This window comes from Piliocolobus tephrosceles, chromosome 2 (genome assembly GCF_002776525.5).
Source record: "Piliocolobus tephrosceles isolate RC106 chromosome 2, ASM277652v3, whole genome shotgun sequence".
In the NCBI taxonomy this organism is placed as follows: domain Eukaryota; kingdom Metazoa; phylum Chordata; class Mammalia; order Primates; family Cercopithecidae; genus Piliocolobus; species Piliocolobus tephrosceles.
This window is the reverse complement of record NC_045435.1, coordinates 35,908,872-35,980,588: the sequence shown is the minus strand read 5'-3', so window position 1 is coordinate 35,980,588 and position 71,717 is coordinate 35,908,872. Positions and strand designations below refer to the sequence as shown.

General features: G+C 42.4%; 2 protein-coding genes and 1 pseudogene across 7 annotated transcripts in view; 1 reads left to right on the top strand and 2 right to left on the bottom strand.

Annotated features, from left to right (window-relative positions):
- The window catches only part of GSK3B (glycogen synthase kinase 3 beta), a 261,869-nt gene extending 236,396 nt beyond the window's left edge, over positions 1-25,473 (top strand). For 2 of the 4 annotated variants that reach the window (XM_023214262.3, XM_023214255.3), the window contains 2 exons: positions 3,193-3,291; positions 19,907-25,473. In XM_023214262.3, coding sequence (XP_023070030.1) covers positions 3,193-3,291; positions 19,907-19,974 — 167 coding nt within the window. In that variant the 3' untranslated portion in view covers positions 19,975-25,473. Of the gene's footprint in view, positions 1-3,192; positions 3,292-15,142; positions 15,334-19,906 lie in introns of those variants that run through there. The other 2 variants (XM_023214246.3, XM_023214237.3) reach the window with 1 other exon arrangement.
- A 2,632-nt stretch (positions 25,474-28,105) lies between these two features.
- Positions 28,106-64,394, bottom strand: NR1I2 (nuclear receptor subfamily 1 group I member 2). Of its 3 annotated transcripts, none has more exons than XM_023211028.1 (9): positions 62,593-64,394; positions 39,086-39,304; positions 36,343-36,476; positions 34,830-35,017; positions 33,593-33,867; positions 31,442-31,584; positions 31,124-31,240; positions 30,723-30,828; positions 28,106-29,514 (listed from the first exon to the last, which is right to left on the bottom strand). In XM_023211028.1, the coding sequence occupies exons 2-9, from the start codon at positions 39,115-39,117 to the stop codon at positions 29,370-29,372; spliced, it is 1,140 nt and encodes a 379-aa protein (XP_023066796.1). In that variant the 5' UTR covers positions 39,118-39,304; positions 62,593-64,394; the 3' UTR covers positions 28,106-29,369. The 3 variants fall into 3 exon arrangements, with proteins under 3 accessions (XP_023066796.1, XP_023066804.1, XP_023066787.1); XM_023211036.1 differs by having other exon boundaries at positions 33,593-33,756; XM_023211019.1 differs by lacking the exon at positions 62,593-64,394 and adding an exon at positions 62,044-62,186.
- LOC111542135 lies at positions 52,482-57,669 on the bottom strand (annotated as a pseudogene).
- Positions 64,395-71,717: the final 7,323 nt, after the last annotated feature.

Sequence of the window (71,717 nt, the reverse complement as noted above, 5' to 3'; positions counted from 1 at the left end):
TGATCGCCGTTCTAAATAGTGTGAGATGGTTTCTCATCGTGGTTTTGATTTGAGTTTCTCTAATAATCAGTGATGATGAACTTTTTTTCATATGTTTGTTGGCCACATGTCTTCTTTTGAAAAATGTCTGTTCGTATCTTTCGCCCACTTTTTGATGGGGTTTTTTTTCTTGTAAATTTGTTTAAGTTGCTTGTAGATTCTTGATATTAGCCCTTTGTCAGATGGATGGCAAAAATTTTTCTTATTCTGTAGGTTGCCTGTTCTGATAATAGTTTCTTTTGCTGTGCAGAAGCCTGTTATTTTAATTAGATCCCATTTGTTCATTTTGGCTTTTGTTGCCATTACTTTTGGTGTTTTAGTCATGAATTCTTTGCCCTTGCCCAAGTCCTGAATGGTATTGCCTAGGTTTTCTTCTAGAGTTTTTGTGGTTTTAGGTCTAATATTTAAGTCTCTAATCCATCTTGAGTTAATTTTTGTATAAGGTATAAGGAAGGGGTTCAGGTATAAGGTATAGTTTAATGGTCTTCTACATATGGCTAGCCAGTTTTCCCAGCACCATTTATTAAATAGGGAATCCTTTTCCCATTTCTTGTTTTTGTCAGGTTTGTCAAAGATCAAATGGTTGCAGATGTATGGTGTTATTTCTGAGGACTCTGTTCTGTTCCATTGGTCTATACCTCTGTTTTGGTACCAATACCATGCTGTTTTGGTTACTGTAACCTTGTAGTATAGTTCGAAGTCAGGTCGTGCTGCCTTCAGCTTTGTTGTTTTTGCTTAGGATTGTCTTGGCTATACGGGCTCTTTTTTGGTTCCATATGAAATTTAAAGTAGTTTTTTCGAATTCTGCGAAGAAAGTCAGTGGTAGTTTGATGGGAATAGCATTGAATAATCTATAAATTACTTTGGGCAATATGGCCATTTTCACTATATTAATTCTTCCTATCCATTAGCATGGAATGTTTTTCCATTTGTTTGTGTCCTCTCTTATTTCCTTGAACAGTGGTTTGTAGTCCTCCTTGAAGACGTCCTTCACATCCCTTGTAAGTTATATTCCTAGGTATTTTATTCTTTTTGTAGCAATTGTGAATGAGAGTTTGCTCATGATTTGGCTGTTTGTCTATTATTAGTGTGTAGGAATGTTTGTGATTTTTGTCTTTGATTTTGTATCCTGAGACTTTGCTGAAGTTGCTTATCAGCTTAAGGAGATTTTGGGCTGAGATAATGGGGTTTTCTAAATAGACAATCATGTCATCTGCAAACAGATAATTTGACTTCCTCTCTTCCTATTTGAATATGCTTTATTTCTTTCTCTTGCCTGATTGCCCTGGCCAGAACTTCCAGTACTATGTTGAATAGGAGTGGTAAGAGAGGGCACCCCGGTTTTGTGCTGATTTTCAAAGGGAATGCTTCCAGCTTTTGCCCATTCAGTACAATATTGGCTGTGGGTTTGTCATAAATAGCTCTTACTGTTTTGAGATATGTTCCATCAATACCTAGTTTATTGAGTGTTTTTAGCATGAAAGGCTGTTGAGTTTTATCGAAGGCCTTTGCTGCATCTATTGAGATAATCATGTGGTTTTTGTCATTAGTTCTGTTTACGTGATGAATTACGTTTATTGATTTGCATGTGTTGAACCAGCCTTGCATCCCAGGGATGAAGCCGACTTGATCGTGGTGGATATGCTTTTTAATGTGCTGCTGGATTCAGTTTGCCAGTATTTTATTGAGAATTTTTGCGTCGATGTTCATCAGAGATACTGGCCTGAAATTTTCTTTCTTTGTTGTGTCTCTGCCAGGTTTTGTTATCAGGATGATGCTGGCCTCATAAAATGAGTTAGGGAGGATTCCCTCTTTTTCTATTGGTTGGAATAGTTTCAGAAGGAATGGTACCAGCTCCTCTTTGTACCTCTGCTAGAATTCAACTGTGAATCCGTCTGGTCCTGGACTTTTGTTGTTGGTGGACTGTTAATTACTGCCATTGGTCTATTCAGAGATTCAACTTCTTCCTGGTTTAGTCTTGGGAGGGTGTATGTGTCCAGGAGTTTATCCATTTCTTCTAGATTTTCTAGTTTATTTGTGTAGAGGTGTTTATAGTATTCTCTGATGGTAGTTTGTGTTTCTGTGGGATCGGTGGTGATCTCCCCTTTATCATTTTTTATTGTATCTATTTGATTCTTCTCTCTTTTCTTCTTTATTAATCTGGCTAGCAGTCTATCTATTTTGTTAATCTTTTCAAAAAACTCCTAGATTCATTGATTTTTTTTTTTTAAGGGTTTTTTTTGTGTGTGTGTCTGTATCTCCTATTCTGCTCTGATCTTAGTTATTTCTTGTCTTGTGCTGGCTTGAATTTGTTTGCTCTTCCTTCTCTGGTTCTTTTAATTGCGATGTTAGGGTGTCAATTTTTACATCCTTCCTGCTTTCTCCTGTGGGCATTTATTTAGTGCTATAAACTTCCCTCTAAACACTGCTTTAGCTGTGTCCCAGAGATTCCAGTGTGTTGTATCTTTGTTCTCCTTGTTTTCGAAGAACTTACTTATTTCTGCCTTCATTTTGTTATTTACCCAGTAGTCATTCAGGAGCAGGTTGTTCAGTTTCCATGTAGTTGTGCGGTTTTGAGTGAATGTCTTAATCCTGAGTTCTAATTTGATTCACTGTGGTCTGAGAGACTGTTTGTTATGATTTCTGTTCTTTTGCATTTGCTGAGGAGTGTAGATGTCTATCTACAGAACTTGTCCAGAGCTGAGTTCAAGTCCCGAATATCCTTGTTACTCTTCTGTTTCATTGATCTGTGTAATACTGACAGTGTGGTGTTAAAGTTTCCCACTGTTTTTGTGTGGGAGTCCAAGTCTCTTTGTAGATCTCTAAGAACTTCCTTTGTGAATCTGGATGCTCCTGTATTGGGTGCATATATATTTAAGATAGTTAGCTCTTCTTGTTGCATTGATCCCCTAATTTTTGTATTTTTAGTAGAGACAGAGTTTCACCATGTTGGCCAGGCTGGTCTCGAACTCCTGACCTCAGGTGATTCACCCACCTTGGCCTCCCAAAGTGCTGGGATTACAGGTGTGAGCCACCGTGCCCGGCCTAAACTGGTAGTTTAATGCAGAATCTTATTTTCACTCTTACCAATAAAATAGTTTTGCATACAAAGTTAAGAGTGGACTCTAACATTTGTGTCTTAACCTTCTATAGAACTGTCAAGTAATCCAACTCTGGCTACCATCCTTATTCCTCCTCATGCTCGGATTCAAGCAGCTGCTTCAACCCCCACAAATGCCACAGCAGCCTCAGGTAAGAATGTTCTAAGTCTCTTCTATAAAAACATATTCTGGGCTGGGCGCAGTGGCTCACACGTGTAATCCCAGCATTTTGGGAGGCCGTGGTGGGTGGATCACCTGAGGTCAGGAGTTTGAGACCAGCCTGACCAACAAGGTGTGAAACCTCCTCTCTACTAAAAATAAAAAATTAGCTAGGTGTGGTGGCAGGTGCCTGTAATCCCAGCTTCTGGGGAGGCTGAGACAGGAGAATTGCTTGAAACTGGGAGGCAGAGGTTACATTGAGCTGAGTTCGTGCCACTGCACTCCAGCCTGGGTGATGGAGAAAGACTCTCAAAAAAAAAAAATTGTTTTTCAAAAGACATGATTACCTTTCATTTCATTTGATGAGTATGAACATTTAATACCTTTTATGTATCAAAAACAGCACAGCCAAATGAGTAAACCTGAATAAAACTTTTTGCTTTATTTCCAAAAAGCGTAAAACAAAAGTACCCACCAGGACCTTATATATAAGATATAAATATCTTCTGATAATGATGTTAAATTCTGTCATCTTAGCAAGAGGATCACTTGAGGCCAGGAGTTCAAGATCAGCCTGGACAGCATAGTGAGACCCCATCTAAAAAATAAAAATAAATTTAAAAAATTTTTAAAGTTAACGGTTTTTATGTAATTTCAGTAGGAAATCAAATCAAATGAGATGTTTATAGCTGAAAACATATAAATATATTGTTACTGAAAATAATTCACTTTTGTTTTTTTCCCCCTCGAATGTAAATTACAGTAGTATACTAGAGAGGCAAGTTTTCAAAAAGTATAAAATATGAGTTTATACTTATATTTATTCATTTTCTTTAATCATTTGAAAGGACTAAAACTGCAATGCAAATACATTTAACTGAGATTTAGATCAGAATGTGACGAGACTCTTATATACCAAAAAAAAAAAATTATTCACGGATTAGAGCTAGGGTGTACTGTGGGCCTGAAGCCAGCTAATGGTGAGGCCTGATTTAGTGAGAATCGGTGTCCTTGCAGATATTCTGAAAATATCCAACCCTTAAGAGTGAAGTGAAGTTCTTCCAAATAATGACTGGATGCTTTTAAAACTTAAAAGCTTTTAAAAATTAGAAACATAATAGGTAGCACAATTAGGGGCTCAGAATTTAGCACCTTTATTTTCTCTCTCTCTGTCCAAAAAGCTAATGGCAGGAGCTGACTTCATTTTCTTTAAATAGTCTTGAACTAAGTTGGATCAGATCCATTTTTGCCTAAGGGTATTTATGCTGCAGGAGAGAAAATCTTTCATTACTAGTTCTTATCATTAGACAGTAAGGTCAAAACCCATGTCCTGTTTGATATGGTGGTGTTTCTGTCTAATCTTAATCATTTAAAATGTTGCTAATAAAGATTTAAAACATTCTAGTTCATGTTCAGGAAAAGTCTGGAAAGAAAGGTCTCTTTTCTTGTTCCAAGTTTATCAGCACATGCTACCTTGAGAAAGTAATTTGAACTTTATTAGTTTTATTAGTGTCTTACTCATTTTCCCAGTCTGTAAAATGGAGTGGCAATTACTTTAGGACGACATTTGTCTTTACTTGTCTTTATTTGTCTGTACTTTAAGACAGCATTGCCACTCCATTTTACAGATTGAGAAAGTGTGCTGAAATCTGCTTTAAAGTGTTTAAGGTAAAAATATTTTTTTAAAGTATGACCTATTTAGAATCAAGACAGAATTGCTATGAGCCATTAACAAATTTAATACTGGCCCAGGTTACATTAATTGTTTACAATATGAAAAAGGCCCTAACCCTGAACTAACACATTTACTTATTTTATTGAGCTCATTTCCACAGTTGTACTTAGAATGGCTTTACACAGTGTATAAAAATGAGTAGGTTTTGAGCAGTTTAAACTAACTTTCTTAATGCAGGATACCAAACTAATTAATGATTGTGACTTATGTTTTTGAGCCAATTGTCTGCTTAGTAGGAGCCTAGTATAACCTGATTTTCATGTTGTTTTGATACAGGTTACAGCAAACCGCAAAATAATAATAATAATTTGCATGTGTATATTTTTACAGCTATAGAAATCAGATTTCAGCATAAGAATAGAAACTGACATTGAACTTTGACTCTGAGAGTTTACTCCAAAGTTGAATTGGGGTATGGGGAAGTTAATAGAGGAATGGTAAGCTGAGGTCAGAGCTAAAATTAGTTTAGAGAAATGCATGTTTTGAGTACCTTAATAATTACCAAAGAGGATATTTCAGATATTGGTCTGAGCTAAAGTAAATAAAGAAGTGTTATAATTCTGTTAAAATTTTCCATTGTTCATTAGATTAAAAGCACACTGGTGTCTTAGAAAAAACGGTGTTTCTGGCCCCACTGTTTAAGAAATATTTCTCCTTTAGGGCCTCAGATTTGTTGCTGAAAGAGATAGAGTAAATGAACTTAACGTCATCATTTTAACAAGAAATGTGAGTTTCAAGTAGATACTTTTTTTAAAGTTCCCCTCATTGTAACCCAAAAATAGTTTAACCACAGTATAGTTAAACCGTTTTCTATGGCTCTGTAGTAGTGAAGGCCCAAGTATGTCACCAAACATACCTCAGGAAATGCTGGTCTAGACCAAGTGATTGATTGCTTGGCCTTCTGGGTGCCTGTAGTTAAAGATTCATGTATACTTTAAATAAGAATTTGTCAGTGTGAGTTACATTCTTTTGTAAGACCTTAAAATATGTAAGTCCCCAGCCAGGTGCGATGGCTCTCGCCTATAATCCCAGCACTTCGGGAGGGCGAGGCAGGCGGATCACCTGAGGTTGGGAGTTCAAGACCAGCCTGACCAATGTGGAGATACCCTGTCTCTACTAAAAATACAAAATTAGCCGGGCATGGTGACGCATATCTGTAATCCCAGCTACTCAGGAGGTTAAGGCAAGAGAATCGCTTGAACCTGGGAGGCAGAGGTTGCAGTGAGCCGAGATTGTGCCATTGCACTCCAGCTTGGGCAATAAGAGAAAAACTTTGTCTCAAAAAAAAAATATATATATATATGTATGTATGTATCTCCTCTGTTTCTCTTAGATTTGGTTTCCTTATCCAAAAGCAGGGATAATAAATATCCACTACATAGAGTTGTAAGAAGTAAGATATAAAGTGTTCAGAGTGCGTATTAGCATTTTGCGTGCCCTTACAGTAGGCTCTCAGTGAAAGGAAACTGCTATTGCTATTTTTATTACTGTTTTTGCAAAGTAAGGACACATCAGACATGTTTTTTTTAAAAAAGCCATGTGGAGGGCAGGATTGACATCCATCCTCTATGACAAAAGAATCTATGACTTTTTTTTTCCTGGATAAATGGACATGCATCTCTCCACACTATCTAGACAGAGTGAAGGACTGCTAAGCTACATACATAGCCAAAGCTTTCCTCACAAAGCATTTCAGGATCTGCACCAGAGTCCAAAATAAATAAATAAATAAACTGTTAAGCTATAAAGTTCTAGAGTTTGAATATCTGAACCTGGAAATATTTCAAATTTAAATTTTCAAATAATTTCTAATCACCCACCTAAGCTACATCATCACGGTAATGTACCCCAAATAACCTGGGGAGAATTAATTACAATATGAACCCCTAAGTAACTAAACTAGTTGTCATACTTGATTTAAATCAGTGTAATGGAGCACATAACATCAAAATGATTCATATTTTAGAGGTGGAGCTACTTTTAGTTTATAACAGTCATATCAACAAGAAGCAAAATAATACTTAACCTGTTTTCAATAGCCTGAGAATGTGCCTGCAAATCATCTAAAAATGACCTTACATCACTAAAATACAAATTCAAAAGAGTACCATAACTGAATTATCATCTGATCTGTTAAAATACCATTCCTATTGTTGCTCAGCATCGTTGCAATTGAGGTTCTGTCGAGTATATTTGTGTCTAGAGCAAGATCATCGGAATACAGAGGCTTCTGGATAAACTGCTTGGGGCACTTTTTGTGTTGCTTATAGCTGGCTTAAACAAGAATGGAGTTTTCTGACATTTGTGTAGATCTGGAAACAAAACTAAAGTATGTGGAATAAAAGCAGAAAAACAAAGCAGATTGACAAAGATGCCATCAGCCATGATACTGACTATATTATGGTGAAATAAGCTTCAGATTTTAGTCAGTTACTGTTGTTAGCCAAAGCTGTTAAATGGCTTTCAGATATTTAAGTCTTATTATATTTTAAATACATTATAGGCTGAAATCTAATTCTCTGTATTGCTGCTTCTGAAAAAAAGCAAAAGAAAATAGATATTTTCGGCCGGGTGCGGTGGCTCACGCCTGTAATCCCAGCACTCTGGGAGGCCGAGGCGGGCAGATCACAAAGTCAGGAGATCAAGACCATCCTGGCTAACACGGTGAAACCCAGTCTCTACTAAAAAATGCAAAAATTAGCCGGGCATGGTGGCAGTCGCCTGTAGTCCCAGCTACTTGGGAGGCTGAAGCAGGAGAAGGGCGTGAACCCGAGAGGCAGAGCTCGCAGTGAGTCGAGATCGTGCCACTGCACCCCAGCACTCCAGCCTGGGCAACAAAGTGAGACTCTTATCTCAAAAAAAAAAAAAAAAAGGGAAGATAGACATTTTCATACCCAGATTGTGGCCTAAAATCATACCATCCTAATTCTGGGAATATATAATTATTCTCTGTCATCACCAACAAACTTTGACTAGTACAACAAAATATCACAATTCTTTCTCACCTTCTTTGAAAATGGTAAAGATGGTGCCAGTATTAAGTTTGAGGACATTAACACTGAGGGAACTATTTTTGCCCATGTTTCAACTTTGCTTTTGTTGTGTTCTGCAACTGTATGTGAGCTGATAAAAACTTGTGGTAAAGTATTACAGTATAAAACAAGAGCTGTCAGAATTCAGACTTTTTAGTTCAGTAATTCCACTTTAGGGATTTTTAACTTCAGGATAAATATTTTGGAAAGAAAAAGGCTACCATGTACAGACAGAGGAATCACATAATATATATAATAATAAATTATATAATAAAAGTTATGTATTAATATATAACAAAAAGGAGAGCCAATGTAACCTGAATGGTCAACAGTAGGAAATTGTTTTAATACATTACGGAATCTCCATTTTTATGTAGCCATAAAAAACAATGTTCATGAAGTTTATGGACATTCGTGAAATACTCATCCTAATTTATGTAGAGAAAATTTTAAAATCTCATGAATCTTGTTGGTTACTGTTGTCAAAATGTTTATTTTTATGTGAATAGGGACTAGATAGAAATACACAAAACTGTAAACTGTTGTGCTAAATTAGTGGGTATGAATGTTGACTTTTTTTTCCAAAAAAAATTCTTTATAAGTTGTTTTTAAAATGCTTTAGTATCTGGAGACATTATTGTTAATCATGGCTCTGATTGACATGAGAATCTCTTGAAAATTACGCATACTACTCTCAATTCTTCAAGTATAATTTCTTTGGTGTGTGTGTGGTTTTTTTTTTGTTTTTTGTTTTTTTTGAGACAGAATCTTACTCTGTCGCCCAGACTGGAGTACAGTGGCGTGATCTCAGTTCACTCAACCTCTAACTCCTGGGTTCAAGTGATTCTCATGCCTCAGCCTCCCAAGTAGCTGGGATTACAGGTGCGCACCACCATACCTGGCTAATTTTTTGTAATTTTAGTACAGACGGGATTTCCCTTTGTTGGCCAGGCTGGTCTCGAACTCCTGGCCTCAAGTAATCGGGCCGCCTTGGCCTCCCAAAGTGCTGGGATTACAGGAGTGAGCCACTGTGGCCAGCCAAAATTCATAGTATAATTTTTTATGTTGACTGAAAAAAATATATATATATTTTGTATATATAAATAACATATATAATAAAATATATATGTATGAATGGTCAACATAGGAAATGTTCAACATTTGTATATATAAAATATATAATATATAATATATAATATATATGTCTTATTTTCTTTGTATGCCCCGTCAACTCATTCACTCCATTTAGGAGACCATGCATCTGGAACATCTAAAGTAATAAATCTCAAGACATTACTGTTTTCTTAATCAAATACAAACTGTTTTAGAGATCATCTGCTCAGATGAGTTGAATGTGAGATGTTTTAGGGAATTTCAACTAGAGCAGTTTTCTGTGTTTATCTGTTTGGTATATTGGTCATCTGCATAAAATTTCTTTAAATGCAATGGTTCTGCTGTTAAAAACCACTGATTTCAGTCCACCCCTCATTATCTACTGGGAAGTGGTCATCTATCCCATGGTTATGTATATTCAGTAATAGACATTACTGCAAGAATGAACACCTTTTTATCTTTGCATCACTCTATTAGAAAAGTTTATCCTTTTTTCACCCTGAAATTTATTTCTGACTTCTTCCAGTCAGTGATTCTACTGTGAAATTATAACAGAACCATCCAGATCCATGTAAAGGTCCTTCAAATGTTAATGATAGCTAACTTGCCCTCCATACTAATGACAGCTTTAACTCCTAATCCTGGATTTGTTCTAAAGTATTAGGGTGTTGGATTTTCTACACAATTGTATGTCATCTGTACATTTCATAAACATGTCAGTTTTTTACCTCTATCCAAGCAACTAATAAAACATATCAAACAGGACAAGGCAGAGCCCACTAGAAATGTTTTGCCTTTATTCAAGTTACTGATAAATTAATTGGAACTGGACTGGGTTTCCTAGAAATTATTCTTCTGGTGGTCTCTTAGTTGATTGGTCATTCCTCTTAGTGACTGGTCATTCCTCTTGTTTGCTTAACTACAGACCAACCTTTAAAATACTCATTTGTATGAGGAGGTTGTAAAAAAGACACTTTGTAAAATGCTTCTTTCTTTTAAGAAAACTTTCAGCTTTTTTCCATTAAAAAAAAAAAAGTAACCATATCAAAGATGGAAATCAAACCGTTGTTTTTAAGACTTGGGGAAATTTCTAGTGCCTAAATATCTGTAAGCTGTGAGTTTCTGTAATCCATTTTAGATTTGTTTCTTGGACTATAGATTGTGAGTTTAAAGACATTTAAAATGTATACATTGCCCTTACCTTCCTTGAGGCACATTTTATTTATTAGGATTTTTGTTACATCTTTTCAAGTTGAAAACCCTCTAACAGAATGGGGAATCATGATAACATTTGGATGAGGTCATTGTACGTGGTGAGCCAACTTAACTTGTCTTCATCTTGGTTTGAAAAGCTCTTGCTGTTACTTTATTTGCGTTGAGATTATTGCAATTACTTGATCAAAGTTTTGTTCATACTTTTCTATTTCTTGTTAGTTGTTAGCCTCTTTTGAAGACTTTAGCACCGAATCATACCTATTTGTTCTTCAAACTTCTAAAAATTCATCTGGCTAAAATCTGGTTCAGTTTTTGCTATGGCTAGTTGTCCCTTTGTCTTACAATTACAATTATTTTCACCTCAGAATTCCTGTTACCTACATACTAGCCAATTCTTTTTAGTTGGGAAGAATTAAGCACAGAATGATTTCTCTCATTGTTTGTTTCTACTGTTTTTGAGAGGTGAAATGTTAAGCAAATTGTCAGTTTATTAGATGCTTGCTTTTCTAAAATGAGAGTTACCCTCCCTCATCCTTTCCCCAAGTACTATTAATATTATTCCTGGCCTTTGGGCCAGTTTTACAGTGTACATTGGGAAAGCTGTATTCATATTCTGTCTAATGTAGAAGCTGCAGCGCATGCCCTGTTGGTTTTCTTTGTAAAGTTCTTCCTGTTTTCTCTTTATCTTAACCCAAATAGATGTTAAATTTCATAAAAGTCTGCAACTTTAAAAAAAAAAAAAAAAAAAAAGCAGGCATTTTTGTCTGTCAGGAACATAATAGTGTATAGTTATTTTAGGAAATAAAAATTACCTCTATTCTACTTTCAAAGATAATCACACATAACATTATGTTTTAGTCTGTATATGAATGGGCAGAGAGACATGCTTTTTTAAAAAATGGGCTTAGGCTATTTAGAGGGTGAAGGTGTATGACTATAGTCTTCAGCCGATATCCTAAGGCTATACCATAATTAACTGATTATTCTTGGACATTTGGTTTGTGTTGAAGATGGGGTTTTTTGTTTTTGTTGTTCTGAAAAATGCTTTGAAGATATCTTTGCATAAAGCTGTACTTGTTCTTCTAAATTTTTAGAAGTAGAGTCAAAAAGTATAAAGAATTTTAAAGTTTAATGTCAAATTGCTTTCCGAAAGCTTGTCCCGCTGTCAGTTCATACTCCCCACTGTCAATACAGGTACTTTTCTATTTCCCCATTGCCCCATTTCCTCATAGAGTGGGAGTAGGGGAAGTACAGTGTGCCTGTGTGCACATATACATTTTTAGGTGTTACCAACTTGATAGCCAATTAATATGTGCATCTCTTTTAGGTACAATGCTGCATCCGTTTCCTCCTGTTGGCTCTGCATCTGAAATACAGACTTCCATTTTGAACTATACCATTTTGACAAATTCACTGACACTGAGATTATATCTACCCCATGTTAGAGTTTCAGGTTCACTTTGTGAGTTTGTATATAGATACCTAAAATCAAACCAGCTTAGTCATTATTCTCACCAGAGCAGTCCTAGACATCACTTCTAGAAGTTCTCGCTTTCTGTGCAAAACATGTTCTCTCCTATCAAGTCAAAAATTTTATCTGGGGTTTTCCCCTCCTCTAAAAGTAATTTAAAATCGGATTAAGTTGGAATCCCCTATCAGACATTCTTCGTGTGTCCCTGGAGTGTTCCTCAGTTCCTTGCCTGAAGTCACCTACTTTTATTTATATGTCCCTTTTTTTTCTTTATTCCTAAATTAAGCATTTTAACTTAAAGGAGTGGTGAAAATGTTACCTGTGTGTCCCCATGATCTTCAGTTTTCTGCCCTGAGCAGCCAAACTTCTTCAATAAAATGTGCCCTGCCCCAGAGCTCACAGGGAACTGAGACCTCTCAGCTGCCAGCAGATCAAATATAAACAGTCTTATTGACAGGTCTTCTAGGTATCCTGGTGGATGGGTTGACTCACAGGCATCCGAATTTTACTTCTATTTTTATAATCACTGATGTCTACCTTAGTGTTCTGTGCCACATCTTTTCCTTACAGGTGTACTTTGATTTCATGAGTGTAAATTATAATTTCAAATTAAATATAAGTTTAGGGTATACTTTGATTCTCTGTAATTATCTTGTTTGTTCATGTGCCAGTTAATAACACTAACATCTAAGACATAGTTTTACAGTGGAAGCATTTCCACTTGGAACAGCTTGAGTAGGAACATCCTGAGTTAGGTACACAGTATAAATAATATCTCCCAGGCTGTTAATTTTATCTTCTAGAGAGATTGACCTGTCATAAGACATTTTTAACTATTATAGAAAGAGGACACCTGATAAGTAGAAACACATGAAATGTGCTTGGAAGAGATTGTTGTTGGGCAAGAGCATAGTAAAGGAAATAAGGGAATAAAAATATACCTGGCCGGGTGCAGTGACTCACACCTATAATCCCAGCACTTTGGGAGGTCAAGGCAGTCGGATCACTTGAGGCCAGGAGTTCGAGACCAGCCTGGCCAACATGGCAAAACCCCATCTCTACTAAAAATACAAAAAAAAAAAAAAAAAAAAATTAGCCAGGCATGGTGGTGTATGCCTGTAATCCCAGCTACTTGGGAGGTCAGAAGAACTCCTTGAACCCAGGAGGCAGAGGTTGCAGTGAGCTGAGATTGCGCCGCTGCACTCCAGCCTGGGTGACAGAGTGAGACCCTGTCTCCAAAAAAATAAAAAACCTAATGTTTCCAAGTGTACTTATAAAGTGCATGTAAAACACAAAAAGACTCATTTGATATATCTAAAATATGTTATTTTACTAATATGCCAACAATAGAAACAGTAAAATATTTAATAATTTTGTAGCTTTTGAGAACTTGAAATGTGTTGAGAACAAATAAGGAACTGAATTTTAATCTTTATCTGTAATGTCAATTACTTTAAATTTAAATAAATCGCCTTATGTAGTTAGCAGCTACTCTATTAGAGAATATAAATAGAACATTTCTGTGATTGCTGCTGGGCCAGAGAGTGAGCATTTCAATAAATTAGAAGAATTTTTATAGACACACAGATCTAGAATACTGATTCATGGTGGCAGAGCCTTTGGAATCCTGTCTCCTATGTTTATTTTCTCTCTTCTCCTCCCAACCCATTTCCTTGTTTTTACTCTCTTTTTATTTAAATCCTTTGGCAGTAGGTGTAAGTGGAGACCTTCCATTCACTCTCCTTCCTGCTCGTCATTTGGACCTTTGATCAACCACATTTGGGACAGGGAGCATGGACAGGACCATTTGTGGGCGGGGGGTGGGGGGATGCAGACAGCAAGGAATCAAGGCAAGAACTTCTGTGTTTATGACTTGAGCATTTGGGTGGGGCAGTTTCCTCAGTATTGAGACAGTTGACCCATCATTAATCCATGACTCCATTATCTAACAACTCTTACAGATCTCTTGAGAATCTTAAAAAAAAAAAAAAACCACTGTAGATCCTGTCCTATAAAAAGAGATGTATGTATACCAGATATGGAATTTTACATATGAAAATTTACTCCAGGACAAAAATCACAGCCTTATGGACTCTTTTGGGAACCTGATACTTAAGGGTTCTACCCTTGGCTTCACTGTGGGATTGCCTAAGTTGTGTTTTACGTCTTATGTCACACAGAATAAAATTGGTTTTAATACATGTGCCAATTTGCTTTGCAGTATCTGGTACAAAGCCATAGAGCCATGGACTTTTCAGAAAATAATTGATTCCTGAGAAAACAATTCTGGAAAAAAGACTTTAATATAATCTTTTTTTGTCTTGTACAGTTTCTTAGAAGCACACCTAATTATGTAGGGAGACTTTGTCAGTGATTCCCTCATTGACTTGTGAATGCAAACCCTAAATGGCATTTAAGTTCTTTGACATATATATGTTACCTATTTCTGCATATTAGTTTACCCCCCAACATTTAGCTATTTAAAACAAGAGTAAACATTTATCATCTCACATAGTTTCTGTGGGTCAGGGATTTAGAAGCAGCCTAGCTAGGTGGTTCTGGGTCAGAGTCTCGTGACATAGTCAGAACATTAGCTAGGGATGCAGTCATCCGACAACTTGCCTGGGGGCAGAGGCTCTACTTCCACAGTGGCTGTCATTCATGTGGTTATCAAATGTGTGCTGGCTGTATGCAGGAGGCCTCACTCACTCAATAAGTGGCCCTCTCCATAGTGCTACTTAACTATCTCACATCATGGCAGCTGGCTTCCCCTAGACTAAGTAATCCAAGAAAGAAGGCAGTGTGGAAGCCACAGTGTCTTTTATGTCCTAGCCTTGGAAGTCACACACCATTATTTCTGGAATATCCTATTAGTTACACAGGTTAGTCCTATTCAGTGTGGGAATGGACTGCATTAGGCATGGATACCAAGAGGCATGAATCATTGGGGTCATCTTGGAAAGTAGCTACCACAGTGTGTAAGGATGATTTTGTACCTTCCTTTCCTTCCCCACAAAGCTGATTGTTCTGTTTCCTCTTAAGTCCATCCTTGGTTTGGGGGAGTTTTTTTGTTTACTTGTTTGTTTTTCCATAGTAGCGTTAGGTGATAATGGGCATTGGTTTATAGGAAGCTTCAAAGTCAGTGAAATGTCAGCTCTGTAGTTGTTTCCAGAGCACTTATATCTCTGTACACCCCATACTGAAAATAAAGTAACTGTGCTGTTAAATTTTCTTATCACAAACTCACTCTTCTCTTTTAATGTAATGTCTCTTACAGATAATAGAAATGTGCCTGTAGAAATCACAGTGATTTTATTGAGGTTAGTTCTAAATGAAAGTCACCTTAATCTCTTTTTTTCTTTTGCTAGGAAATCTTTGCTGCTGCCCCCTAATGCCCATAATATGGATCATTCTCCTTCCTTGTGCTCTGTGTTCCACTCCCCTGCTTATTAGCTACATGGTCTTGTGCACATTCCTTAATCTATTTGTGCTTCCTTTCTCCTATTTGCAAAATGGAGGTAACAGTTGTACCTATTTGTCAGGGTTGCTGTGTGAGCTAAATGACATGACTACAAAATACTTAGTGTGGTGTCTGGCACATTAGTCAGCAGTATGCTGTCATTAGTATTTATTTTATTGATGTTGGTTATTGCAGTCACACTAGATTATACATATGTGTGTTTTTAGATGTCTCTTTTACCTTCCCATCTATTGAACAATTGCTGTATGCCAGATACTGTGCTAAGCACTTCATAGGCCTAATTTCCTAGGAAGGTAGTATCACTACCATTTACCAATGAGGAAATGAGAGATAGATTAAATAATGCGTTCCAAAATCACAGCTATTAAGTTGTACAAGTAGGCTTCATACTCAATAAATGTTTATAGAGTTGGTTTAGTTTTAAGAAAGAGATATCAGTGTGAAGTTCAGAAGAGCATCTCTGGTGGAAAACAAGATAATTCATTAGCCTCTCCTTTAAACCATAATGCCATTTAGCATCACTTTACCAGTGCATATGTAATGGGAAGGGAATGTAAGGAGAAGCAAAGGAACTTTGTTGTTTTTATGTTATGGAGTCACTATTTAAATGTTTGAGAAGAAAAGTTACAGAAATTACACTAAATCCAATGACAATTTATCAGAATTTTTTTTGTTTTGTTTTGTTTTGAGACGGAGTCTCGCTCTGTCGCCTGGGCTGGAGTGCAGTGGCCGGATCTCAGCTCACTGCAAGCTCCACCTCCCGGGTTTACGCCATTCTCCTGCCTCAGCCTCCCGAGTAGCTGGGACTGCAGGCACCAGCCACCTCGCCCGGCTAGCTTTTTGTATTTTTTAGTAGAGACAGGGTTTCACCGTGTTAGCCAGGATGGTCTCGAACTCCTGACCTCGTGATCCGCCCGTCTCGTGCTGGGATTACAAAGTGCTGGGATTACAGGCTTGAGCCACCGCGCCCGGCCAATTTATCAGAATTTTAAATGAATAAACATTTTTAATAGAAAACTCATTAATTCAGATTCCATTGTGTAAAAATAAATTTACAGAAGGATGATGGGAACAAAATAAGCATGTGCCAAGATTTGTTTCTTGAGTTATTTCTAAAAAGATGTTAATCTGTGTTGTCTTGTTTCCTGATTGTTCTTGAACTAGTTTCTTCCTAGCCACCAAGAGGTCAGCTCCTTCTCCTTTACCTGGCCAAGGGGCCAATCCATCTTTATGATGGGATTGTAGAGATTATGAAATGTAACTTTATTCAGTCAGTAATTGGGTGGTCTTTTAAGCCTACTATTGAATATCGAATTTACAGAACTTTGCCTTTTTTGTTTTACTTTTTCCCTCCTCTGTACTTTGTCTTCCTCTGAAAAAGAGAACTCTGTTCTTCTCAGCAGGACATGTGTGATTTGATTTTAAGTGGAGCTCATTGCATCAGGCACAAGTTTTTTTGAAGACAATGTCTATAGGACTGTGACTTTTGATATCAAGGATATTTATAATCAAAATAATTAGCCATTAAAATTAGGTTCACTAAGTGATTTGAAAATAATTCAAGAGAAAAATATGAGGTAATTACAAATCTGAAGAGCATGGTGTCTATCAAATTTTATTCAGAAAGTGAATTTGTTTCTGGTTTTATGCTCACTTAAAAGGCTTGTGCTTTTTACTGTGATCATGCAAGCAGTCGTTGAATGTATCCAAGAAAGAGGAGACTGGTTTTGGCAGTGTCACAAGCTCACAGGCTGTAGTCAGTGAAAGGACATCTGCACATTGGTGCCAAATAGGATTTTGCTAAAGAGCCAATTAACATAAATGGGCTGGTGGCCGTGTAGATGAGGTAAAACTGAAGTCAGCCCTGGCTGATGTCAGCCAGTGTAGTTAATGGATGCCGTGGCCAGAGCTGCTCTCCGTGTTGGCATGGGTGCTGATATAGTGGTCAAACAGATAGATAAATTTCTGATGATCAATGCCTCTCTTAAGTCCTGGGGAAGACCAGAATGACAGTTCTACCTGTTATCTTCCCATACTGAAAATGAGAAGGAAATGCTGTTTGATAATAGTCATGCATAGGTTCTGAGTGTCATCAGAGCATGTGACACGCTGCAATAAGCATGGGTTTGTGGTGTTCCAGGTTTTCTCTGGATTTTTTCTTTTTTAATGCAGCCTGTGCCTGAATCATGAAAATGAACATTTTTATCTGAGAAAGGCTTGGAGGAATCTGTGGTCTAGACAGGAATTGATGTTAGGTTATTGATGCGCAGAATGTGGATGATCATTGAGGGTAAAACTTCCTTTAAACAGGGCATATCTAAGGAAGGTCAGGAGGTACGAATGAAGTGTTAGCATAGTTCCTCAGTGATTATTAACAAAGGTGGTCATCCTGGCTTTGGAGAGTCGGTTCTATGTCATGTACCCTTTCCTGCCACCTGTTCATTTGCCATACCGATGAATTAATATGACCCCATGCCATGGGCTATATGAACCTAATGTGTGGATTCCAATGCCGTAATATCTTCACTTGTGTACATGATAACGAGATTAGAAGCAGCTTTAGCTATTTTGAAGGAAATTAAATTAATTAAACCTAATCATTCGCATTAAGAGATATTCACATTCCTTCCCCAAAGGCTGTGCTAAATGTATATAAGGGCAGATTATCAGGAAATTAGGAAGTATAATTTTTATAGATTGGCTTTAGCAATGAGAAACTGAACAGCTAATCCATCATAGAGTTCCCTATGTGTCCTTGGGTCTTTTGTGTCTCCCTCTAATTCAGAAATTCAAAGTAGAAAGATCCAGGACCAAATGTTAACATTCAACCATGACATTGGTTATTCTACTCACCATAGCATATGGTAGAGCTACAAATCCCTTCAGTCCTAGAGAGACAAAAAACTTCTGAGTCTGCCTTTTGGTGTCACCAACCTTGATGGCATTATGGCTTCTAGAGAGATGGCTTTTCAAAGTTGCCCATCCCAGTCAAGCCACTTCTCTTGCTCAGGGCTTAGTGTGAAGTCCTCTGGGAGAAAATTTGGCTAGCAGTACTTTCCCAGTCATTAAGTGAGATGACAAGGATGCAACTTGATAGCCACTAAAACAGCAGTCTACTAAACCAATTTGGACACAGTTAGATGCCCACTTAAATGTTAATGGATGCTGTGAAATAATAATAGACCTTAAAAGGGGGAAGGAGACCATGGTTAGTTGTAGAGTTGTAGGTATTTCTAAAAGATTAGGGCAAAGTAAGCTCTAAGTAAGTTCTAAGTCAGGATTTGACTACAAGATGCTTTCCTTTTTTTAATTTTTAATTTTTGTGGGGACATAGTAGGTGTATATATTTATGGGTTACCTGAGATATTTTGATATAGACATGCAATGTGTGATAATCATATCAGGGTAAATGGGATATTCATCACCTCAAGCATTTATCCTTTATGTTTCAAACCAGTCATACCTTTAGTTATTTTAAAATGTACAGTTAATTTTTTTTTTTTTTTTTTTTTTTTTACTATAGTCACCCTGTTTTGCTAGCAAATACTAGGTCTTACTCATTATTTCTTTTTTTTTTTGTACCCATTAACCATCCTCACTTCCCCCACCCTCGCTACCCTTCCCAGCCTGTGGTAGCCATCCTTCTCTCTGTCTCCATGAGTTCAATTGTGTTAAATTTTAGCTCCTACAAATCAGTGAGAACATGCAAAGTTTGTCTTTCTCTGTCTGGCTTATTTCACTTCACATAATGACTTCCAGTTCCATCCATGTTGTTGCAAATGGCAGGATCTCATTCTTTTTCTTTTTCTTTTCTTTTCTTTTCTTTTTTTTTTTTCTTTTTTAAGACAGTATCTTATTGTGTCACCCAGGTGGTCTTGGCTCACTTGCATCCTCAATCTCTTTGACTCAAGCAACCCTCCCACTCAGCCTCCCATCATTCTCTCTTACAGCTACATGTTACTCTGTTGTGTGTATATACCACATTTTCTTTTATCTGTTCATCTGTTGATACAAGATGCTTTATTAAATTGAGTGAATTGGTACTGCAGTTGCTGTTTCTTTTTTGCTGGTTGTCTATCTTCCATCTCTATGAATAATGAAGAGGGCCTGTTCTGCCTGTCAACACTGACCCACGTTACTTTCATTGCCTCCACCCGTTTACTCACTTAAGCAGATGTAACATGCTTCAGAATTTTTAGCAAGTTTTCCTAGCTGTTCACTGTTCATTTATTTTCAAGTGATCTAGACTCCAGCCGAGTGTTCATATACAGCTGATCCCAGCTGTAGCAGGAGCTTTGACTGAAATGGTGTCTGGCTCCCTGAGTCTGTAACTGATTCAAAGACACTGTTTTCCCTGTACCAGGACCATGCTGAGGCATGAACTTAAATCCAATAAGAGAGAAATTCAGATTTCATAGTGTTGGCCTTATTTAAAACAACCTTCCAAATAACAGCTTGGAAGGCCATACAATTCACAGCCTGCAGTTGAAACAGTGTACTTGTTCTCTTTCGCTGTTGTAGCGTTGCTCATGCTCTCTTTTGGGACTTTTTGACTTGCAGATGCTAATACTGGAGACCGTGGACAGACCAATAATGCTGCTTCTGCATCAGCTTCCAACTCCACCTGAACGGTCCCGAGCAGCCAGCTGCGCAGGAAAAACCACCAGTTACTTGAGTGTCACTCAGCAACACTGGTCACGTTTGGAAAGAATATTAAAAAGAGAAAAAAAACCTGTTCATTTTAGTGTTCAATTTTTTTATTATTATTGTTGTTCTTATTTAACCTTGTAAAATATCTATAAATACAAACCAATTTCATTGTATTCTCACTTTGAGGGAGATCCAGGGGGTGGGAGGGGTTGTGGGGAGGGGGAAAGCGGAGCACTAGAACACACAATCTCTCTCCCACGACAATCTTTTTTTATTACAAGTCTGCTGTTGTATACTTTAAAAACAGGAGTCCTGCCTCATGCCCCTTCCACAAAAGAAGAAAACCTTGTTCTGTGCTGATGGGTTTTTTTTGAACTTCGTTTTCTTTTAAAGTCTAGTGCGAGACTTTGGTATAGTGCACAGCTTGAAATTGGTTGGGAGCTTAGCAGGTATAACTCAACGGGGACTTAAATGTCACTTGTAAAATTAATCCATATCTTCGGGTATTTATAGACCTGCCTTTGGCATGTTGGTGGCAGGTGTGGCAGACAAAGAAATGTGTATCATTCGTAACCCAGGGAGGTCAGTAAAGTTTGGAACTCTACAGGGAAGATTCTTAGTAGATTTGTTAAGGTTTTGTTTTGCTCTCAGTCAGCGCTAGTGATGTGGGGGCTTGTACAGGAGGCTGCCAGAGGGGAAGCAGCAAGCAAGACTCAGGCACGCATGCTCTGCAGGTGGCTCTTTGTTTGCCTGACCAAAGTTCTTTGCAAATCTTAGCACAGTTTCAAACTATTGACCTGGGAGGAGACAGAAGGGGTGTTGAGCAGGCCGAGCTAGCTGCTGAGGTCAAAGACTGACGAGCCGAGAGGAAGGGGACAGGCCAGGAATACATCTCACCACTGTGAATAAGTTTGTCCAGATTTTTTTCTAAAATTACTTCCCTTGGAAAGATACACTTGAGAGGACATTGTAGTTAAATAATGTGAACTGTAACAGTCGTCTACTGGTTTATTTTTCATATTTTTTAATTAAAAAATCGAGCTTGCAGAAATAGCCACATTCTACACATAGTTCTAATTTTAAATCCAAATCTAGAATCTGTATTTGTTTTTTAACCTCATGCTTTTTACATTTATTTATTGATGCATGTCAGATGGTAGGAATATTAAAAACTACACATCAGAATGATAGTCACTTATACCTGCTGACTTTATAGGCAAGCTGATGATATAAATGTGTGTATATACATTATATATACATATATTCAATACTGCCTTTTTTTTGTCTGCAGTATCAAAATTGACTGGTTGAAGCATGAGAAGAATGTTTCCCTCACACCCAGTTAAGAGTTTTTGTGTCTGTTTTCTTTGTGTATCAGTGAATGGTGTAAGAATCAGTCTCTCTTTTTGAAGAAAAAGCAATATTCCTTGGAATGCAAGGAGGATTGAAGGACTATGTTTGCCGTGAGGAAATAGATTTTCATGACTAGTTTGTTTTATACTTTTAAGGTTGGCATCTATGTGGGCCTTATATACTCTAAAATGAACTTTAGTCACCTTGGTGCTTATGGGCCATTACTTGACCTATGAATCTTTAAGGCACAATCAGTTGTACTTTACATTTAAAGATCACTTGAGTGATGGCCGCCTTTCCCTCCTACCCGCTCCTTCCCCACATGCCTTCCAAGGTTAGCTGGTAACTGTAGGGCTGCAGAGCTGAGCCCTTGCTTGTGTGTAACTTGCCCTCACCCTCCTCATTGCCACCTTAGGTCATGTTATGGGTCTTGTCCTCCAGAGGGTTCGGAAATGGAGTCTGTTGGCAACCCTCCTGCAGGCCCTAGCACCCTGTCCTGCTCCTTAAATGTGTGTGTGACTCTCCAAGAGAGTTGTCCTGCCTGCTGAAGTGAACCAGTACCCAGAAAGACAACTGTGAGCCATCTTGGGTTTCACTGGCTGTTTAGCTGAGGTCTTGGGCCACAAAAGGGGTTTCACAAACCTCTGGATATATCAGAGTTCATGAGAAAGGAAACATGCTCAGTCAAACCAAATCAAACAAATTGAATTTTATGTTTTTATAAAGTGCTTCTGAAAGCTAAGATTTGAAAGAAGCCTGAAATCAGAGTATTTGGCAGCATAACTCCTTAAAGGTAATGGCTTTGATAGACCATTTTCAGACAGAATTTATAAAGAATCTGAAAAGGCAGGTCTGTGATAGAGAAATGGACTTGCATTCAGATCCAACTGCCCAGCAAGCGTTTGGATACAGACATTGCTCTGGACGTGGTGTACTTGCCAGAGTCCACAAAAATCAGTGCTTATTTTAGGAAACAGGTTGCCCCCCACAACTGGGGTAAAAGAAGAGAGAAAAGTCATGCTTTTCTCTCATTTCATTGTGTGTGCGTGTGCGCATGTGTGCGTGTGTGTGTGTGTGTGTGTGTGTGTGTGTGGGCTGAGATGTGTGATTTTTCTTTCTCAAGGATCATGGTGGGATCACAGAACTCTTTTATACAAGTGAGATCCAGGTCTCTGAATATCTTTTTGTATATAATAATAATAATAATAAAAAGCTCCTCACCAAATTCAAGCTTGTACATTATATTTTCTTTCTATGTTTTTAAATTTAAGTTTTATTGTTTTGTATGTAAATATGTGGACCCAGGAACTGTTACTAATGAGCAAAAAGTTACTGTTCAGGGCAGTGATTCTGTTTAATAATCAGACAAAATGTAGACGAGCTTTTTAAAGCCATATAGTTTTAACTCTGTACAGTAGGTACCGGCCTGTATTATTGTAACAATAACTCTAGCAATGTATAGTGTATCTATATAGTTTGGAGTGCCTTCGCTTCCATGTGTTTGTTTTTGTTTTTTTAAATTTGTTCCTTTTTAAATTTTAATTGGTTTCCTTTATCCATGTCTCCCTGTCCACCCCCTTTCCCTTTGAAATAATAACTCACTCATAACAGTATCTTTGCCCCTTCCACAGTTAAGTTTCAATGATACCATACTCAGGAGTGGGAAGAGGAAACCATATTCGTAATCTCATTTCGTTCAAGCCCTGCCTTTGTTTTGGTTCTGAATGTCTGTTTCCTCCTCAGTAGCAGTGACCGGTTTCATTTCATACTTAGTCCATTCAGGGACTTAGTGTAGCACCAGGGAGCCCTAGAGCTGGAGGATATCGAATAGATTAGATTTTGCTCGTCTCTTTCACAAGCCCTAACCATGGGTCTTAAAAACAGCAGATTCTGGGAGCCTTCCATGCTCTCTCTCCTCTTTTATCTACTTCCCTCCCAAATGAGAGAGTGAGAGAGAATTGGTTTTTTATAAATCGAAGTTTCTTAATAGTATCAGGTTTTGATACGTCAGTGGTCTAAAATGCTATAGTGCAATTACTAGCAGTTACTGCACGGAGTGCCACCGTGCCAATAGAGGACTGTTGTTTTAACAAGGGAACTCCTAGCCCATTTCCTCCCTCCCGCCATCTCTACCCTTGTTCAATGAAATATCATTTTAATTTCTTTCTAAAAAATCAGTTTCTTACTGTGTGCCCAACACGAAGGCCTTTTTTGAAAGAAAAATAGAGTGTTTTGCCTCGAAGTACTCCATATAAAATGTCTTGAATAGAAGAAAAAACTACCAAACCAAAGGTTACTACTTTTGAAACATCGTGTGTTCATTCCAGCAAGGCAGAAGACTGCACCTTCTTTCCAATGACATGCTGCGTCATTTTTTTTTTAAGTCCTCTTAATTTTTAGACACACATTTTTGATTTATGTTTTAACAAAGTATGCCTAACCAGTCATCTTGTCTGCACCAATGCAAAGGTTTCTGAGAGAACTATTATATTCTTTATCCCTGTGGATATAAAGAGACTGGCATTTCATCTATTTTTCCCTTCCTTTTTAAAGGATTTAACTTTGGAATCTTCCAAAGGAAGTTTGGCCAATGCCAGATCCCCAGAAATTTGGGGGGTTTTCTTTGTTTTCAACTGAAATTGTATCTGATTCCTACTGTTCATGTTAGTGATCATCCAATCACAGAGCCAAACACTTTGCTCCCCTGTATAGAAAAGTAGGTATGCTTTACAATAAAATCTGTCTTTTGTGGTGGAAACCTGAGCCACTGAAAATAAAAGAGACAACTAGAAGCACAGTAGAGTCCCAGACTGAGATCTACCTTTGAGAGGCTTTGAAAGTAATCCCTGGGGTTTGGATTATTTTCACAAGGGTTATGCCGTTTTATTCAAGTTTGTTGCTCCGTTTTGCACCTCCGCAATAAAAGCAAAATGACAACCAGGACATAAGGGGTTAGCTTGACAAAGTAGACTTCCTTGTGTTAATTTTTAAGTTTTTTTTCCTTACTATATCTGTCTACAGGCAGATACAGATAGATGTATGAAAATCTGCTTGCCTGTAAAATTTGCATTTATAAATGTGTTGCCGATGGATCACTTGGGCCTGTACACATACCAATTAGCGTGACCACTTCCATCTTAAAAACAAACCTAAAAAAATTTATTATATATATATATATATATATATATATATATATATAAAGGACTGTGGGTTGTATACAAACTATTGCAAACACTTGTGCAAATCTGTCTTGATATAAAGGAAAAGCAAAATCTGTATAACATTATTACTACTTGAATGCCTCTGTGACTGATTTTTTTTTTTCATTTTAAATATAAACTTTTTTGTGAAAAGTATGCTCAATGTTTTTTTTCCCTTTCCCCATTCCCTTGTAAATACATTTTGTTCTATGTGACTTGGTTTGGAAATAGTTAACTGGTACTGTAATTTGCATTAAATAAAAAGTAGGTTAGCCTGGAAATGAAATTAAAATTCACAAGTGTGTGGTCTTTATTTCAGTACCCACCCCTCGTTCTTCACCCTACTATTTTACCACTGCAATATGTAGTCACATCACCATTTCCGTTCCTCTAATTAGGGAAACATTAATCTTTGTTATGAAAAACAAGATATGAATACCACTTCTTGTTCTTTCCAATGATTTTATTCCATTGAGTAGCCCCAAGAGGTGCAGCTTCCATCTTAGAAACCTTTGGATTTGATGTAGAGGAAGCTTTGCAGACACTGCTTAGAAAAGAAAGAAAACAACTCTGAAAGGGACAGTTTTTAAATGTGTATAAGCTGCTGTCTTTGATTACTGTGTTCATGATTTGGTGTGGCTGTATTTTCTTTTAACTTTCATCCTATTAGTAATGGTCTTTGGGAGTCTCTGTAAAATATATGGATACCACAAACAGTGGGGCTGTACCTCCCAGGTAACCAACACATGTTGTGTTTGAGTCTGCTCATTTCCAATACTGGATGATGTATGTAAACATGTTATGTCTCTTAGTGCAAAAAGAAACATCATTTTTTTAGGGCTGGCTCACTCTGTCAGGCCTAATCTAAAGGCTAGATATAAGGTCATGTGACTGCTGCTTCAATAAAAACAAATTTATATTCGATAAAGTGTGGTCCTCTTATTTATTTACTGTGGTGTTGGGGTTGGCTAATTCCACTAACATTTGTAAAACAGTTAAACACATTTAACCAGTAGGGGCGGCAGGGGAGGATTGGATTAGCGAAAAAAGATGTTACTTGTTGAATGGGTCTCCTGCTGGCACTGAAGTGCATTTGTTTGGGGTTTGCTGCTGTCTTGTATAGGTTCTGGGATTGAGTTAAACATTGTGTTAGTGTCCTGCAAGACCTTTTTAATTTAGAATCCTGGAAGACTGCCTTTTTCGTTTCTAAGTCTTTCCAAGAAGTACTGACCACAAACAGTCCTTTGGGATCCTATTTCAGGAGAGCAGTGATGGTGGATGTAATTTTGTTTTTGTTATGTTTTGTTTTGAGACAGAGTCTTTGTCGCCTAGGCTGGAGTGCAGTGGCACGACCTCGACTCACTGCAACCTCCGCCTCCCTGGTTCAAGTGATTCTCCTACCTCGGCCTCCCTAGTAGCTGAGACTACAGGCACACACCACCATGCCCAGATAATTTTTGCATTTTTGGTAAAGACAGGGTTTCACTTTGTTGGCCAGGCTGGTCTTGAACTCCTGACCTCAAGTGATCTGCCTGCCTCAGCCTCCCAAAGTGCTGGGATTACAGGCATGAGCCACCATGCCCAGCCGGTAGATGTCATTTTGAAATGTGTTCTAGGAAGGTAGTGAGGAAAGGAGAGATCAGGTTTTAGATCCCTGTCGTTGAGAAGTTTGTGAAAGGAAGTGAACAAAAGTGTTGGGAGGGTAACACATTTCTCAAGTGCAGGAATATTTCACTCATCACCACCATGGGATTTAGGAGAGCTGAGGGACATAAAGGGAAAGCTACCAGGAAAAAACAAGCTGCCATGGAAGATGGCATAATGAGGCCCACAAGTTAGGAGTTAGGAAGGGATGGATAATCATATGTATGTTTCTTCTTACATCCTCTTTCTCCAGAAGGGAGTGGCCACTCTGGTCCTTCCCACGGATTTGTCGTCAATATCAAGACTTAATTAGACAAAGTTCTGGGCCAGGTAGAGAGAGGCTGTTGAGTGGCCCTGACTAATAAGGGGCAGATGGTATGCAGTAGCTTGCTTTGGTCTTTTGTCCTGAGCTTTGGAGACTGACTCCATCCTCTCCTCACTGACCTAGAAAAAAAAAAGTGGTCACAGGGATGCCTAAAAACTGATGCTGCGTTCTGCGTACTCAAAAGTTCAGGGAAGGGAGTTAAGAAGAAACCCAAATGTTGGAGTAGGAAAGTTACAATCTGATTCCTAGTCCCATAAACTTGTGATCCACAAAACTACTGAAAGGAAGTACCCTGTGTGAACTCAGTGCATCTAACATTGAATCTTTCCTTACTCTTGAAATACACTTAGTTTTTATAATCTATATAAATTATAGGTACATATCAATTCAGTGTTTGGGGAACTGCCCTGGAGTTTTTAAATCAAGACTGGGAGATGGAAATTTGTCCTCCATTCCATCTTAACCTCGCCTTACCCTGTCCTACAGCTAACAACAGTTTCAGGCTCTTGAACAAATAGCACTCGAATCATTTCGGTAAGGAAAGGGAGATGCATATGATTTATGAATATACTGGAATGAAATCTATGTTTCCAAATTAGAAATTTGTATTTCTAATTATAAATGGATTCATAATTAAACAAAATTCCTGGGAGCAAAAGCTGTATTCACTGAGTTTGGAAAGAGAAGCTCTTTTTTTCCCTCAGTATCTTTTCTAAAAAGCTCCCTATATCTCCTTAATGCAGAAAAGTCTGGTAAAGTCAGAGGGATGACAGAATATGTTTACTTGCTTTGATTTATATTACTGATGATTTACCATGTTCTCAAAGTTTGGCCTGCTTCTTGTAAAATGTCAAAAGCTAAGTAATTATCTGTTCTTTAAAATTCAGTTACTGCGAAGTTTCATTTGAATGGAATATTAGACGTTTAAAATTAACTCAATTCCTACATTTTTTTTTCTTTCTTTTTTTCTTTTTTTTGAGACAGAGTCTGTCACCCAGGCTGGAGTGCAGTGGCACGATCTCGGCTCACCGCAACCTCCACCTCTCTCATTCAAGCGATTCTCCTGCCACGGCCTCCCAAGTAGCTGGGACTACACGTGCCCACCACCACGCCCGGCTAATTTTAGTAGAAACGGAGTTTCACTGTGTTAGCCAGGATGGTCTCGATCCCTGACCTTGTGATCCACCAGCCTTGGCCTCCTGAAGTGCTGGGATTACAGGCGTGAGCCACCATGCCTGGCCTACATTTTTAATTATGGTATGCACATATGTTAAACTTTTATACAGAACAATCATTTTATAAGTAAGCCAAGTTAATTCATTTTTATGTTTTTTTATTTAACAACAGTTGTATAAATTTTTTTTATTATACTTTAAGTTCTAGGGTACATGTGCACAACGTGCAGGTTTGTTACATATGTATACATATGCCATGTTGGTGTGCTGCACCATTTTTATGTTCTTATGCCAGAGTCTTCAGATTTATGAAGGACAATAAGTAGTAAAAATATGTATGCTTGTGTGTATTTCTATTTCCACACCCCCACATTATTTTCCCCAGAAAAGGGTCAAAAAAAGTTTACCTCTCTAGCCAAAAGTTCATTATTTAATTTCTCTTGCCTTGGTTTGACATTAAACCCAGGACTACATTTCCCAAAACTAGTTCTTAGGTGTGGAATGCCTTATATAAAGTGTAATTTGTGAAAATGCAAAAAAATTTTACTCACAAGTGGCTATAAACAAGGCAGGCACTTTCATACCCTTTCGCTTTGAGAATAGATATGTACACAGAAATATAAGGTGCATGTAAATGGTTCTTCTCTGGTGTGTTTAACTGATTGTCAGCGTAGCCTTGTCACAGAGCATAGCCAGCACTCCAGCCCCAGGAATAAACCCAGGCCCCATCAGCTAGGGACAGACCTACCTACGCCAGATCACACACACGCACCCACAGCTGCAGTTTATGCCCTTGCTCCCACAGACTCATGTCCTTGGGAACCTTCACTTGGGTACCCGGTGCCCACCATCACAGCTCAGTATCCACACAAGGAAATTCTTTGTGCTGCTTTTGTCACTTATTGTTTCTCCTTTTGATCCAAATTGTTTGTGTTTCTGTTTGGTTTTTTTTAACTATAAATTCTGTGAGCTCAGGATCTATATCTGAGTCAACGCTGTATAACCCACAGCAGGCGACCTATTGTCGGTGCTTAATAATGTGTTCAAATGGATGCAGAGACACAGAATGATGTGGCCAGAATGAGGTCATGCCAAGCTTCTGACATTTGTGCAGGCCTCCTGGCTTCTCTTCTCTCTAGAGGACTCCCACAGATACTCATGTGCCTGCCGGTGAGTACAGGCCTGGAGCCCACAAAGCAGCTCGGAAGAGGAGGGGAATGAGTGGGAAGTGGGAGACAGGACTTTTAGAGGTAGCAATGAAAAGACTCCAGAAGCGAACGAATGTGGGTATGTGGGCATAGACCCGAGATGGCCCAGCCCTGGTCTCCCCTTCCACACCTTGACACTTTAGTGGGATCTGAGGGATTTCTCCCCAGACCACAGGGCCTTTTAAAAGGAAAGGGCAGCCTTGCCTCTCTGATGGTCCTGACATACAGGTCAGTGTACTCTCCACATAAGGGCAGCTTCACTCCCTACAGACTGAACTGGGGGTGGGGGGCACCCATGTCCTTCCTGAAGAATGCTAGCCAGCTGTCTTCGCAGGAGTTCCCTGGGGAGACAGGCTCAGCAGGGCATTGTCGGCTCTCAGCAGCATCTATCTGTCTTGGCCCAGGAGCAGCAGCTCAGAGGGCTCTGGGTCTGGCTGCCCCTCGGAGGCGTCACCCAAGGGCAGCCACTCAGCTACCCGTGATGCCAAACAACTCCTGCATGAGGGGCGTAGCAAAGGGGTGTATGTCCTGGATGCGCAGCAGCCGCTGGGTGTGCTGGGCGTTGATGCTGCGGAGCTCAGTGAGCATAGCCATGATCTTCAGGAACAGGAACCTGCGTGTCGGCCAGAGAAAAGGTTGGGGGTGCAGCCCGCCCTTTCCCTGACCCGCAAGCCTTGGGGCTGCTCTGAGATTGCAAAAGCATCATCTCTGGACATTTCAGGTCAGCCAAGAGACAAGGCTTGGCTGAATTCCATAAGCTTCTCTTTCACGCTGTGGATGAGAAAGGCAGAACAGCCTGCCCAGTACTCTCCCCACTCCCATCCCATCCATGGGAGTTGTGTCTTTTTTTTTTCTTGAAAGAGACAGGATCTCGTCCTGTTACCCAGGCTAGAGCGTAGTGGCACGATCATGGTCTCACTCCAGTGTCAAACTCCTGGACTCAGGAGACCTCCAGCCTCAGCCTGCTGGGTAGCTAGGACTAGAGCACATGCCACCACACCTGGCTAATTTTTTAAATTTTTTCTAGAGTTGGGGTCTGGCTATGTTGCCCAGACTGGTTTGGAACTCCTGGCTCCAAGGGATCCTCCTGTCTTGACCTCCCAAATTGCTGGGATCATAGGTGTGAGCCATGACACCCAGCTGCAGGAGTTGCATCTTTGTACACAGAGACCTCCGTGGGAAAATCCAGATATTGCTGCTACCAGTTTGGGGGTGTGGGGCTGTCACTGCCTTCATTAATGTCCAGGGGCCAGGACTGAGCAGAGTCGTTGTGGAGGTTAGGTGCTGCAGGCTGGAATCCCTTCCTGGAGCTAGCTTTGGATCCAGTATCTGAGATGTACCATGTGCCTCAGTATCCCCACGATGGAAAAGAAAGCTGGCACTTCCAGCCTCCTGCCTCCATACAAGGAAGGGTTGAGCAAAGGACACCAAGCCAAAAAGAAAGCTGTGCAGGCCAAATAAGGATTTCAGTTTATAAGTTCACACTATAATACTCAGTGTTAGCCTTAACTCTTCATGGCCTTGGGCTCAGTACAATCCAAGTTTGTCTCTGGGCCTGTGGGCATCAGTTTGGGCACCAGGTCACAGGAGCTATGGAGGACCAGTGAAGGTACAGAAGTCCCTTTCTGGACCACATTCCCCTGTTTGCTTGTGTTTTTCCTGGGAAGTGGTTAGGCAGTGCTCAAAAGTGTGAGCTTTGGACCTGGTCTGGCTGGCTCTACCTCCAGATGCCTCCCTCTGGCTGTGAAGCCTTGGGCAATTTCCCTGAACCTTGGCTCCCTCACACCACCCTCACGGGTCCTCACCCCGTGCTGTGCTCACCTGTGAGCAGGCTGGGGCCGATGACATTCAATGTAGGACTTCAGAGTAATAGCGAATTGCTCCTGCAGCTGGTCCACCACGCGGTGCTGCACCACACCTGGGCGGTCTGGAGGGGAGGGGAGGGGAGGGAGGTGTGGTGCAAGATCATGAGGCAAAGACAAGCTCAGTCCAGCCCAGAGTCAGGGCATTGCTCACCAACCACATTCCAGAGCTGGAGTCACCCAGGCAGGGAAGTGAGGGAAGACCAAGGCTGGGCACCACCCACGGACCCCAGGAGAAACCAGCTATAGCCCCCATCCTGGCTGCACAGTGAATGAGGAGCAAGGCCATGGATTGGGACCTTCCCTGGGGAGGGCAGATAAGGCTGGGGGGATGTCAGGCAGCCTAGGGGAGACCCTCACCTGGGGAGAAGAGGGAGATGGCCTGCATCAGCACATACTCCTCTTCATGTAGCTGCAGCTTCTTCAGCATGTAGTGGAATTTCAGCATGGGCTCCAGCAGAAGTTGCTGGAAACCACCTGTGGATGGTAACAGGATGGAGGGGCAGCTTCTCAGCAAGCTGAGCAAGATCCTGTCATCCCTCACCAATATCTTGTTTTCCACCATTCCATCTTTCTGCCCTGCCATCCCAGAACCTGCACATCCTGGCGTAGCTCCCTTCCTCCCACAACTGCAGTGTTTCCCTCCTTCTGCCAGGGCAGGCAGGCTCTCCTAGGCACCTGCAGTGTCTTCCAAGCAGTAGGACAGCCGGCCACACTCCCAAGTTCCAGTCTCCGCATTGAACACTGTGTTGAATCTCAGCTGGCACAGCTCAAAAGTGGCCCCCTTCAGCAGGGAGATCTGGTCCTCGATGGGCAGGTCCCTGGCGGCAAGGATGGGGAGGGGAGGACAGCTCCCTGGGAGGCGGCCCACAGGCCGGCACCAGCAGCCATCCCATAATCCAGAAGTTGGGGGCGAGAGGAAGAGGGAGAATGGCTCCTTTCCCTGAGGATGACTGCAGCTGCTGTCTGGCTGCCTCTCATCTCTCCCCTCACAACCCAGCAGACGGCTCTGTCCCCAGCATCCTCTCCTCCCCTGCTACCTCTGGGAACTCCGCCCACTGAGCTTGGCATCCAGGTCCCTTACAGCCTGGCCCCATCTCCTTCAACTCCTATACAACTCCTGACCTACAGCCAGTGCTTTGGCTTCTAGTCCCCGGCCTCCTCCTTTCTGCCTCAGTTTCCCCCCTTGGAATGACTGCCCCTTTAGTATATCCTGCTAGCCCCTCAAGCCAAGCTATGTCTTTGCCCCTCTCAGAAGTCTTTCCAGAATGCAGTCTCCCCTTGCCAGAGTGCAAGTGCCGCCCTTTTGGCCTGAGCTCCAGCAGTGGGGATGTTTGCTTCCTGCGGTCAGTGTTGGGTTTAATGTGCACACACGTATTTCTACTGTTTCCCTGCAGCCCAGATGCCTGCAGCCCCAGTCCTACCGCCGGAGCACAGGCCTCACCATGGAGGTGGCTTAACAAGCCTCTGAGATTATGGTTACACGGATACCCTTCTGGTCCTGCAGGGACAACTCCCTCCCAACCTGGGAGGGATCCCCATCTCCCCAGTAAGGAGGCGTTCCTTACAAGAAAGAAGCGTCACAGCCTGAGAGGAAGGCTGCTTACTCTGGGTTGTGAGGAAACACTACCTCTGGCCTTGGCCTCTGTGGGAATGCAGGCCCCGTGCTACTGGCACCCATCCTTCTTTTAGATCCGTAACACTGAGCTACAAATGCCACGGAATTGATCTTGTTCTTCTGTGCCTCCCCATTGCCTGGCTTAGGACCTGGCATCGAGCTGGCTTTGGTACTTCCAAATCTACCCTCCACCACTGACGAGCTGTGACCTTGTACAAGTTTCTCATCCTCGGGAAACCTCAGTTTCTATCTGAGAATGAAGACGGCAGTGACACCTCGGGTCACTGTGCTCAACATTGGTGGCCATGAGAAATAGCAAGTGGGGAGCCCTGGTGTTAAATTATGTCACTGGATTTCACCAAAGATCTTCCAATGTCCACATTTATAAGTCGGCTTCTCTCCCTGCCCCTTTAAGCTAATTTGCCACCATCTGACCCCCATTCCAAATCTGCTGTCAGCATCACCCCATTAAATGTCATGCATGACTCCTACAGGGCCAGGGAAGAACCTCTGGGCTCCCAGGCTATAACCTACTCTCAACCTGCTGAAGAAGCCAGGAGCTTCTGGCAGGTGTGTTTCAGCCCCACTTGACCAGGCCTGGCAAGGCGAGGTGGCCTACCCAAGGACAGATACACCTGGCACCATCCCCAACGCTAAGATTGCAGACATATTCTGGGGCTGTGGTTCCTGCCACCCCAGGAAGTTCCCATGTCTCCCACTAACCCCAGTTGCCCCGTGGTTGTTGCCTTCACATCTAGCTCTGGGGAGACCTGACCCTTGGGCTCTGAGGACCACCCACCCTCCCCATGGCCTTCGCAGTCTTATCTTGTCTATTTCTCTCATTCTTTGGTCTGAAACTGTCACCATGTGATTCCTGCCCCTTTAAGGGAGAGTAGGAAAGACTATCCGAATGCCCATTCTGTGCTGGGCGCTCTTCGGATGTGTTCTTATTTCACAGAACAGCCCTGCAGGGGAAGCACTGTTAGCTTCCATTGAGCAGGTGGATAGGCAGAGACACTGGCAGGCCCACAGCCATACAGCGAGGCCTCTACTCCCCTGCAGCACTGGCTGCCCTGGGGGGCAGGGCACAGGAAAAGGAGGGTCTTCTGCCACCAATATCCCCCAAATTCAGGATCTACCCCAGGTCCTTTGAACCTCCTGGCTACTTCCAGTTCCTTTCCACACCCAACCACCCAGTCTCCATGTCCTACCTGAAGTAGGAGATGACTTTGGCAAAGTTGATGATGCCTTTGAACATGTAGGTTGACATGTCAGCCATGTGGGGCAGCAGGGAGAAGATCTCTTTCCCGCCATTGTCGGCTGGGGGTTTGTAGTTCCAGACGCTGCCATCCTCCCCCCGCAGCTGCACAGAGACCTTCAGAGACCACAGATCTTTCCTGATCTGGCTCCACTTGGCAGCTTCTTCCCTCGATGGGGCCTGCAGAGACTCTGGCATGTCACAGCCACTGCTAAGCACCCCTGGCAGCTAGGACACATGCCAGGAGGCAGAGAGAGGAGAGACAGCATGTGTTTCCATAGACAGGTCCTAACTCAGGCCCCAGCCAAACGTGCACAGCCATAGTTGCAGCCCGAGAGGATGCACAAATGCAGGCATTCACACCCACATGCATGCATGTGTCCACACACACACACACACACACACAGCATTTGTTTCTTCTCTCTGGTGTTCTCTATCAGATGAAGGTGCTTTGGGGATCTATGAATTAAGGGTCACACACATCCCTGCTTGGTTAAAATGGAGGGCAAGGGGGACTCCAACCATAGTGTGTCGTCCCAAGCATTCCAGATGTTGGGCTCAGGAGACTCAGAAGGTTTAGGGCGCTATGGATGGGAAGAGCAGATCCAAGGTCACTGGGCTCATCCAGTTCTTTGGGCTGGGAAGGGCCACTTGAGATATCTATCAGTGCGAAGGGAAGGAGGGCGCTTGGAGCACAGACATGGTTAACGTGCCTGGGATCGAGAAACACCAGTTCACGAAAGTCACACCCCCAACAGGTCCTGACCCTGTCCTCATAAAGCCCTGAACGCCAGTAACACTGGGGAACTGCCTAGCTTTCCCTCCACTTATTGCTCAGACCCAGTTCCTACCTGCTTTAAAGGAGACAGCAGCGATTTTCAAACCTGAACCTGCAACAGAATCACCCGGGGATCCTGCCCCTCCCTGGAGCTTCTGATTCAGGAGGTCTGGGGCGACCCGAAAATCTGCATGCTGATGCTGCTGACCCAGGGACCACACTTGGAGAGCCTTTGGGAATGAGACTAAAGCTTTGAGGAGCTGGCACAGACGCAGGGCCAGCTCTGCAAATTTACCCTCCACCACTGATTAGCTGTGACCTCGTACAAGTTTCTTATCCTTGGGAAACCTCAGTTTGTATGTGAGAATGACGATGGCAGTGACACCTCGGGTCACTGTGCAGTTCCTCCTACCCGGAAATTCTTGAAATGGGAGAAGGTAGTGTCAAAGGTTTTCATCTGAGCGTCCATCAGCTCCCTGATCATCATCCGCTGCTCCTCCGTCAGCCCCTGCACTCCCGGTGTCTGAGTCTGGATCCGTTCTCTTTTCTTCCTCTTGATCAAGGCCCGCCTCTCCTCCACAGCTGCGTCAGACATGATCACTGCAGGGACAGCGAGGCTGGCTCAGGCACATGTGCCCCTGGTCAGCCTCCAGCCCCCTGGGGAGCCGCTGGGTAACCCTCTTAAGGCAGCAGAAGGCATCGGGTAAAAGGGAAAGTAATGGTGACAAGCAATTCTCCCCTGTCTGGACTCAAGAGGCCTGTGGGCTCCTCTGGAGTAACACCTGGGTGAGGACAGAGGTGAGGTGCGGCTGGGGTGTCGCCCTCTGTTGGAGTTTGTGAGGACACTGTGGGGCCCTGGCAAGAGCAAGGGCTTCAGAATCCAAAGGCGCTAGGCTTGCATGAAAACTTTGCCACTTACTACCTGTGACCCCCAGCAACCTCCTTAACCTCTCCTGCCTTCAGGTTTCTTCTTTGTAATCCAGAGAAACCGTGTTTACCTTGCACTGCTATTAAATGAGACCTTGCATGTAGGGTGCCTAATATAGTTCCTGGTACATAAGAGATGTTCAGTAAATGGCATCTACGGTTATCATTTTCGGATGAATTATATACCAAGACTCTTCAGAGGTGTCTGGGTCTCCAAGACCCCAGAGAGCTGGGCTACAGCTTAGCAAGAAATAGCAACTCCAGACACTTCATATATAGCCCGGAGCCTTAGGGTCTTCTGTGGATTTCTGGAGCCCACTCATGTGTGTAGAGCAAAGCTATGAGGTCCTTGGTGGGGAGAGATCAAGAACGCTGCCAGCAGCCTAGAGAACTTGAAAGAAGCAGCTTTGGGTCCCCTTGCCTTCCATGGAGACAAAAATGCGCTAGAAGCATCTAGCCTTTTCTGCATGAGCCTTAATCTCAGAGTGACCTAGGAGCACAAATATATCAAAGTCAAATAGGTAGAATGAGAACACCTCCTGTCACCTGTCTGCGAACAGTTCCCCTGTAAAGATCCAGGTCTGGTGCGGATGGTGGGCGCTAGTAGCTATAAAGCCGGGGTCCTATCACCCATGTGGCTCCTGCTTCCCTCCCCCAGATTCACACCCCTACCCCCAAATGTGGTTTCAAATCATTACAACAATTATGAAGGGGACAAAAAGAATCATGTAGGAGCAACTGAAGGGAGACAGAGGGCACGCCCTGGCAGGGTTGCCCAGCACACATCCCAGGACGGAGATTACAGACTCATCACCCAGCGGGCCGGCTGCAAGCGCTCCCCCGACTGCCTGTTGCACACCGACACCAGCTCACATGTGCACGTGTGTTCACGCGCACACTCGGCGCGCATCTCCACACTCGCACGCACACACCCACGGCACGTCTCTACACAGAGCCGTGCACCCCGGCCCCGGCCCGCCCGCTCGCCCACTGCTCACTCTCCTTCTTCATGCCGCTCTCCAGGCACTTGCGCAGGCGGCAGGCCTGGCACTGTCGCCGGGTCTTCCGGGTGATCTCGCAGGCGCCCTTCCGGAAGGGGCACCTCAGTCGGGCGTTGCGTTTCATGGCCCTCCTGTGAGAGAACAGGGAGCAGAAGGGAGGATGCACCGGTGCCCGGGCCCTCCGCCTGGGGCTTCGGGCCACACCACCTCCCTCCCCAGCCCCTACCAACTCGGGGAGGGGCACACTAGCCTTTGCGTCCCAGCTGGGTCAGATTTAATGGGAAGGGTGTAGGTGGGCGTCCCTAGAGGTCCAGGACTCGGCTAGAGGGGGCAGAGCCGGGGAGGAAACCTTTTCTGGCCATTCCCACAGGAAATGGGACACGTGCTTTTCGCCGGGCCTGAAGCCTCAGAACCGCTTTCTGGGACACTTCCGCTCCAGGCCCATCTTCAGCGCCTTCCCTTCTTCCTGAAACACCTGTCCCCTCCTCTTTCACACCCTTGTTACCAGAAAGTTTCCATGGAGATGGGCCTCTTCCTCGATTTCTCCTCCTTAAAGGAGGAAGCCAAGGAAAAATGACCCCAGGAGGGTAAGAAACCAGAGAAGCCCCCTGCCGCCTTCCCCAGCTCCCCTTCCAGACTGGGCGGCCAGGGAGGAAGGGGTGAACTATGGGGAAGCTTTTCTACCCTACGGGGCAGCGGCTGCCCCAAGGCAGAGTGGATTTCCCTCGTTGACCTAGGGGGCAAGGAGGTCAAACGCCTGGAACAGCAGAGAGTGCAGGCGGGACCCACGGGCCCCGCACACCCCTCCCTGCGGTGCGCAGAGAGGCAATGGGGCAGATGCCTTTTGGAGACTCCGGTACAAGATCACCTCCTCCCAGCCCGGAAGTCTTGCTTGTCCCACAAAAGACAGTGTCAGTGCAGCCCTACCTTTGCTTTCCCCATTTCCACAGCTGGATGGAAAGAAACAATTTCTCCCTTGGCTCTGGCCTCTGATTCTGGTCCAGAGTGGAAACTCAGGGAAGGCTGGCCCAGAAGCATGGAACAGCCAGGGAGGGCTGCAGAGTTCCCTGAGGGCAGGCCTGGGAAGCTGAACCAAGCCCGCAGTGACCCGGCAGGGGCAGGTTTGAGCTTGGAGGCCTCGGGCCTCGGACCAGTGACCAGCCCAGGGGCATGTTCTTCACAGACGCCATCACTGCCTTTTGCCTTCCCAAATGGCCTGGGTAAGAAAGCCCTGATGCTACATCAAAGTCCACCGAGAATGAGTCAAAGATGAAACCGGGGCTCACACTGATTAAAGGAATGCTATGTATCAGATGCTAGGCTAGGTACTTTGCAGTTTTGTAAATTTAGTTCTCAAACTCTGTGAAATTCATAATCTCATCTGCCTGGCACAGATGAAGGAGACTGAGGCTTGGAGACGATGGATCCCCAGCTGTCCTCCGGGTACATGACAAGCTGAAATTTGAATCCAGGTCTGCCTGATACTGGATTTAGCTTTTGCCCACTACACATTGCCTCTTTCTGAGAGTCCCAGGAATAGTACCCAAACGAGGAAGGGAGAGCAGAAGATTCCCACATGCTGAGGCAGGACGCACAGACACTCCTTGGGCAGCCTCTTCTGTGCCAGCAGCACCTGGAGCTGGTGCAGACATCCACCCTCTTCCACGCACTCACGTGGCGTGTGGCCAGCTCAGGGACTTTCTGCTGCTCTTTGCTAGTGACTGGCTCAGGCATAGGCTGGGCCTGGCTCTAGCCAATGTGAGGGGACTTCTGGGAAAGATTTCCTTACTCTCAAAGGTGGGCCTTTTTGTGCCTCTGCTGAACATAATGATTCCTGCCTGGGGCCCCGGCACTGTGCCCCTATAAGAGGAGCCAGACTGCAATGAGAGCTCTCGCGTGGGATGGCTGAAGAGAAAAATGGAAAGAACTGAGCTGCTGAACTCACCAACCTGGGGGCCTTCAGACTTCCTGTTAGGAGAAGTAATGCGTTTTCCTTATTGCCAAACCAATTTGCGACAAGGGTCCTGTGACTTGAAGCTGAACCCAGCCTGACACTGCTGATATGTCTCACCCCTGTTACAACTCATGCAACACGAATGTTCATTTCTCCCTGGAACCTGCCCTTTTCCATTTGAATGCCCAGCCACCAGGAAGAACTCTGCAAAGGGCCATCAGGCAGGCTGTCTTGGAAATGCATGAGGGTCCCACATGTGGCTCCTGAAATGGGAGCTGCTCCTTGCATACCCTGTGCCCTCCGGAGGGTGCACCTGGAGGGCTTCCTCACACATGGCTTTCTCTCCTCCCCACCCCTCCCTTCCCTTCGGTCTGCTTCTCTTCCCATGGTCTGAGCATTTATTTTATGCCATTCTTTAGGAAACAACCACCCCAGAAGGCGAATGTGAACACTTGGATTTGGGAGTTTCAAATTCCTTACCTTTCACTGAGTCGTTTTCCATTTTATTCAAGAGCACATGGAGAAACCAAGGTATATCTTAATGGAAGGAGACCCTTCCTGGGTAGAACAGGAAGACTGAAGATGAATGATTCCTCTGGGATATAAATGGCTCCCTTGAGACTAATTACAAGGCCTTTGGGTGGGCCACCAGCCCACACTGAACCTGGGGGACAGGTCAAGCTGAGGCCCTGAGACATTACCCAGTGGGTTAGTGGCAGACCCCAGTTAGGTGTGACCCAGCGTGTCAGTGGTGGCAGGTGGGTGAAGGCTGATGGGTAACTCTACCTGAAAAAGCCCTTGCATCCTTCACATGTCATGACATTGAAGTGATAACCAGTGGCCTTGTCCCCACATACACGGCAGATTTGGGGACCCCCAACTTCCTCATCTGCGTTGACAGTGGGCTTTCCAGGAACAGACTCTGTGTCCTCACAGTGTACAAGGTCAGCATGGTTCCAGCCTTCTTTGGGTCTCACCTCCAGGTTTGCTTCTGGGCCTCGTGGACTAGAAATGAGGAAACCACAGAGAATGAAAAGACTGGACAGGGATGTGCAGAGGCCTCAGAGGAAACACTCTGTCCCTTCCATGCATCACTCACATTTGGGCCTGTGGCTCAGGAACTGACTTCTCATGGGGAAAAAAGGCAGGGAATGGGGTTGGAATTGTTATAAAGAGAGCCGTAATCATGACATTTTGTACACAAAAATAGAGCCCTGGAGTAGAACCTGTGAACAAGAGCATGGGAAAGACAAGGGCAAGAGGGAGGCAGAAATGAGAAGAAAAGAGAGCAGGCTGTCTGGGTCGGATCGTGGAGGCCACAGCTGAGTGGACTGAGGTTAGGAGGCCACGACCTGGCCAGAGGTCTCAACGGGGAGCAACTCGTGGACAGATTACTTGTTCAAGATGATTTCTGGGATTGGGACATTGAGGGAGGATAGTCCCTCAGGTGGGGTGTGGCCTAAGCTCCCACAAGGAGCTAGAAAAGCTGGGCAGAAAGAGAATTTTCAACTAAGTAGCCAGGCAGATGGGGAAAAAGTGGAGGCGTGGTGGGCAAGATCACAACATGGGAAGAAAAATGGCCTGTGGTCCCAGCAGAGTTGGGGTCTAGGTGGATATTGAAGAACTTGTGCCTATTAATAGAGCTGTGGCTAAGCATGGTGGCTGATGCCTGTAATTCCAGGGCTTCGGGAGGCTGAGGCAAGAAGATTGCTTGAGCCCAGGCGTTTGAGACCAGCCTGGGCAACAAAGTGAGATCTCGTCTTTACAAAAAATATAAAAAACAGCCAAGATCGATGTCGTGAGTCTATAGTCCCCGCTACTTGGGAAGCTGAGTTGGGAGGATTTCTTGAACCTGAGGGTTTGAGGCTGCAGCCAGCTAGAATCATTCCAGTGCACTCTAGCCTGGGTGACAAAGTGAGACCTCATCTCTAAAAGAAAGAAAAAAAGAAAAATAAAATGAGCTGTACTCAAAGATGTCCTCCCCAGGCAACTTCCACCTTGAGAGCATAACTTGAATTCTACTTAGAACAGACATTGAGAATGTTCAGTAGAAATGGGGGACTATACTGTTACTACCATCCCCAAAAGTCTCTCTAGGCACTGACTGACAAGGGCAGCCACCACCACAAATGATGATCCTTTTTCTAAAGCCAAAATCGAAACTTTAGTAAAATTCTAACACATAAATTTCTGTTTCTAACGTCATGACAGGTGACATCTGACAGTTTCACCCGTAAGAGTAAATAAGGAATTAATCTGGCTCTGACCCTGGCCCTCCATTGCACTGTGAATAAAATCATTGACTGGAAACCTGAACTGAACAGGCATAGGGGGAAATCTCCCTGATTTTTCAAATCATGATCCTGACTTTATGTAGGTTTGCAGACTAAATGTATACTTTAGGCGTTCACAAAAACCTCAAGCCAAAAAGTTGATTTAAGATTTAAAGTGCATTTGGGTTGGTAATTCTCCCAGATACCCACAAAAGCAGACAGAAATCCTTTTTTTTTTTTTTTTTTTTTTTGAGACCGAGTCGTGCTCTGTCACCCAGGCCGGAGTACAGTGGCTCCATCTAAGCTCACTGCAACCTCTGCCTCCAGGGTACAAGAGATTCTCCTGCCTCAGCCTCCTGAGTAGCTGGGACTACAGGCGCCCACCACCACGCCTGGCTAATTTTTTGTATTTTCAGTAGAGATGGAGTTTCACCATGTTGGTCAGGCTGTTCTCAAACTCCTGACCTCAAGTGATCCACCCGACTCAGCCTCCCAAAGTGCTGAGATTACAGGTGTGAGCCACCACGTCTGGCCAGAAATCCTCCTTTTTGGAGGAACTCACTTTCCACTTTCTAACTAGGCACAAATAATCACCTATAATTTCAAAGAAATATGAGCAAATACTCAGAAGTCATGAATGAAAAGACTGGCACAGCATGATGAGCAAGAATCAGCAAAAAAAAAAAAAAAAAAAATAGACATGAGAAGATGCCCTGAATTATCAAACACAGAAATGTTTACATAAGCAGTACAAGAGGTTGAAGACATAAATAAAGAACAAAAGGCCGGGCGCGGTGGCTCAAGCCTGTAATCCCAGCACTTTGGGAGGCCGAGACGGGCGAATCATGAGGTCAGGAGATCGAGACCATCCTGGCTAACACGGTGAAACCCCGTCTCTACTAAAAAATACAAAAAACTAGCCGGGCGTGGTGGCGGGCGCCTGTAGTCCCAGCTACTCAGGAGGCTGAGGCAGGAGAATGGCGTGAACCCGGGAGGCGGAGCTTGCAGTGAGCTGAGATCCCGCCACTGCACTCCAGCCTGGGCAACAGAGCAAGACTCTGTCTCAAAAAAAAAAAAAAAAAAAAAAGAACAAAAGACCATAAAATTGACCAAGCAGATTTGAAAAATGAATAAAAATTTACTATAAAAATCAGAATAAACAACGACTCCTTAAACCAATCATAACAATATCTTGGGAGTTAGGAAAAGCAAAATACAACTAAAATATGGATGGACACAATAACTAAGGTTCTGTATTGTTGAAGGGAAAAAAAGATGGTAAATCTTAGATTTTGATTAGTGAAGTGTGCTTGTTGAAATGTCTAGGGTTATCATTAAAAGTCCAAAAATAGAATGCATAACTTGGAAGCTAATAAAAAGGAAAAAATGGAAGGAAAAAAGTATAAAAGAAGGCAATTAGAGAGTTAAGAAACTGAAAGGGTGAGACAAATAGAAAACACAGATGTGTGGTAGAAATACCAAATATGGGGCTGGGTGCGGTGGCTCATGCCTGTAATCCCAGCACTTTGGGAAGCTGAGGCAGGCGGATCACCTGAGGTTAGGAGTTTGAGACCAGCCTGGCCAACATGGTGAAACCCCATCTCTACTAAAAATACAAAATATTAGCTGGATGTGGTGGCGGGTGCCTATAATCCCAGCTACTCAGGAGGCTGAGGCAGGAGAATGGCTTGAACCCAGGAGGTGGAGGTTGCAGTGAGTCGAGATCGTGCCATTGCACTCCAGCCTGGATGATAAGAACAAAACTTTGTCTCAAAAAAAAAAAAAAATGTTGTTAGTTAAATGTAAATATATTAAAAGACACTGTGGGTCTGGATGTAGTGGCTCATGCCTGTAATCCCAGCACTTTGGAAGGCTGAGGTGGGCAGATCACTTGAGGTCAGGAATTCAGGACCAGCCTGGCCAACATGGAGAAGCCCCATCTCTATCAAAAATACAAAAATTCACTGGGTGTGGTGGCGCATGCCTGTAATCCCAGTTACTTGGGAGGCTGAGGGATGAGAATCACTTGAACCTGGGAGGCAGAGGTTGCAGTGAGACAAGATTGTGCCACTGCACTCCAGCCTGGGCAACACAGCGAGACTACGTCTCAAAAAAAAAAAAAAAAAAAAGCACACCAAGAAAGATGGTTTCAGCACATAGCTGCAGCAATCTTAGGTTCAGGATTAGTATTTTGGGGCAGATTTTGTATTAGAGAATAAGGCATGGAACAGATACCAAAATGGAAACTAATGATTATTCAAACTCAGTGTTTCAGGTCCTTTGTGAAAGGTCATTCATTGTCTTAGTGTATTCAGGTTGCCATAACAAAATATCAGAAGCTGAGTGGCTTATAAACAACAGAAATTTCTCTCTCATGGTTCTGGAGGCTGAGAAATCCAAGATTAAGGCACTGGTAGATTCAATGTCGGTGAGAGCCTGCTTCCTGTTACCTATGGCACTTTCTCCCTGTGTCCTCATATAGTGAAAGGGGCTAGCCAGCCAGCTCTTTGGGTCTCTAGGGCCTCTCTCTCTCTTTTGAAACAGAAAAAAAGAAAAAGAAAAACCTCTGCCACACTGGCTGGAGTACAGTGGTGTGATTTCAGCTTATTGCAGCCTCTACCTCCTGGACTCAAGCGGTCCCCCAACTCAGCCTCCTGGGACCACAGGTGCATGCCACCACACCCAGCTACTTTTTTTTTTTTTTCATTTTTAGTAGAGACAGGGTTTCCCCATATTGCCCAGGCTTGTCTGCAACTTCTGGGCTCAAGTGATCACCTGCCTCAACCTCCCAAAGTGCTGGGATTACAGGCATGAGCCACCACGCCCCGCCTCTGGGGTCTCATTCATGAGGACCTAACTCAATCATGAGGGTTCCACCCTCATGACCCAGTCACCCCCCAAAGTCCCCACCTTCGAAAGCCATCACACTGGGGATGAGGATTTTAACATACGAATTTGGGGGAAACATAAACATTCAGAACATGGCACTCATTTATTCCTCATAACAATCATCATGGCATTTATCATATTCCTCAAAAGACATGTGTTGAGCATCTACTACACACCAGATATATTCTGTTATGTATTCCAAATAACTTGGAAGTCACTCTTATGACAAAAACCCAGGGACTTTACAAAACCCTCTAACTGTTCACAAAGAGTGTTCCCAAATCAAAGAGCATCACAGGCAGGCAGAAGAAATTTTATTAGCAGGATACTATTTCAGAGTGCACATTAGAGGAGAACAACCTCCCTTACGTTTTCAGCATCATTCAGGAGCCATGAGGGATAGCAGCACCTGGGGCAATGGAGACAGTAGGCAAAGATTCTGCACATCAATTATGAACTTTGGACAATTGAAGATGGTGAGATGGTGCTTTCTCAGCAATAAATATAAATGCTTTTCCCCATAATGGAAGTGACAATTACAACATGACTACATGATTCACAGGAGAAACCCAACAGGTGACATGGACCAAGAAGATAAAAGAAATGTCACCAAAGGACCAGAGGAAGGACATTTACTTAAGCCATGTCTAATTTACACTTTCCCCAATTTCTGAATGAGGAGATAGTAGAATTAATGCCAGAATCTCATTCCACAGTATTTGTATAACTTTCATTTTGTTTGGCCCAAGTGTTAAGCAAGCTGACACTGGCACATTCTGTAGTTCCTTCTCTCATATGCCCATGAAGCCCCAGCTAGAGAACCCATGACAGCTGTTGTCCAAGGTGGTCCCCAAGGAGCCATGCCCCGAAAGATTCACACCCTTGTGCAGCCCCCTCCTATAATGAATCTAGGCTGGTCTGTGACTTGCTTAGTTAATAGAATGTGGGGAAGACACAGTTCTGGGCCTAAGCAGTAAGAAGCCTGGTAGCTTCTACTTTTGTTTTTGGAGAGCCCTAAGCCACTGTGTAACAAAGTCTGGCTACCCTGCTTAGTGACCACCCAAAGAGACCATGCGGAGAGTTCACGTGAAGAGGGAGAGGCCTGAGATCGCACCAATGAGAGAGGCCTGGCCACCTCAGCCTCCTGGTCATCCTCACCAAACATCAGATGTGTGGGTGAGCCCTCTTGGACTCCCCAGCCCAGTTATGCCTCTAGGTGACTGCAGCGTCGGCCAAGGTCCTGTGGTACAGAAGAACTCCGCAGCTGAGCCCAGCCAACACAGAAAATCATGTCAGAAAATGAAACAGTGGTGGGTTTAATCCAGTGAGTTTAGGGGAGATTTGTTATGAGGCAAGAAATAATGGAAGCAGAAGCCCTGGAGTTGGGTTAGAAACAGATCTGAACTGGGGTGAAGGGGTGCCAGCCAGCAGCTGCAGTCCTGCTCCCGTGTCACTCTTCCATCACGGTTCCTTTACAGAATGTCGCCCTCTGGGCAGGAAAATGACAGTGACTGGGTGTCTGGTGTATGCCAGCTACATCTCTATTTCATGCAAATTTAGTGAGACCAATTAGATGTGTACTTTTAACTGAATACAGCTGTGTTTGCTTCTGAGGGCTCCACCTGCTTCTCAGGGTGCTTAGTAATCGGTGAAGTCTCATCAGAAGAGGGTTGAAAGTATCATCTCCTGTACTGAGTGAAAGTAAAACACTTCTTCAGAGAGGCCTTTGCAAAGATAATTAATTGTAAAATCCAGTATGCAAGGTGAATATTAAAGCTAAGGACTATGTTCTCAGAAAGGAAGAATATAATTCATTTATTTAATCAATGAGTGAATAAATCAATGAATTTAGTCTTTCTACATGACTAAAATTGTCAGTTTGCTGAAGGCACCGTCAGTCTGCACTGAGCACACACAGCTCCTCTCCTCTTCAGGTGAGCGATTCATGGACATTATTTAGCTGGAAGGAGGTGGAGCCAGAATCTCAATCCATGCCAGTCTGACTCCAAAACCTGTGTTCTTAATTCAGTGCTATGCTGCATCCTTCACAAGGTTTGTCTTTGAGTGAATGAACTGTTCATTAAACTTTCTTCATTTCCATGCCTGCAAACTTTTTCCTAGGTGGTTCACCCCAGACAGGGTCCCTCCATTCCATGGGACTCCTTTAATGTAGCTTTCTCTTCCCAGGCAGGAAGTGATTGCCTAAGACCCTCACTTCTTTTCTTGCCATTTCACTTCTAGCTATAGAAGAATGGACCGAGGAACCTTGTTGCCACTCTGACCACATCCAGAATTATCTTGTCCCACACCCTCTGAAGGGCTTGAGCCCAGGAGGTCAAGACCTGCCTGGGTAATATAGCAAGACCCCATTCTCCACAAAAAGGAAAAAAAAAAAGACCAAAAAAAATCATATGATTAATGAAAAGGAAATGGAAGATAATATAGACAAAGAGATGAAGGCAAGAAAAGCTTCAAAGGAGAACTATGATCTATGGAAAAGTAAAAAACCCATAATAGCCAAAATAATGTTGAAAGAGAAGAACAAAGTTGGAGGACTTACACTTTTTGATTTCAAAACTTACAACAAAGCTAAAATAACCAAGATAATGTGGCATTAGTATAAAGACAGATATAGACATTGATGGATCAGAATTGAGATTCAAGAAATAAACCCTTACTGTTATCATTAATTGATCTCTGGTAAAAATGCAAGGCAATTCAATGGAGGAAAGACCAACTTGGCTAAAAAATGGTGCTTGGAAAATTGGATATTCACATGCAAGATGAATTAAAGCTCTTATCTCATGCCATACAGAAAATTTTACTCAAAATGGATTACAAAATCATAGACCTAAATGTAAGAGCTATAACTATAAAACTCTGAGAAGAAAACATAGGAATAAGTCCTTATGGTTAGGGAAAGATTTCTTAGGTATGACACCAAAAGCATGAAGGCTTTAGGTATTTTATACACACACACACACACACACATATATATGTATATATTTTTTTTCTTTTTTTTCTTTTTTTTTTGAGACAAAGTTTCGTCACCTAGGCTGGAGTGCAGTGGTGCAATCTTAGCTCACCACAACCTCTGCCTCCCAGGTTCAGGCAATTCTCCTGCCTCAGCTTTCCGAGTAGCTGGGATTACAGGCACCTGCCACCATGCCCGGCTAATTTTTGTATTTTTAGTAGAGACAGTGTTTCACCATGTTGGCCAGGCTGGTCTCAAACTCCTGACCTCAGGTGATCCACGAGCCTCAGCCTCCCAAAGTGCTGGGATTAGAGGCGTGAACCACATACCCAGCCTAGTTTTCTTTATAAAGCATATTACTGGTGGCTGATAAGAGAGATTGTCATATTACATTAGGAAGACTTATTCTATTCCTGGCTTTTAAAAGTTTTTTTTGTTGTTTGTTTGTGTTTGTTCGTTTTTCAATCAGAAAGAATATGGCACAAAAACGTTGATAAATTGAACTTCATTGAAATTGAAAATGTTTGTGCTTTCTATGCTATTAAGAAAGTAGAAAGATAAGTCACAGACGGAAATTATTTTTAAAATCACATATCCCATAAGGGACTTGTATTCAGAATATATGAAGAACTCTTACAACTCAATAATAGAAATACAAATAACCCAATTTTAAAATGAGCAAAAGATTAAAATAGATATTTCACCAAAGAAGCTATGAAATGACCAATAAACATGTGAAAATATACTCAAGAATATTGGTTATTAGAGAAAGGCAAATTGAAACCACAAAGAAATACCTCTTACAATACACAACAATGGCTACAAATCAAAAAGACAGAAGAATCAGTAATAATGTGGAGAAACTGAGCCCTTATGCACTGCTAGCTGGAGTGTAAAATGGTGCAGCCATTTAAGAAAACAGTTGCTCAGTTACTTGAACATAAATTCATCATAAGTCAGCAATTCCACTTCTACATATCCACCCAAGAGAAATGAAAAGCCATGCCCACACACAAAAATTGTACACAACTGTTCATAGCAGCATTATTCATAATAGCCCAAAATCCGACCCACATAGCCATCAACTGGTTCATGGATCAATAAAATGTGGAATACACTTGGAATACTAATAGACAATGAAATTCTATTCAGTAGTTTAAAAGAATGGAGGATACATGCTACAGCACAGATGAACCTTGAAAACATTATTCCAAGTGAAAGAAGTATATTCAAAGACTACATATTGTATAGCTCCGCTTATATTAAATGTCCAGGAAAGGAAAATCCATAGAGAAAGTAGATTTGTGGTTGCCTGTGGCTGACAGTGGAATAGAGAGTGGCTGCAAATGGACATTAGGTTTCTTTTTGGAGCATAGAAATGTCCTGGAATTAGATTTTGATGATAGCTGCACAAGTGTAAATATACTAAAAGTTATTCAATTGTTCACTTAAATGATTAGACTTTATGATACATAAGCTATCTCGCAATAATGCTATTTTTAAAAATTATCAACTGGACATTTCTGGATATTCCAGAAATTAACTGTACGATATCTGAAATTGACAACTCATTGGATGTTTTACAACACACTGAATCAGCAAAAGACAATGATAGTGAATTCAAAATTAGGTCTACAGAAAATATATAAACCGAAGCACAGAAACAAACAAAATAAAGAGCATTAAGAAAAAAACAGGGTGTAAGAGACACATGAAACTCAGTGAAATAGCCTAACATATGTTACAGACACAAGACTGGGACAGAAGCAATCTGGGAAAACACATTTGCCAAGAAGTTTTTGAAAGTAATGAAAGGAGGATTAAAAACACACATACCTACCCACACACCTACCCACACATCATAAAATTGCTGGAAATCGATGACAAGAAAACTAATCTTACAAATACCCAGAAAAAAAAAATTAACCACAAAGAAATAAAAATAAGATTAATGGTTGACTTTTCAGTTGAAATTGTAAAACAGAAAAGACAATGGGTTGCTATCTTTATTGCTGTCCAAGAATTTGACCAACAGTTTAATTATCCTTCCATTGTAAAGGTGAAATAAAGACATTTTCAGACAAAGACTGAAGAATTTTTTTGCCAGCAGATACTTGCGTTACAAGTAATACCAAAGAAAGTTATCCTGGCAAAAGCCAGTGGGGAGCATGGAACTTCAGGAGGGAATGTGGAGAACTAAAAAGGGTAAAAATATGGGTGCATAAAAAACAATATTGAAGGTTTAAAATACAATAATAATAATGTCCTGTATATGCTATCTTTTAGAGATATGTATGTTATGTATCTGTGTGTGTAGATATGTATATATAGAGAATTGAAATAGTGATGAATTTGGGGTTGGAATTATTTTCTTTTTCTCCTCTATAATTGTCTGTATTTCCTCAGTTTTCCCTGTCCTCTGCAGAGTAAGAGTCTGATGGCTGAATGCCTGGAGGCTGACATCCCAGAGCACCACTTCAACAGCTTGAAGAAGGAAGTATGGTGGACGCAGAGGAAGGGCCGGGACACCTCCTGCCTGGCCCACTGAGCTCTCCCATAAACAGCCTGTTCCTGATGCTTCCTCATGAGGCCACTTCCTTTCTGGGAAATGCTGATTTTCTGTATAAGATCCGCTGTGTTTGTTTGGGGGTAGTGGAGAATAAGAATGAGAAGGGGAAACACACACACAGACACACACACACGCATACATACACACACACGTCTTTGTGCAGTTACTTCATTTGCTAAGAGGCCCCAAATCCCCTATTCAAGGGATAAGGGAAGTCTTCCATGAACGACACACACATAAACATGGGAATGACTGATTGTGACCAAACAGGACCCAGCTAACCGACAGCCTCCTGGAGGTCAGAGGACTTTGATTTTTGCTCCCGGCAGGGAGATATAGTGGGCATCGTCTTGTTGTCATAGTCAGGAGGCCAGGTCCTAGCCCTTGCCACTGATGTTGAACTAACTCGCTTTACTCACTAACTGCTCTATGCTTAGTGTCCCTACAATAAAATGGAAGCTGCTAAGAGAGGCTGACATGGCCTTGGGCATGAAGAGGAAGAGGAAGAGGAGAGCGCACTGCTGCAGGGGCTGTTGCCATAGACAGATCTGGCAGGGCAAGAAGTGAGGGGAGAGGAGGTGGGGAGGAAACAGAAAAGCAGGTGCCACTCTGAGGCTGGCCCAAGGGAAGCCCCCAGGAGAGCCTGCCCTCCAGAGAAGACAAGTGTGAACGTGGAGGGAAAGAAACTAAGAAGAGCAGTGCAACTGGAGATAGCAATAGAGGGGAATTTGAAATAAAATGAGTGTGAAGTTTCTGCTACAGAAGGAGCAAGGCTCCCAGGAGTCTGTAGAGAGGAGAGGAATAGAGTTGGAAGGGAAGGGAAAAGGGGAGAGCAGTACAAGGCTTGAGAGAGCTCAGGGCTGGACAACGGAGCAAGAAAGGGATGCAAAGGAGCCTTGAGGATTAGAACTAGACAGAACGTGCTGGGTGGGCCTTGATCAGCGGAGGACAGTGAGTTCCAAGGAGGCTCAACACAGGGACTCTTGCAAGTCCCGTGTCTTGGGGCTGGGAAAGAAGTCAGGGAGAAGTTTCAGGTTGTGTCAGGCTGAATGAGACCCTGCTTCAGTTCCAGGGACCTGGGGTTTTCTGATCAACAGGGGATTAAGCCATGAAGTGTGGCACACTCGGTGTGAGTGTTTAAATCATGTGAGATGATTCAGTGGTACAGGGTAGATCACAACTACAAACTAGAAAAAAATCACAAAGTTGAACATGTTCCTCTCCCTGCAGAAGAGACATGAGGAAGGGAAGGACTAAAGGGAGGTGGTGGGAGGAGACTTTGTGCCTTGGGGGAAAGTGAGAGGCAGGGAGGTGATCCACTAGTGATCTTTGGAGTCAAATATTTAGAGACTAGGCATGAGAACACGGGTGAGTGCTGCAGATACATCTGGGCCAACAGGCCAGGAATTGGAATTGGGTACAGACATGGGAAGTGGTCATCTTTAGTGCTAGAAAGAATGAAATGATCAGTAGAAGGTGCAAGACACTGCCTATCAGGTTGGGAAGTTTAGTGACCATGTAGGGCAAAGGAGAAAACCCCACTATATATTGCCAGCAAAATACTAGAAAGGGGATGATTTATGGGAGAGAAGCCTTGTCAGGACGTGGTGGGATATAGTTTGATAAACATGGAGAGAGGGAAAACTAAGGCAGTGAGAATGGGGGAATTGTAGTTTAGAAAGAGTTAAGAAGCAAAGTGAAAGGAATTCAAGCAAAAAAATAGAATCTGGCCTTGACTATTTCCAGGCACAGGGAGGTGGCAGCATTAGGAGATGAGGAAGGCGGATTAACGGGGAGCCCGGAGAAACTGCAGGTGATGGGCATGTTTCTTAAGAGAGTAGGAGAAAAGAAGAGGGCTGCTAGCCACGCAGAGGCTAGGGAAGAGTCACAGGTAAAGGCAGACACACAGCAGTGCTGTGTGGTCGTAAACAAGGGAAGCCGGGCTGACTGGCTGAGCAGAGCAGGAGACTGGAAGGAGCTCAGAGTACACTGCCTCAGAGCCCTTTTATCTCCCTCTCCTGCCCCACCCTCTTCCTGTCCCCCTGCAGGCACACAAAGCTTGTCTGTCACTGAGGCATCCCTTATGGTCTGCCTACGTTGCACTTTGCCCTGCTAAAGGACTCTCCAGGGTCACAGGCCGGGGAGAGCCGCTGTCTGGGACACAGCTAGTCTCCACTTCTGCACTTGCCCAGCTCCCTTACTGGCCTGTGCACTGACCAACCCCAGCCAAGAGCCAACTCCCCAGCTGGTGGTGTTTGGAAGAGAAATTTCATCCATGTCAGGCCTCTGAGTCCAAGCTAAGCCATCATATCCCCTGTTTACATCCAGGTGGCCTGAAGCAACTAAAGATCCACAAAAGATGTGAAAATAGCCTTAACGGTTGACATTCCACTATTGTGATTTGTTTCTGCTCCACCCTAACTGATCAATGTACTTTGTAATCTCCCCCACCCTTAAGAAGGTTCTTTGTAACTCTCCCCACCCTTGAGAATGTACTTTGTGAGCTCCACCCCCTGCCCGTAAAACATTTCTCCTAACTCCACCACCTTTCCCAAAACCTGTAAGAACTAATGACAATCCCACCACCCTTTGCTGACTCTCTTTTCAGACTCAGCCCGCCTGCACCCAGGTGAAATAAACAGCCTTGTTGCTGACACAAAGCCTGTTGGTGGACTCTCTTTACATGGACACCTGAGTGGCAAGGAATGAGGCTGTTCATTTTCCTTGTGGTAACTCTGGAGGGGAAAAAGTGGACTTTGGCTAGGAGAGAATGGTGGGCAGCAAGGTTCTGGAGTTACAGTGAGATCTGATTGTGTTAGTCCATTTTGTACTGCTACAAAGGAATCTGAGGCTGGGTAATTTATGAAGAAAAGAGGTTTTTTTGGCTCATGCTTCTGAAGGCTGTATAAGCATGACCAGCATCTGCTTCTGGTGAGGTCTCGGGAAGCTTCCAAGCATGGCGGAAGGTGAAGCAGGAGCCGGCATGTCACATAGCAAGAGGGAGCAAGAGAGAGAGGAGGAGGTGCCGGGCTCTTTAAACAACCAGCTCTTGTATGAACTAAGAGTGAGAATCACTCATTACCGAGGGTACCAAACCAGTCACGAGGGATCCACCCCCATGACCAAACACCTCCCGCTAGGCCTACCTCCAACACTGGACGTCACATTTCTTTTTGTTTGTTTTTTGTTTTTGAGACGTAGTCTTGCTCTGTCACCCCACTCTGGAGTGCAGTGGCATGATCTCAGCTCACTATATCCACTGCCTCCTGGGTTCAAGCGATTCTCCTGCCTCAGCTTCCCGAGTAGCTGGGATTACGGGATTACAGGCATGCGCCACCACGTCCGGCTAAATTTTGTATTTTTTTTTTTTTTTTTTTTTTTAGAGATTTGAAGTGATTTTATCTTTATTTCCTTCACTTTAAGCCAATCATGAAATTTCACAGTGATTTCTGGGGTGGGGGCAGAAGGAAGACAGTGTTAAGAATCATCGGGGCTGTGGCCCAGTTGGCCCGCGGAGGTGCAGGCAGGGTGGGGCAGCTGGAGGGGCACGGACTGCCCTGCCAGCAGACTGGTGATGTTCCAAGAGCGAGAGAGCTGGTACATGATGTCCTCCGCAGCTTCCAGCTCGCACAGCTCCATCAGGCCATCCCCTGCAGTGGCCAGTGAGTGCTGGCCCTCTCTGCTTCCTGCTGAGCCACCTGTTTGGCTTCCACTGCTTCTGTGAACTCCTTCCTGAAGGTCAGATTGTCAAGGACACATCGTCCAGGATGAGCCTAAAGGTGGCTGCTCGCTCTGTAAGGTTGTTGCTCACCTGCCTGGAGACCAGCTCTCTCTGGGTGATTAGTTCTCCAGCATCAAAGTGAGCCACCACTGACTTGAGGCTCTTGGCAGTGATGGATGGCAGCACGTGCTCATCGTAGTCTTCTCCGATGCTGGTGAAGATGCGAGGAAGGTGGCTAGTGACAGGCCGAAAGAGGACGCAGAGTGTGATGTTGATATTCTGTAAATCTTTGCTACCATTGATGATTGGCACATTACGTGGTTGAGAATGGTGGCCAAAGATAATCGGTTTCTGTACCCATGGTATGAGAAAGTGAGTTCTTTCCTCTATCACAATGTCCTGTACTCCACAGAACTGGTCAAAGATGACAGCTCTGTGCCCAGCATCCATGTTATATAAGGCAGAGTTCACCATGCCTCCCACAACAGCTAAGGCCAGCCCAAACTTGCTGATGGACTCAAACACTTGGCAGCTATGTTTTCTTCTGCTGAACCCTCTCACGCTTGCTTCCACTCTGACCTCCACATCTAAGTTTTGTATTTTCAGTAGAGACAGGGTTTCACCATGTTGGCCAGGCTGGTCTCAAACTCCTGACCTCAGGTGATCTGCCCGCCTTGGCCTCCCAAAGTGCTGAGATTGCAGTTGTGAGCCACTGTGCCCGGCCTGGAGATCATATTTCAACATGAGATTTGGAAGGGACAAACCATCCAAACCATATCACTGACTTTGACAAAAGACCCATTAAATAATTGTTTTTTAGGGCAGCGATGATCAAGGAATGCTTTTGATAGAAAATGGTATTACTTCCTTCCTCCATCACAAGAAGACAGGTGTGTCACATGAGCTGTCAACATTGGTGAAGCAATTACACAAGGGGACAAATGGTATTACATACGAGTGTTCACAGCCTCCCACCTCTCCTTGTGCAGGAGACTCTCACAGATGTTAATCCAGCCTGACCTTGCAGTAGGAGGCCACTGTGGAGGCCAAGCCCACCCCAAACCTGTTCTTAGAGGAGCTCCTGGTGCCCAAACAAAGGGTCCATAGACCTTCTGGGGCCTGTGAAGAATGGTGTAATTGCTCTGTCCCAGGGACAAGTAATTCCCTGACCCATTTAGATCCTCTTCTCGTGAGTCTAGATGTCAGACATACAGACGGAGCTAAGTTATAAGGTCTGCTGGCTGGACTGCTGTCTAGGGGGCTGCCATATTCAAAGGCACCAAAACATTATTGGAACGAAACAGAAATCAGGTGAATTTTAAACTGCCTCTTTTCCTACCAAAGCAGTCATCACCGTGAGGTGGAGACTTAAAACACTCCTTGACAATACAGATAGTATCTGCAGCGTGCTCAGGGGCACTCACATGCCTATCACACAGGGCCACTCCAGCCAACCCAAGCCTGAGGACAGCACATTGAAGTTGGCAGACAGAGCCAGAAATGGAATAATATGTGGTGTAGGGCTGTTTGCAAGAAAGAAATGTACTGTTTTATTATGTAAACACTGAAACATGTGTGGTTTGGAAAATTACACAGAATAAATTACTTATTTTGACCATAAAGAACATAGTACACATTTAAAAGAACATCACTTGCCAACAAGCACATGAAAAAATAACATCACTAATCATAAGGCAAATCCAAATGGAAACCATAATGAAACATCACTTTATATTCCTTAGGATGGCTGCTATCACATAAACAGAAAATAACAAGGGTTGGCAAGGCTGTAGACAAATTGGAACCTTGGACTCAGGTGGTAGGAATGTAAAAATGGTGTAGCCATTATAGATAACAGTATGACAATTTCTCAGAAAACTGAAATAGAATTATCATATAATTCAGCAACCATTTCTGGGTGTATATCCAAAAAGAACTGAAATCGGGGTCTTGAAGAGTTATTTGTACACTGATGTTCACAGCAGCACTATTCACAATAGACAAAACGTAGAAGCAACCCAAATTTCATCAACTGATGAATGGATAAACAAAACATGGGACATACTACAATGGAATACAGTCAGCCTTAAAAAAAAAAAGAAAATTCTAACACATGCTACAATACGGATGAACCTTGAGGACATTATGCTAATTGAAATAAGCCAGTCACAGAAAGACAAATACGAGGTATAGTAGTCAAACTCATGGAAGCAGAAAGTAGAATGGTGGTTGCCAGGGTCTGTGGGGCCAGGGGAATGCGAGTTGTTTAATGGGTAGAGTTTCCATTTTAAAAGATGAAAAACCTCTGGAGATTGGCTACACAACGATGAAAATACACTTAACATTATTGAGATACATACTTAGAAATGCTTAAGATGGTAAAATTTGTTATATGAATTTTACCAGAATTAATTAATTTTTCAATCCTGCTCCTTCTGTATATTTTACCACAAATTAAAAAAAGAACATCACCAAATAAATGTCAACAAATATTTAAAGAATATTTAAATTGAATTTAAATTGAAGGGAAGCCAAAATAGCAGATTGCTCTGGGTACCTTGGTCCTGCCCTGTGCATGGCAGCCATAGTGCACTCAGAGAGTAGGCAGGACAGGGAAGCTGTGAAGCAGGAAGGGCTCTGAGGAAGCAGAAGCTGTGAGGTGGAGAAGAAGCAGAAAGAAAGGAAGCAAAGGAAAGTAACATCAGTAGTTGATATGGTTTGGCTGTGTCCCCACCCAAATCTCATCTTGAATTGTAGCTTGCATAATGCTACATATGTGGGAGGGACCTGGTGGGAGGTAACTGAATCATGGGGATGGTTTCCCCACACTGTTCTCGTGGTAGTGAACAAGTCTCATGAGAGCTGATGGTTTTTTAAGGGGAAACCCCTTTCACTTGGTTCTCATTCTCTCTCTTGCCTGCCACCACGTAAGACACGCCTTTTGCTTCCACCATGATTGTGAGGCCTCCCCAGCCACATGGAACTGTGAGTCCATTGAACCACTTTTTCTTTGTAATTTACCCAGTCTCAGGTATGTCTTTATCAGTAATGTGAACATGGACTAATGCAGTAGTTAAAAGCACTACAATAAGGAACAAAAAGATAACAATGTCAATTAAACTGCATTTGATCCCAACCTGAGTTCTGAACCACATTTTAATCTCTAGGAGGTCAGGGTCCTGGCAGTTGAGATTTTTGCCTTCCTTCTCTCCCATGCCTGCTTCAGAAGTGGCCCTATTTAAGGTCACCTGGAGCCTGTGCTTACAATCTAAGAGAGTGATCCTCCAGCTTTCATGTACGTACAGATCACCCAGGAGCTCATGAAAATGCAAATTCCCATTCAGTAGGTCTGTGGTGGGCCTGAGCTTCAGCATCTCACAAGCTCCCAGGTGAGCTGATGCTGTGGGTCTGCAGTCCGCACTTGCAATAGTAGCAGGACCTAAGAAATCCAACTAACCAGACAGAAAATTGGCAGTACGCAAACGGACTGGCATGGAGAAGATGATCTTGTCAATAAAAACACCTTTATGGTGCTAGGAAATAAAAGAAATAAACAAACAGATATGTGAAATGACTCACATTATAAATGGTTGTTTACAGCCAATATACAGGCTAGGCACAGTGGCTCACACCTGTAATCCCAGCACTTAGGGAAGCTGAAACAGGAGGGTCATTTGAGGCCAGGAGTTTGAGACAAGCCTGGGCAACATGCCACCTCTACAAGAAAATAAAAAATTAGCCAAGTGTGGTGACATGTGCCTGTAGTCATGGGAGGCTACTTGGGAGGCTGAGGCAAGAAGAACACTTGAGCCCAGGAGGTCAAGGCTGCAGTGAGCCATGATTGTCCACTGCACTCCAGCCTGGGCAAGAGAATGAGACCTTGTCTCAATCAATCGACAATAAATAAACAAATTTTTATATGTAATGGCCAGGGATGGTGGCTCACACCTGTAATCCCAATGCTTCGCGGGCTGAGGCAGGAGGATCACTTGAGGCCAGGAATTTCAGATGAACCTAGGCAACAAAGTGAGACTCTGTCTGTACCAAAAATAAATTTTAAAAGCATCTGGGCATGGTGGCACATACCTGTAGTCCCAGCTATTTGGGAGGCTGAGGCAGGAGGATTGCTTGGGCCCAGGAGTTTGAGGCTGCAGTGAGCCATGATCATACCACTGCTCTCCAGCCTAGGTGACACGGCAAGACCCTGTCTCTTAAAATAATAATAATAATAATTTTTTTAAAAAGTCAATATACATTTGAGGGTGAGATAGTTCCTTCCCCGGAGAAAGATGTGGGGAGGACATATAGATACATTTAGTCTTCAAATGAGTCAAAGTAAAACCTTAGGAACCAGGTCACTGAAATTATGGGAAGAGAAGAGTGGGCAATTTGAAGTTGAAGCAACAGAGTCTAAGTAAAAGGGGGTAAATGGTTAAAAAGACAAAAACCATAATCTTTGGGATAGAAACTCTTGGAGATAGCAGGATTATATATATATTTAATTATGTGTGTGTGTATATATACATATATATACACACATATATGTACACACACACACATAATATATATATAATCATCCCACTATCTCCAAGATACACATACACACGCACCACACACACACACACACACACCCACACCCACATATTAATAGCGGAATTGGCCAGAGGATAAAGAGAAAAAAGCAGGTAAGGGGAATGTTATACAAGAATACTGAATTTCTAAGATGCAGGCAAGTGATGCCTATAAAACCATTGATGTTGTTCAGTGAAGGGAGATGTTTGGTGAGTTTAACTCACATTTGCACAAGTTTTGCTGTTTACAAAATGATTTCAAAATTACAACTTCATGTCGAGGTGCCTGTGAAGAAGGCAAGTTGAACAAGTGAGTCAGGGGCAGAGCCGTTCTTATGAAGAAACAGGGGCTCTGGGGTGTGTTCCAGTTCATGAAGTCAATTAATGACAGAACTTTTTTTTTTTCTTTTGAGGCAATCTCACTCTGTCCCCTAGGTTGGAGTGCTGTGGCATGATCTCTGCTCACTGCAACCTCCACCTTCCGGGTTCAAATGATTCTCATGCCTCAGCCTCCAGAGTAGCTGAAATTACAGGTTGTGCGCTACCATGCCTGGATGATTTTTGCATTTTTAGTAGAGACGGGGTTTCAACCTGTTGGCCAGGTTGGTCTCAAACTCCTGACCTCAAGTGATCCACCCGCCTCGGCCTCCCAAGTTGCTGGGATTACAGGCGTGAGCCACCGTGCCTGGCCAGAACATCTTTTCTTTTCCTTTATTCTGATTCTTCCTGTCATGTAAATAGATACATGACGCAAGTTGTTTTTTCACAGAATTCATGGGGACAAAATGAGGCTATATGTTTTAAATTATTTATGAAACAAATCAAGTATTGTAAACAAAAGTCTCCTCATTGGCCCTGGCATGCGCAGGCCTCCACAGGAAACTCAGATAGCCGAAGTCACAGTTTGTGAATTCAAGAAAGTGAAGTCAGCTGCTATTTTCAGGGGGCCATAAATGAAAATTGACCTTTATGCTTCCTGGGACTTGGTCCTCAGATCCAAGAGGTCAGAAGGTTCCCAGACACACATCAGGGTTGAGAGCTGGTTATCAGCCCAGGTCATAAGTACACACAGTACCCTCCTCCGATATTTAACAGGACACAGCGGCCTCCGAGTTAACTGCCTATGTCTTATGAATGCATGTGTAGTGCCAGTATTGCCTGTGGTTTTATAGTTTGACCCTTTGGAACTTACACAGATCCAGGAAAATTAGGATTTAGGATTTGGGTATGTCTCTTAATGTCAATTTCCAGTTGGGTATTCAGTTTGTCATATCGATGTTTCATAGAGGTTCAGGAGGTGTTGCAGGGAACTTTTCCCAGCCCCCTTCAAGTTGTGCCACCTAAAAGGCCCCTGTATGCAAGAGGGGTCCCGTTCTGCCCAGGTTGTGCCCAGGAAACCAATATCTGAAGTGTGAGGACAAGAGTCTGATGGCTCAGCGGACAGAATATGGCAACCACACTAAGAATTTGAATTGATGTTGTCCACATTCCCTGAATTTACTGTTCTTTTTAATGGAAAAATCATGAGTCTGCATTCCAAGGGTCCTAGTGGCCATTGGGTCACCTCTGCTTCCATCACCCTTGGGATGAGTTATATAATTAGTTATGGAAATATGATAAGGAAATTGATAAATGCTGAAAAGCATTTAATAAAACTCAATATTCATTCATGATTAAAATTCTTGGTTAACCAAGAGGAATGGAAGAGAGCTTCACTAAACTGATATAGAATAGTTACTAAACACTTTTACTATGTATCTTATTGGAGAAGCATTAGAATCAATCTCATTAAAATAAAAAATAAAGATTTTATTGCTGGCACTATGATGGAGAAGGTGGTTAGAGAAAATTCTCCTGGTATACAGCACCTAAAAATACTGGATAAATCTGTAAGAATGTCATCTTTCATGCAGGATTGAGCTGGTAGGAAAGTAAAGGAAGTCTCAAGAGGCCAAAATTTGTAAGATTATGCTAAGCCAGAGGCATGAGAAAGGGGAGGCATGAGAAAGGGGAGTCATGATTATCCTGGGGTTTTCTGGACTCCTGTAGGCCTGGAGCCTGGATTTTAATGGTAGAATAGGAGACAAAGCCTGGGGACCAACCAGATCCTAGACTATAAACTCAAGATCCCCTAAGGGTGACACTGTCAGTAGGAACCACAGAGGGAGACAGGACTATCCCAAGCCTTCTCAGCCTTGGCTCCGGGTAGAGCAAAAAGAAAAGACTCCTTTGAGATTCTTAACAACAGGCCTGCGATCAGGTAAGTTTGGATCAGAATTCACACTATTTGTGTGGCCAGTAGACCCCAAGCTTATGGTGGTCCCAGTTAGTTCTGTCCTCAGGTTCCTGGCAAAAGCAAAAATAAATCCTCTAGAGGAAAACAGTTTCGATCTCAATGAATCCCAAAGAGAAGGTTCCAAGAAAAATAAGTTCATAGTACAAAATAAAAATGGAAATCAGGAACATGACAAGAACGCCCAGGACATCTAAGTGTTTGTAAACAGTATCCCCTAGAATTGGGCAGTATACTTCCCACACAACTGTATGTATCAGTTCTGACACTATCTTCTTTCATGGCTACTACTCAGCCAAGAAAAACCAATAAGACACAAAAAACTAAGGTTTGTAAAGATTGGGAAAGAAGAAGCAAAACTCTTACTATATAAAGATGATATGTTTGTCTATCTAGAAATTCCAAAGGAATCAACTGATAAGCTTTTATAACTATTAAGAGAATTCCATAAGGTAACCAAGCAAAATGTCAAAACACAAAATAGATTTTCTATTTATTGGGGGAAAATATTAAGTAGAAAATGTAAACATTATAGTGGAAATTGGCTCAGGAATAGGAAATAAATACAAAAGGACAGAAAAATGGACATGTGTAAGTAGGAATTTAGTACATGATAGAGGTGGCATTTCAGACAAATAGGAAAAAGATGGACTTTTCAATAAATAGTATTGAAATAATATATTGCAATAAGTGCCAGATGAATAAAGACTAACTTTTTAAATAAAAGTATCATAGGAAGGTGCACCAAAGTAGCTTCATAATCTTGGAAGCTGCGAAATCTTTTAAAAATCAGCCTCAGAGAGTAAAATCCATAAAGAGGGAAATTGACAGGTTTAACTACATCAAAATAACAACAAAAATATTAGTAAAAATTTCTGTTGGCTAAAAAGTATGATTTAAACAAAGTTAAAACAAAAGTGACAGGCTTAGGGAGAATATTACATGCATATCAAATAATTTGCATTGAGAATAAATAACAAACTCCTACAAAGAAGTAAAAAAATCCAACATAAAATAAGCTAAGGATATGAATAGGTAATTTAAGAAGAAAAATACAATGGCCAAGAGAGGTCCTATAAAAAGAATGCTCAACTTCATTAACAATCAGGGAAATTAAAATATTGAAATAATGGGTTGTCATTTGCACTAATTCAAATGGAAAAAACAATAAAATACTGAATAAACAGCAAGCATTGCTTGGAGTGTGGAGGAACGGTAACTATCCTTCTCTGCTGGAGGGAGTACAATGGGTTCAGGCACTGTGAAGGGCTGTTTGGCATTCAAAAATTGAACTGCATATATCCCGTGATGTGGCAATTCAACTTCTCAGTAGTTCCTCTAGTGAAATATTTGCACATGTCCACAAGCAGACAAATACAGTGGTGTTCATTGGTAAGACTGAAAAATTGGAAAAAGTTTAAATATCTATCAAAAAGAAAATGGCTAAATAAAAGAAGTGTACACTGTGAAATATGACATAGCTGTTAAAATTAATGACGTAGAGATCTATGCTATTGAGTGGAAAAAACAGAATTAGAACAACATGACAACAGATATGTTTAATAGTACATCTATGCATAGATGAACACACACACAGACACAATGGTCTGGCAGTAAATATATCACACTAAGTACTTTTGAGGAAACTGGAGATTAGGATTGACAGAAAGGCCAAAGGTGAATTTAGGTTTATCTATACTGCTTTCTCATTTTCAAGAAGCATGAAACCACATATTACTTTATAATTTAAAAAGTTATTACCTAAAAAACATAGTCTAGTCAGTTTTGTGGTTGTCTTGGGTTTATTCCATAATAATTGTGTAACAAGTTGACAGCTTTTAGATCAGAAGTTGGCAAACTTTTTCTGTTAAAGGCCAGATAGTTAATATTATAGGCTTTGTGGGCCATACTGTCTCATTTGCAACGGGTCAATTTTGCTGTTGTAGGGCAAAAACAGCTGTACACAATACAAAACGAATGGGCATGGCTGTGTTCCAATAAAGCTTCATTTATAAAAACAGCTGGTGGGCCAGAGTTAGCCTGTGAGCCATAGTTTGTCAACCCCAGGTTTAGACTTTTATGACATAACTAAAATATTTTTAAAGCATATTTGTGTACCGAAAAATACTTTTTCCCATTAACCAACTGATTAAATAAGCCTCTGAGGCCTCCCTTAGCATCCTTTCAACTCCGGCCAGATCATTAGAGGCCATGTAGCAGAGGAACAGTGCCTGCTATAGCTGATTCATTGAGTCAAGACTCAGTGGCCTCAGAGGTGTCTGTTGACCTGTCCCAGATATGGAGTGGCCTTAAAGCAGTGCCTCCGGCCACAGCCTCAGCCAAGCCGGGCTGTAATGTGGAGAGAAGAAGGGCTTGGTGGCACTGAGCACTTGCAGGCAAGACTCGGTTCTGTGGGACAAGGTGCCCTCTCAATAGTAGAGGTAGAAAACTCACTGGTCTGAAGCCAGCTCAGCCGCAGGACTGTGCAGGGCTGTGGCAAGTGCAATGAGGGACCCCTCCTTGAGGTGATGAGTCCTGGTGACTGTCATGCTGCTGTCCTTGGCCTCAGGGGGCTGCCAGCACTAACCCAGCAGGCCAAAAGGAATCAGGGCTGAGTTGCTCCCAGTTCCCATAGCCTCCAGCTCCCACAGTCCCGGGGGGTGGAATTTCCTGGGTCCAGGGACTCCAGCCCTATAACAGGGAGGTGGCTGTATGTGTGACTTGTGGTAACTCATGCAGAGTTGAGGCGTCCCCATGGTGATTTTTCTAGGAGGCTAGTGCAGGACCAGAGAAAATCAGTAATGAGGCGCAACATTAAGTGACTGTTTTCATGCTTTTTTTTTTCCAACCTAGAAATGAGGAGACAGCAGCAAGGCCAACATGATTCAGCACCCACTATGATGCTGACCTCAAACAGAAGGTATACTTGTGTTCACACACATCTTTTGGATGAAGCTGAAGGGCAGTCAGCCCCTAGCAAAAGAGAAGGAAGAAAAACCATACCTGCTTGGCGGTAAGTTCTTCGCTCTGACTTCTCCCCTGGGGTCCACTTTGAACAATCAGGTGCAAAGGATCGATCAAGCAGTAGCTTTACCAAGGAGCCGCTGCCTTGTTCAGGATAGGAGTACTAGCTTATTCTCTTGCTTTTCTCACTGTGAACACTTGGCTTGCAGGCAGAGGCCAAGATTCCCACTGAAGTAAAGGCAGTGCTTCCTCTTCCTGTCCTAGTCATAGGTTATGATTTCCCCGGATATGAGACAATCTTGTCTCTCACCTACATTTCAGTCCAAGTCAGATATTGGCTCTAAGCAGCCCCATTGCCACTCCCAAGTCCCAAGTCCAGCGCTTGAACTAGCAAATGAAGAGATTACCGTATTTACTCTCATTATGTTCCCCCTACTTTTTTCTTCCAGGTGTCTTCACCGTAAAAACACAGGAGAAGGGGAAGAGAGTGGCAAATACCTGCTTTGTCTAAGTAATTCTGAGCATATTTCATCAGTCTGAGGGTCTCTGTCCTTTACCTCTAGGGGCAACGTTAATTTGAACCTAGATCTCCTAATACTTCCTCCTTTGTTGAAACCACCTCCCTGGATAGTGTTACTTGATGTGAAAGTGAGCAAAGTATTGATTTATGACAGTGCCAATCACCAGCGTGGTTATGTAAGAGGGAAGCAGGCACACACGGAGAGGGAAAGGGTGTGAGATGAGGCGGCTGAGCACAGTTCTTGGGAGTGTGACCCCACCACTCTGATCTCAGAACAGAAGGCTGACCAGGAGTGGGGAGGATGGACCAGCTGAGGGCCCTTTGCTCTCCTGAGTCCTGCCAGCAGGGAGTGGTCCTCACTCTCAATCTCAACCTTCTTATTCCCCAGCAGCAGCTGTTCCCAGGTGAACAGAATCAGTAAAAGCCGAACGTTGTGGATATCAGGATATTTTCCTTCTACTTGCTTTGTTACAGAGATGCTTTATGGCAGGTGTGGGGAGTGGAAGTGACTGCTCCTACCTAATAGGAAAACTAAGTACAAGCCTCTGGCAACAGTAAAGCGGGGGCATGGGCCCCAACAAGAGAGGGAGAGGGAGACCACAACTGAGCAGACGTGGAAAAGAGAACCGGGGATTGCCAAAAAATGACCACAGTTGTCTTCATGTGAACATTTGGACTTCCTTACATTTATTTATTGTCTTAAGTTGTTATTATTTTGAAGGACATGCTTGAATCCAGCCCTGGTGAGAAAAGCCAAAATATCTAAATATGATTTGTTTTGTTCTGTTTTTAATCAGTTTCTTCTCTACTCAATTTGCACCTCCCAAGGGATGAGAGAGACTTGAGGCAGGGATTTCCTAGGGGTTAACATTTCTCAACTGGAGGCTTGCCTTGCTGTTTTCAGCCAAGTGCAGAATGTAAGGTGCTTACACAGCTCACTCCTGGGGACTTCCTGTCAGTGGGGACTGGGACCACAGTCATAGGGCTCTGTCCTTTTTTCAGTCACATTTCTGATTATACACAGGGGATTCTGCTAGGGTGAGGAATTGGATTACAAATCCCACCGGACAGCAAGTTGACTTGGGCTTAGGCAGGGAGGACCTCGAGTAAGTGCAATAGTGAATGTCATGAGGATATTGGAGAGAAAAAGAGTAAGTGAAATACTGGATTTCAGTCCCAGGGGAAGTAGCCTGAACAGTGTGCTCTGGGGTAGGAGGACAGCATGGGGCTATATCTGGGGCCTGCAGGTCCCCTGAGAAACATAGATCAGAAGGCCATGGCTACAGCCAAAGTGGGTGGGAAAGCTGGAAAGCGTTAAGAACTCACCCCAGAAAACTTATTTCCAAGATCAAAAGTAGGCCTTTCTGCCCTGACAGGTATTTCCATGTCCAGGGAAAAAAGGCACGACTCCAGCTCAGGTAGGGCACCTTGCAGAAGTCCTTAGATTATGGGTAACATACATAGCTTTCATCATCTCTCAAATCCCTCCTGGCTCACAAGAGCCTGGCCTTCTCTCTCTTATAAAATATGGTGAATCGTTTACAGCAGAAACAGAACACTAAGAACAGATTATGAAACCACTGTGGTAAAGGAGCTATTCTCAGTTTTCTGCAGGGATCTTTGGGTCTCTTTTCCTCTGGGTCTGTGGTGTGAAGTCCCAGCTAGAAGACAGGAGAAGGCTGTAGGAGTGTCAGGCTTCTCTAGTCTAGCACTGCACTGTTAATATTAGGCATGGCTCTATAGCGAAATGAGTTAAGAAAACAGCCAGAAAATACACTCTTGTTCTTAAGGACAGCTTACTAATGCCCTCAGGTGAGGGCCTGAGTCACTCTCAAGCCCAGCTGGGAAGTCAGAGAAATTTGAGGCCTTGACCTCTGTTCTACACTTTGTCTATTACAGCAGCCAGAAATGCAGAGCTCCTAAGCTACTCATCAGAGAAAAGAACATCTGATCAGCCTGAAGAGTTTCTTTTTCTTTTTCTTTTTTTCTTTTTTTGAGACAGGGTCTTGCTCTGTCACCCAGGCTGGAGTGCACTGTCATGGTCACAGCTCACTGCAGCCTCAACCTCCTGGGCTCAAGCAATCCTCCCACCTCAGCCTCCCAAATACCTGAGACTACAGGTGCATGCCACCATACTTGGCTAATTTTTTTGTTGTTTTGTTTTGTTTTGTTTTGTAGAGACGAGGTCTCATTATGTTGCCCAGGCTGGTCTCGAACTCTGGGGCTCAAGCAATCTGTCTGCCTTGGCCTCCCAAATTGCTGAAATTACAGGCATAAGTCATTGTGCCTGGCCAGTTTCCTCAGTGTGAATTCATTTAATGTTTTACCCCATCTCCAGAGAATATCTATATTTAAAAAGAGGAAGAGAGGACAAAAGAGTGATGTACTGACGATATAAATTCAGGTAGAATCTGAGGAAAATAGGTGTTTATTAGCCAGTCACATGGTCTTTCTCAAAAATCTCTTAGCCTTCCTTTGGGGTCTGCACAGGGGCACTTAGGGCAAAAGCGTGGAGGTGACACTCTGATCCCCATGAGCAGTCTTGGAGGAACCGTCTCCCTTTTCATCCTTAAGTGGAGGTAGTAGAAGTTACCCAAGAAGGCTAGGAATAGGAATCTTCTCTTTGAAAGCAGTTTCATTTTATCACAAGTAGAAGCAGTGACGCAAATTTTAACTTCCCAGAAATGGCAGCAACTGGGGGGACAACTAAATTTGAGCGCCAGCTGTTCCAGATCCTATAATTACTCTGAGGCTCCATAAATTACACTTGTTGTGGTCAGAATTCCAATGTCTCTCTTAGAATTTTGGAACACTTTGTTTTCACCTCATCTATAAATTACACTGCAGAATATGCTATCTGTGACTTCTTGCCTTAGTTAGTTATAAGCCTCCTGAGAGCAGAGGTCCTTATTTCAGTTGGTACCAATTGCATTTGGTGGCTGCTCAGTTCGGTGTAGTAATTATTTTAAGTATAGTTTTTACTAATATGCTTTAATAGAGTTCTGCCTTTATTGAAAAGAAGAAAAAGGACCACCTTGAGAGGACCTTCCCCGCAGCTAGCTCATGCTACTACTAAATGAAACTCATACTTACTTTTGATTTATTATTAAATAAATTAGCTCTTAAACGTGTGAAACCTCTTAAGTTTTAATTTTTAGGCTTTAAACTTCTAATGATGGCAAGTGCCATGATGAAGATAAATTATCCTTTGATAGCAAAGAGATAATTGGGTATTTAGGATATATGGAATTATCTAAAAATTATTTAGAATTATACATATATTTTCATAAATAACTATAATGTATGAGAGGGATAAAGGGATTGAGGGGAAAAGGTACAAATCTGGAATCTGGTAACACCACAATACCTCTTCCCAGCAATATTAATATGACAGTTACTTTCTCTCAACGGCTGTTGCTGTCGAGTTTCTTTGCTCCACAATATTATATTAGAAACTCTTGAATAAAATGTAAATCAAGGGGTCATACAGGAAGCAGCCAAGAGTCAAATCATCTCTCAGAAAAATTGTGCCTAATCTATGAATAGACATCCAAACACTGATCACATTTACAGCTACTGTTTAGTCAATCAATTAGACCTGTTTTGTCTCTGTAAATGAAAACATAACACTAATTCCCAGAGTAGGTATTCAATACATTAATTCAAGTATTTAAGTGTCTTAAAATTGCTAGTCACATTTTATGTATTTATTTTATTTTTATAAGGTACAATTTATCAGTCTTTACTTTTTTTTTTTTTTTTTTTTGAGACAGGATTTTGCACTGTTGCCCAGGCTGGAGTACAGTGGGGGCAATCGTGGCTCACTGCAGCCTCAACCTTCCAAGCTGAAACGATTCTCCTGCCTCAGCCTTCTGAGTAGCTGGGCCTACAGGCATATGCCCAGCTATGTTTTTCTGGTAGAGACAGGTTTCCCTGTGTTGCCCAGGCTGGTCTTGAACTCCTGAATTCAAGCGATCTTCCCCTTGGCCTTTCAAAGTGCTGGGATTACAGACATGAGCCACCACACCCAGCCAACATTTTTTATTATGGTAAAAAATATGTATAACATAAAATTAACCATTTAAATCATTTGAAGTGTATAATTGAGTAGCATTAATTATAATGTTTTGCAACCATCACCACTATTCATATCCAGAACCTCTTCATCATCCCAAATAGAAACTCCATCCATTAAGCAACTCCCCATTGTTACCTTCCTTGAGCCCCTGGTAACCTCTAATCTACCTTCCGTCTCCATGAATTTGCATATTCTAGATATTTTATGTAATTGGTATCACACAATATTTGTCCTTTTGTGTCTGGCTTATTTCAGTCGGCATAATGTTCATTCATGTTGTAACGTGGGTCAGAACATCATTCCTATTTATGGCTGAGTAATAATCTATTGTATGTATATAGCATATTTAACTTATCCATGTATCTTTTGGCTGTTGTGAATTATGCTGCCATGAACATTGGTGTATAAATATTTGTTTGAGCTTCTGCTTTAATTCTTTTGGATATGTACCTAGGAGTGTAACTGCTGGGTGTTTGAGTCCACTCAAAATCCGTATGTTGAAATCCTAACCCCCAAGGTGATGGTTTTGGAGGTGGGGCATTTGGGAGGTGATTAGGTCATGAAGGTGGAGCCCTCATGGTTGACGCCCCTTCTTCCATCTAAAGTTAGAGTGAGAAGACTGTCATCTATGATCCAGGAAGATGGCTTCACCAGTCACTGAATCTGCTGGCGCCTTGACCTGGACTTCTAAGTCTCTAAAACTATGATAAATAAATTTTTGTTGTTTATTATCCAATTTATGGTATTTTGTTGTAGTAACCTGCATGGACTAAGACATTGGGTCATGTGATAGTTCTACGTTTAACTTTTTGAGGAACTACCAAGATTTACCACAGCAGTGGCATCGTTTTGTACTCCCACCAGCAAAGTAAAAGGGTCTCAATTTCTTCATGTCCTCTCCAACATCCTCTCCTTGTTATTTTCCATTAAAAAATTATATCCATTCTAGGTGTGAAGTGGCATCAGGCCTCCTGTTTTCAAGCCTCCATGGTTTCTGATGTGAAATCAACTGTTAATCTTATTAAGGCTCCCTTGTACAGGATGAGTTGCCTCTCTCTTGGGGTTTTCAAGATTCTCTTTGTCTTCTGACAATTTACCTATACTGTATCTTGGTGTATCTCTTCGTGTTTATTTTGCTTGGGCTTTGTTGAGCTTCCTGGGTGTGTAGACTCATGTCTTTTATAACATTTGGGACATTTTTGGCCATTCACATATAATTTCTGTCTCTCTCTGTCTCTCTCTCCCTTGTCCTTCTGAGACTCTCATAATGCATATGTTGGTCCACTTCATGGTGTTCCACAGGTGTCTTAGTCTTTGTCCACTTTTCTTCACTCGTTTTCATTCTGCTCCTCAGAATGGATCATTTCAATTGTCCTATCTTCAAGTTTGTTAAATCATTCTTCTGCCTGCTCAAACCTGCTGTTGAACTCCTCTAGTGAAATTTCTCATTTCAGTTATCATACTTCTCACATTCTTAATTTCCATTTGATTCCTTTTTATAATTTCTATCTCTGTATTGATATTCTCATTTTGTTCATATATCATTTTTCTGGTTTCCTTTCTTCATTTCCATGATCTCCTTTAGTCCTTTGAATGTGTTTAAGACAGTTGTTTTTAAAGTCTTTGCCTAATAATTTCAATGTTTGAGCTTTCTCATGGACAGTTTTGTCAGTTTATTTTTTTTCCTTTGAATGCATTATCCTTTCCTGTTTCTTTGTATGCCTTATGATTTTTTAAAATTGAACATTCAAATATTACAGTGTTTTAACTCTGGAAGTCAGATCCTTCCAGTTCCTTAAGGTTTGCTTGTCTTGATTGCTGAAGGCTTAGCTTGTGTTCAGCCAGTGTTTTTGATAGAACTATCCTTGACTGCCAGGAGCTAAGTAAAACAAAACAAGTAAAACCCCCTCCTCTTCTAGTCTCTGTGGATTGGCTCTGTCTTAGGGCACTATTAACACTTTGGTAGGGCATTTAAAATTCCCCATGAAGCGGGGCATGGTGGCTCACACCTGTAATCCCAGCATTTTGGGAGGCTGAGGGAGGCGGATCAGCTGAGGTCAGGAGTTTGAGACCAGCCTGGTCAACATGGCAAAATCCTGTCTCTACTAAAAATACAAAAATTAGCCAGGTATGGTGGCAGGCACCTGTAATCCCAGCTACTCAGGAGGCTGAGGCAGGATAATCGCTTGAACCCAAGAGGCAGAGGTTGTAGTGAGCTGAGATCACATCACTGTACTCCAGCCTGGATGACAGAGCGAGACTCTGTCTCAAAAAAAAAAAAAAAAAAAAAAAATTCACATGAGCCTTCACTTTCTACTTGTACTGAGCCCAGAGATCAGACAGAGGTTAGGGTCTTCTCAGATATTTTCTGAACATGTGTCCTGTCCTGGCACACATGTTGCTTTCTAAACTCCCTAATACACACTGGCAGTTTTGAATTGCCCTAATTTCCCAAAGAAACTCTCTTCCCGGCTTTTGCTCCCAGACCTTAGGCGTTCTATTGCATGTCTCAACCTTAATCTTCCGCCCCCAGGTGGCTGCAGGATTTTTATTCACCTTACAATGTTTCCGAGCAATGACTGTCACTTTTCCCTCTTCATGAGTTCTCAGTTAGGCAAAACAAGATGCATACCTCAGATCAGTTCTTCAGTTAGCTCCCAGATAGGTTAGAACAGACAAACAAACCCCAGCAATTTGCAAATGAAGCCTGCTCTGCTCCCTCCAGAACCAGGGTTCAGGGTCCCATACTGGGAACATGGGATGCTGTCTTCAAGACTGCTGCTGAGACAAAGAGGAGATGTGGCGAGGACAAGAAAAAATGCCACGAAGTTTTCCTATCATTTTCACCCCCATTTTAAAAACTGGTAAATGTCCTATCATTTTTAAGTTGCTTTTTCTTGGTTCAGCACTTTCTTAATTGCTGTAAACTTTTGACTCTTTTCCAGAGTTCTAGCAAAGTTGACTCTGGCTGTTGCTTCTCGTTTTTCAGTATTTCTGTAGAGGGATGGGAGTTTGGAGCTGCCTATTCTACAATTTTGCTGATGTCAGCAATGCTAGTGGACAACTTGTTTCTTCTTTATGTTTCAGTTCCCTTCTTTGTACAAGGAGATGATACAGGTATACAGCTTGTGTTGAGGCTTTCCTTTTGAGAACAGTGATCAATACAGGAACAACCTATTCCAAAAGTTCAAAACCTTTTTGTGTTAGGCTTTGTATCCACATTGGTCATAACGATGAATGACCTTTCCCCAGAATGGGCTGCAGGCATCTGTAAGTCATTTTTAAATGACTAGTGTCTTTGGAGTCCTGTAGACAAGTCATGAAGACATTCTGTGGTTTTTTGTTTTTTGGTTTTTTTTCTAGACACGCGTTAAGTTTTTAACTTAATTCTGAAACCCATCTCAAATTAATTTTTGTGTTTGGTGTGTTGTAGATATCAAGATCTATTTTTCCTTCTTTCATTTATTCTGTTGTTCCAGCACTATTTGTTGTAAAGGCTCTCTTTCCCCCATTATTAAGCTCTGGGACTTTAGTTAAAAAAAAATCAGTTAACCATACATGTATGAGATGATGTCTAGATTCCCTATTCTGCAATATATGTCTATTTATCTGTTCTTATGCCAATATCACACTGTCTTGATCACTAAGGCTTTATAGCAAGTCTTGAAGTAGGTAGCATGAGCCTTTCAACTTGGTCCTTTATCAAGATGGTTTTGGTTCGCTCTTTCTTCTTTCTTTCCCTCCCTCCCTCCCTCTCTCTTTCTCTCTTTCTCTCTCTCTCTTTCTTTCTTTCTTTCTTTTTTCTTTCTTTCTTTCATTTTTTCTTTCTTTCATATGTTCTCACTCTGTTACTTAGTCTGGAGTGCAGTCGTGTGATCATGACTCACTGTAGCCTCAAACTCCTGGGCTCAAGGCATCCTCCTGCCTCAGCCTCCTGAGTAGCTAGGTGTGCATTACTGGGCCCAGATAATTTTTAAATTTTTTTTTGTAGAGATGGGGTGTCATTTTGTTGCCCAGACTGGTATCAAACTGCTGACCTCAAGTGATCCTCCTGCCTCAGCCCCCACACCATCCCTACAAAGTGCTAGGATTACAGGTGTGAGTCACTGTGCCCAGCCATTTTGGCTATTCCTGTATTCTTTGCTTTACCATATACATACTAGAATCAACTTTGAAAAGTTATTAAAATGCCTGTTAGTATATTGATTGTGATTGCATTGAATCGGCACATCGATTTGGGGAGAAATTACTACAAAACAACATTGAATGTTCCAATATGTGAACATGGCTAACTCTCTATTTAGGTCATTTATTTTTCTCAGCAATGTTTTGTAGTTTTTAGTGCAGAGGCCTTCCATGTCTTTTGTTAAGTTTATTCTTAAGTGTTTTACGTTTTTTGGATATTAAGTCAATTAAAAAAAAAAAACCTCTGTTCTAATTGTTTGTTGCTAGTATATAGACAATATATATATGTGTGTGTGTATATATATATATATATATTTATATTGATGAGATATAACTGTGACTTTATTAAATAGTTCTATTAGTTATTCCTTGGTATTAGTG

Coding starts and splice junctions, on each gene's coding strand:
- NR1I2 (XM_023211019.1), bottom strand. CDS start 62,138: ATGACAGTCACCAGGACTCATCACCTCAAGGAGGGGTCCCTCATTGCA. Junction 35,018..36,342: donor GAGCGGCATGAAGAAGGAGA/GTGAGCAGTGGG, acceptor CTGTCCCTGCAG/TGATCATGTCTGACGCAGCT. Junction 33,868..34,829: donor CCCATTTCAAGAATTTCCGG/GTAGGAGGAACT, acceptor CATGTGTCCTAG/CTGCCAGGGGTGCTTAGCAG.